This window comes from Pelophylax lessonae (genome assembly GCF_965119305.1).
Source record: "Pelophylax lessonae genome assembly, chromosome: 12".
Taxonomy (NCBI): Eukaryota; Metazoa; Chordata; class Amphibia; order Anura; family Ranidae; genus Pelophylax; species Pelophylax lessonae.
Window position 1 is genome coordinate 35,801,015 of NC_138779.1, and position 65,607 is coordinate 35,866,621.

Consider the following 65,607-nt stretch of genomic DNA (forward strand, 5'->3'; position numbering starts at 1 on the left):
AGTGCACAACCATTTAAAATATTTAAAAAAGGCTTTATTTCAGCAAAACTCAAACAAGGCTTCCAGCAGCGCACAAATCAAACACAAAATAAAGTCTGCTTATCTTCAGCACAATGGGACAAAGTAAGAAAAAAGGCACATACAGTTTTTGTAGACGGGTCTTTACCCCAAGGTTTGTAACAGTCCTTAATAGACCTCTCAGCAGCTTTTGGCAGACTCCAGCAAACTTACAGCTCTCCCAGACTGGTGCAACCACCAACTCCTCCTCTCCACCCACCTATTGCTGCTTCCTATCTCTTAAGTTCTGCTTCTCATGGGTCTTAACTAGGGATGATCGAACGATTTCAGAACCCCATTGAAATCAATGGGACCCGAACTTCGGTAATCAAAAAACACAATTTTGAAGCCCTAAAACCCAATAAATGCCCCTAAAAAGCGCCTAGGGTTCTGGGTCATGCCCCAGGGACTATTAATCACACAAAAAAAAAGTTCTTAAAAATTGTCATTTTTGATAGAGAGCCAATTATTGAAAAAAAAAAAGAAGAGATTTCTTTGGATTTAGTGTCTGGGGGGTCTAAAAAGTGTACCTGTGATGTTTCAGCTCTGTAGCATGTCCAGAACCAGAAAAAAAAGGTCATTTGTATTAGAATTAATATAGAACAGGTATATGGCTCCGCTATTTTCACACCTTGCCGGTTTTGTAGCAAGCGTTTTTTTGGGCATTTTTTGGGGGTTATTGGAGGCAGGCATAACATCAGAACTTCTGTGTAGGGGTATATATACACACACACTTATATGTATATATACCCATACACATATATAGGTGTGAAAGTAGCAGAACACTATACTTGCGCTAATGAAATAATTAACACCAATATGTCTCCACTCCTATCACACCTATATATGTGTATGTGTAAAATACATATAAGTGTGTGTGTATATATACCCCTATACAGAAGTTCAGATGTTTTGCATGCCTCCAAAGACCCCAAAAAAAACGCCCGCGCCAAAAAAAACGCCCAGGTGTGCTATTGCAGGGGTTTTTTTGGGCATTTTTTGGGGTCTTTGGAGGCAGGCAAAACATATGAACTTCTGTATAGGGGTATATATACACACACACTTATATGTATTTTACACATACACATATATAGGTGTGATAGGAGCGGAGACATATTGGTGTTAATTATTTAATTAGCGCAAGTATAGTGTTCTGCTACTTTCACACCTATATATGTGTATGTGTATATATACATATAAGTGTGTGTGTATATATACCCCTATACAGAAGTTCAGATGTTTTGCCTGCCTCCAAAGACCCCAAAAAAATGCCCAAAAAACGCCTGCGCCAAAAAAAAAAACGCCCAGGTGTGTTATTGCAGGCGTTTTTTGGGGCATTTTTTTTGGGGTCTTTGGAGGCAGGCATGACATCTGGACTTCTGTATAGGGGTATATATACACACACATGTATGTATACATGTATGTAAACATGTATGTAAACACCAATATGTCTCCGCTCCTATCACATCTATATATGTGTATGTGTAAAATACATATAAGTGTGTGTGTGTATATACCCCTATACAGAAGTTCATATGTTTATATGTGTATGTGTAAAATACATATAAGTGTGTGTGTATATATACCCCTATACAGAAGTTCAGATGTTTTGCATGCCTCCAAAGACCCCAAAAAAACGCCCGCGCCAAAAAAAAAATGCCCAGGTGTGTTATTGCAGGGGTTTTTTTGGGCATTTTTTTGGGGTCTTTGGAGGCAGGCAAAACATATGAACTTCTGTAAAGGGGTATATATACACACACACTTATATGTATTTTACACATACACATATATAGGTGTGATAGGAGCGGAGACATATCGGTGTTAATTATTTAATTAGCGCAAGTATAGTGTTCTGCTACTTTCACACCTATATATGTGTATGTGTATATATACATATAAGTGTGTGTGTATATATACCCCTATACAGAAGTTCACATGTATGTATACATGTATGTAAACATGTATGTAAACACCAATATGTCTCCGCTCCTATCACACCTATATATGTGTAAAATACATATAAGTGTGTGTGTGTATATACCCCTATACAGAAGTTCATATGTTTTGCCTGCCTCCAAAGACCCCAAAAAAATGCCCAAAAATACCCCTGCAATAACACACCTGGGCATTTTTTTTTTGGCGCGGGCGTTTTTTTGGGCATTTTTTGGGCATTTTTTTAGGGGTCTTTGGAGGCATGCAAAACATCTGAACTTCTGTATAGGGGTATATATACACACACACGTATATGTATTTTACACATACACATATATAGGTGTGATAGGAGCTGAGACATATTGGTGTTAATTATTTCATTAGCGCAAGTATAGTGTTCTGCTACTTTCACACCTATATATGTGTAGGTGTATATATACATACATGTGTGTGTGTATATATACCCCTATACAGAAGTCCAGATGTCATGCCTGCCTCCAAAGACCCCAAAAAAATGCCCCAAAAAAACGCCTGCAATAACACACCTGGGCGTTTTTTTTTTTTGGCGCAGGCGTTTTTTTGAGCATTTTTTTGGGGTCTTTGGAGGCAGGCAAAACATCTGAACTTCTGTATAGGGGTATATATACACACACATGTATGTATATATACACCTACACATATATAGGTGTGAAAGTAGAAGAACACTATGCTTGCGCTAATAAAATAATTAACAGGCATAGGGCTCCGCTCCTATAACACCTATATATGTGTATGTGTATAATACATATAAGTGTGTGTATATATACCCCTATACAGAAGTTCAGATGTTTTGCCTGCCTCCAAAGACCCCAAGAAAATGCCCAAAAAAACGCCTGCTGCAAAAATACACCTGGGCGTTTTTTTTTTTTTTGGCGCGGGCGTTTTTTTGGGCATTTTTTTGGGGTCTTTGGAGGCAGGAAAAACATCTGAACTTCTGTATAGGGGTATATATACACACACACACACTTATATGTATATATACACATACACACATATAGGTGTGATAGGAGCGGAGACATATGCCTGTTAATTATTTCATTAGCGCAAGCATAGTGTTCTGCTACTTTCACACCTATATATGTGCAGGTGTATATATACATACATGTGTGTGTATATATACCCCTATACAGAAGTTCAGATGTCATGCCTGACTCCAAACATGTCCTCAAAAATGCCCTATAAACGCCTGCAGCAAAAAGCAGGCTGACCGGCGAGAAGCCATATCGCTGTTCTATAAGTGACCTAAGAGAAACGATTTTTTCTCTATAGCAGTCACAATGACATGGAAGGGTTTGGTCACCCTGCCATAGCAGTCAGAGTCAGTTTACCCTACACTACACTACGGTCACCCTGGCACTTAACACTTTCCCTACAGAAACTAGATTTTTGAATCTAACTAAAGTGGAAAATAGCAGCCTAACTACACTAGATATCTCTTTCCTCACACTAATAAATGCTAAATGACACTTTTGAAGCAGAAGTAACAGAACTGCTTCCACTCTCTTCCATTTCGCTGTATTACAATGCTAGGAATTTGGCGGGGCTATCTTATATACTGGGGGGCGTATTCACTAATGATTGGCCTCTGGACCCCCTAGTCACTCCAATCACATTGCTAGCATTCTCCTGCCCCCTCAATTGGCTTTTACTAATGGTTCTGGTCCAATCACGGGCTATTAAAGCCCATTTCCTGTCCCATTGCATTTTGGTAGGTTCTGGTTGCCGAATTCCGAACTTTTTCAGCAAAAAGTTCAGAATTCGGCCGAACCTCGAACAGCCAATGTTCTGGTCGAACCGATGGTCGACCTGAACTGTTCGATCATCCCTAGTCTTAACCCTATGTGCGCTGGAATCCCTTATAGTCAGGGGTGGGGGCTCTTTCCCACCCGAGTATCACTACAGAGCCCCCCAAATTCCGGGTCCCAAATATCTCTCTATTCAATACAGAGAGAACTGCAAGTCAGTCATCCTGATTTTACCTATTCCCAGGAATTTCTCACCCATCTTGGGTGACCCCCTGAGCATTTCCTAACTTCCCTAAAAAAGACCACAACCCGAATACAGGAGATATATAGCAACTGTCCAGGACCCAACCTTGGCATCCTGTACAATATATATATATATATATATATATATATATATATATATATATATATTATATATTATATATATATATATATATATTATATATATATATATATATATATATATATATATATATATATATATATACTGTATACATAAAATGTTTGGGGGTTCTGAGTAATTTTCTAGCAAAAAATACGTATTTTCACTTGTAAACATGTGTCAGAAAAAGGCCTGGTCCTAAAGTGGTTAAATATTTGCAAACTCGGGTGGCAATCAAAGCTCAGTCAGCTCTGTTCCCATGGCTGCTTTGTAAATATATTTACAATTCTATTGAATTAAAATATACCAACCTTCTTTCAACTGAATATAAATAGAACTCCAACATTAAAGTTTAGTTGAAAGCAGAAATAAGGTGAAGTTCAGCATTGCAGGACAATGGATTCCACAACACATGAACTCTATCATGTACATGGAATGGATACCAGAAATTATCTGGATTCATATTTCTCTAATAAGGAGGACATGGTCTTTGCAGATGATACTTTAAAATTTCCAATGGCGAATATTTACAATCAACTCAGCAGCGGTATGTACAGAATATAATGATATATTCAACAAAAGAAGACTAATTTTGGTAACAAATCTAAGGATATCACTCACAGTGGTGGGGGTTCCCATAGCTCTGTCTTCACAGCTTCCCATTGCTGGTAGCAGGAGAATGCTTTATTTCTGGCTCAAAAATCAAGCAATTTCTATAGAAAAAGATATTCACCTCACTTTGAACTCTTCCACGTTTTGTTGTTACAAGTTCCAATTTAAATAGATTTGATTGAGATTTTATATATATATGATGTATATTAAAATTATTGTATGAATAATTATATAAAATTGTATTAAATTTGTAAATTAAATAACAACAATCAACACAATAAATGGGGCTTCCTCTGGAGCAAACAATCGCCCTCTGATGTTGTATAATTGGTTGAATAAAGTCTACTTTTGGGTAATAATATTCCTGGTGTAAGCAAATCCAGGATAAGGTTTTAGACAAGTACCAATCAAGGTTGGGTTCTAGAAATGATTATTAAAAACTTCTCCAGTGGGCATTTAAAAACATTTTATTGTGAAAAGCTGTCTTGGGTGTCACCTCCGTGGGAGGAAAACAAAAACTTCAAGATGAATTCTCTGTGCTATTTATTCCATCCAATGGCACAATAAAACAATGGAGAACTCCAGCTTGGGGTGAAGAGGTCAACGGGGGCAGGCTGATCCAGAGAAAATTATTTTAAAAGAGGATCATAAACTGGTACCACATCATGATGAGACAATAACAAATGTGACAATGTATTTCCTATGACAGTGTTTTTTTTTTTTTTTTTTGCAAATATAACACAGAAAGCGATACAGCAGAACAGAACAGTAGTTACATGTAAATATAACTAAAACACAGGTGAACAAAATAAGGCCACACATACTTGTTAGAGCCATATGCAAAACTAGAGAGAAAAAAGGCCTATAGGCTTACAGTAAGTAAAGGCACAGAATTATCTATATGAGGCCCATTGTGAAACTAGTCATGTGTGACTTGGCTCTCGAACATAAGAAAGTAAAGTGCTGAACATCCCTTTCTGCCCACTGTACCTTCCCTTTTCCAGCAGTTAGAACAGGATGGGTAAGAAAGGGGGGAAAAAAGGGGGGGGAGGGGGGGGGTGAGAAGGGGAGGGCATTAGAGGGTGGGGGGTGAGGGGAAAGAAAAGAAGATTGCTGACGATGGAGTCCAAAGTCTATGACTGTTTTTTTTTTGGTGAAGGTGTCACTCCTAGTCATTATATTATCACTTTTTATGTATTTGCTTGCAAAAGGTTAATTCCCAAACATTATCATACTTGTTTTTTAACTTTAAGGCCCAGTTTACACTTGTACGAGTTGTCATGCAACTTTCGCGCATACAAGGCATTTTTTACAGCTTAAAAACGCCTCTCCATGTTATTCTATGTGTCCATGCACACATTGGTTTTAGGAGCTTTTAGTGGCATAGGCATTTTCAAGCTGCAAAAAAAAACCCAGGGCAAGCGCGTTCTGGAGCAGCAGTGTTACAGCTGTAAAAAACGCCTAATGCGGCTAAACGTGGCTAAACGCGGGTTAGCACTATATACAGCGTTAGCCTGTGTCAAGCATTTTTAAGCTGTAGCAATTGGATTTGGGAGTGGAAAATAGAAGAGGGCAGAGAAACACTGCTAAACGCTAACATAATTAAACGCAGCGAAATGTTCATTAACACCAATGCAAAACGCTACTAAAAGCGTGTTTTTACAGCTGCTTTTTCCTGGTGTCAGTACTGGCTTTGCAGTTTGTTTTTTTGTTGTTTTAATGTCCTGTGGGCATGAGGCCTTAAAGTCACAGGGACATTAAAGTAGTTCCTGCACTACTTTGGTCCGACTTTCATGCGACATGAGGACCATAGACTTCCATGTAAACCTTAAATGTCGCATGAAAGTCACACCTGAATTATATATATATGTGTGTGTGTGTGTGTGTGTGTGTGTGTGTGTGTGTGTGTGTGTGTGTGTGTGACTTTGTAGAGCACACACAGTCACATGGTCAAAGCCAAATTTGCACTTGCCCAAAGTAGCATGCCCAAAGTGGCATCAAAGTCCCATTAAGTCACACTGTAAAGTAACAATGGAAATTGCACATTTTTGAAGTCGCACAAGTATGAATAGAGCATAACAAAAGATCATAACAAATGTAAAGCAAAGTGACTGTGCCCCTTGACCTCTTTATACTCCCCTTACCTGCACTACATCTCAGCACCTTGCTCATCTGGCAAGATAATGTGACATATAATGGAAGATAATTTGACATATAATGGAAGATAATGTGACATATAATGGAAGATAATGTGACATATATGGAAGATAATGTGACATATAATGGAAGATAATGTGACATATAACGGAAGATAATGTGACACATATGGAAGATAATGTGACATATAATGGAAGATAATGTGACATATATGGAAGATAATGTGACATATAATGGAAGATAATGTGACATATAATGGAAGATAATGTGACACATATGGAAGATAGTGTGACATATAATGGTGGCTGGGCCTAGCAGGGAATCCCATGACCATATCAAATATTGGTGGGGAACAATTTTTTAAAGCTATATTCACCTAGCAGTGTCATAAAATGCCAATTGTTATGAAATCTCTTTATTGGCAGTAAAATGTTTCGGGAAAATAACATCTGAATCTGTATTATCCCTGCAGGTCATGTTAAGGGTACATTTATGATTGACATCAGCGTTGGTTCCATCATTCACCATCTTTATGCCGGCTCCGGTTTCTTCAAAAAAATAGTTATATTAAAATTCCAAGAGAAATGTATCATGGAACTGACAAGATGGCTACATGACCGTACCGGAGCATATGATTGGTCGCATACATCAGCAGCTGCAGCTGCGTTAGAAGGAACGAGGTGACTTGTCCCATAATCATTCCTCACTTTCTGATTTTTGCATTTTAGGTTGCAGAAGATTGTTTCTTTAAAATACACTTTTATTGGTTTTGAGTATATTTCATTTATTAAGTTGTTTAACCACTTCTGGACTGGAAGAATTTCCCAATTAATAAGCAGGCCATTTTTTTGTGATTTGGCACTGCATTACTTTAACTAACAATTGAGCGGTCGTGCGATGCTGTACCCAAATAAAATTGATGTCCTCTTCCCCAACAATAGAGCTTTTCTTTTGGTGGTTTTTGATCACCTGTGCGATTTTTATTTTTTGCGCTATAAACAAAAAAAGAGTGACAATTTTGAAAAAGAAGAAAAAACTATATTTTTTACTTTCTGCTATATAACATTCCCAATTAAAAAAAAAAAAAGGGAAAATCAATTTTTTTCATAATTTTTGGGCATTTTGTATTCTGCTACATATTTTTGGTAAACAAAATTACCAAAATTTGGTGAGTTTGCGCAAAAGCTATTGCGTCTACAAACTAGAGGATAGATTTGTCATTTTTATTTATTTATTTTATTACTAGTAATGACGGCGATCAGCGATTTTTAGCGGGACGACAACATTGCGGCAGACCGATCGGACACCTATCTGACATTTTTTACTCTTTTGGGGGGATTAATGACATTACTACAGTAATCAGTGCTAAAAATATGCATTGTTACTATACTAATGACACTGACAGGGAAGGGGTTAACACTAGGGGTGATCAAAGGGTTAAATGTGTCCCTAGGGGGTGCTTTCTAACTGTGAGGGGGATGGGCTTGCTGCATTAACACAGAGACCTGTGTTCCTAAATAGGAGGAAGACAGGATCCCTGTGTTCATAACTGACAGAACAGCAGTCTGCTGTATTTACAACGGCAGACCACTGTTCTGTTTCCACGGGGATCGATCGTGGGTGCCCGGCGGCAATCGTGGCCTCTGGACCCGCTGATTGGCTTCCTCACGAGACAGAGCCGTTGTGCCGCAGTAAAACTACGGCAGCTGCTCGGCAAGTGGTTACATACAAACTTTTTTCTTATTTTTAGTCAGGTAACTTTGAAATATTGTATTTGAAAAGTTCAAATCTGTTTCCATCCAGCCAATGGAGCTCTCAGCTCTTTATAATGTTTTTTTTTTTTAGCTCTCCTTATCTACTGTGCTGAAAAAGCCAATTCACATTGTTTAACCAATTCTGGACCGGAAGGTTTTACCTCCTTAATGACCAGGCCATTTTTTGTGATGTGGCACTGCGTTAATTTAACAGACAATTGCGCGGTTGTGCGACACTGCACCTAAATAAAACCTGTACCTGTCTCCAGCCCTTCAGAGTACCTATCTGCAGCCCATTAGAATACCTGAGTACCTTTCTCCAGCCCATCAGGGTATCTGAGTACCTATCTGCAGCCCAATAGAGTACCTGAGTACCTGTCTTCTGCCCATCAAAGTATCCGGGTACCAGTCTCCAGCCCATTAGAGTACCCGAATACCTCTCTGCAGCCCATCATAGTACCCAAATACCTCTCTGTAGCCCATTAGAGTACCCGAGTACCTGTCTCTAGACCAGAGTACCCAAGTACCTGTCTCCAGCCCCCAGTACCTGTCTCCAGCCCAGAGTACCCAAGTACCTGTCTCCAGCCCAGAGTACCGGAGTACCTGTCTCCAGCCCAGAGTACCCGGGTACCTGTCTCCAGTCCAGAGTGAAATATCTTATAAATTGACAACTTTGTGTAAAAAAAAAATGCGTTTTCATTTTCTTTCCACATTTTGCAAAAACTTGTGGAAAAAAATGACATGTTCAAAAGACTCATTATGCCTCATAGAATATACGTTGGGGTGTTTGCTTTCCAAAATGGGGTCATTTTGTGGGTAATTCCATTGTCCTGGTGCTCCAGGGCCTTCAAAAGTGTGATAGGTCGTCAGGAAATTATATGTGTAATTTATGCTCCTAGAACACCTGACGGTGCTCCTTGCATGTTGGGCCTCTGTATGTGGCCAGGCTGTGTAAAAGTCTCACACATGTGGTATCACCATACTCAGGAGGAGTAGCAGAATGTATTTTGGGGTGTAATTGCAAGTATGCATATACTGTGTGTGAGAAATAACTTGTTATTATGACAATTATGTGTAAAATATATATATATATATATATATATATATATATTTCTTCATTTTCCCAAGAATTGTGGGAAAAAATTAGAACTTCAAAAAACTCACCATGCCTCTTACTTAATACCCTGGAATGTTTACTTTCCAAAAAGGGGTCATTTGGGGGGTATATGTACTGTCCTGACATTTCAGGGCCTCAAGAAATGAGATCGGTACATCATGTATGATTAATTTTCAATGATTGGCACCATAGCTTGTAGACTTTATAACCTTCACATAGACTAAATAATATCCACTAATTTGGGTTATTTTTACCAAAGGTATGTAGTAGTATACATTTTGGCCCAAATTTATGAAAAAAATTACTTATTTGCAAAATTGTATAATAGAAACTAAAACAAAATGTTTTTTTTTTTTTTTCAAAATGTTCGCTCTTTTTTCACTTATATCACAAAAAATAAAAAACCCAGCAGTGATTAAATACTATTAAAAGTAAGCTCTATTTGTTTGAAAAAATGATAAAAAATTTGATTGGGTACAGTGTTGTATGACTGAGTAATTATCATTCAAAATGTGAGAGCGCTGAAAGCTGAAAATTGGTCTGGGCAGGAAGGGGGTGTAACTGCTCTGTATGGAAGTGGTTAACAGTTTAAATGCTCTTCTACATATCTTCTTCAATACTTATCAACCCCTACCTATTATTGTGTGAAGGATCTATTATTGCTTTATTCATTTAGAAAAAGCAATGTTGTAGCTGTAGCAGAATATGTGTGAATAGGGATAGAATTAAAATGCTTGAAACAGAATCTCCAGACATGAAGTAAGAACCTACCAATACCAGAAGAAAAAAGAGCAGATAGTGCAGGATCTACTCAAGACAAAAAGTGACTGCCCTTTGCTGCCCTCCATATTTAAGTCCATTACTTTAAAACCCCACCCCCTGTCAGACCATAGCCCATCTCCTCATCTGGCCAAAACAGCAGTGTTAGATGACCGGGGCTTCAGCCAATCGTATGGGACAATTGAAACCACACCAACCATTATTGAGGCTTGGGGACAGAGAAAGAGCAAATAAAAGCATGGAACATGTGTCCTGTGCTTCATTGATAGAACACCACAGTTACCTGCTTACTAAACAATACCAAAATAGGGCTCCTCACAAGGGACCTCTTTAACACCTGTGATATGAGGAATTCAGGGAGGAGAGTTTCAGAAAACTTGCTTGAAAGGAAGCAGTCAGGTAAGGGTAAAAATAGTACAAAAATGTATTTAATTCGTAATTCATTACTAGGGACAGTAGCTGCATCCTATTGCCCTGAGGATAAAAATAAGAATTATGGTGCTAGGTTGAGTTTTTTATTTATATAGTAGTCAGTCTGGTAGCCCTGTAAGGTTTGACCCATCAGTATGCTGCCATACCATGCACATGAAAGTACTATTAGGCAGGTTGAACTTAACAGGTGCTGACCAAAGAAACAAACTGTGTGTGATAAAGGGACAGCAAGAGCCATTTACTGTGTTTGGCTGTATTGTACTCTAGTGGTAAGAAATATCAAATAACATTAAAATAAATGTACATATTGTATTGCTTTTTTGTTTTTTTAGAATGCTAGTATCACACCTTTTAGAGTTAATGTCCTAAAGACAAACAGACATTGCAAGGGAAGTTGTACTTTTTAATGGAAAACGCTTTTTTAAAATGTTCTTTGTGTTTGATTTGGTATTCTTTGTAAAGTTAAATATATCACCTCATTCAATAAACTCTGGGGAAAATGCCTTTGCAAAGTGAAACTTCACTTTCAAAGTCAACAGACTATTTGCCTTTAGTAAACCAACTCCCTTATCTTACCAGTTTAAGGAACAACAAGCAAAGACAAACATGTCATTTCAGTGACAATAGCTTGTCCAGCAGCCCTCCAGAGGACCTAACTTAAACATAACATATGACCTCATTTTGACTGCAATGCAATTCAGTTTAAAAATCCTACTGTAGCACCCACTAGTGTGTGCTACTTTGAAGTAAGAATTATAGTGTAGCCCAGAGATAAACCTGAGTCACTGAATCTTGGTCAGGGTTATTAGAGGCTAGGGTTGGATGACTCATCCTAGAAGCTCTCTGAGGCCCCCCCCCCCCTGTTTCTAGAATGTTCTGAAAGATAGTGGGTGGAAGCTAGGAGAGGTTTCCCTGTATTTTTAGGGGCCCTTAGCAAATCCCCAGGTTGGGGGCCTGGCAAGGAACTAAGGAGCCTATAAAAAGACATGAGCCATGCCAGCAGGGAAGTCGGTTGAAATATAGAGAAGCAGGGTTAAAGAGAGTTACTGAGTCACTGAAATCTGGGTCAAGGTTATTAGAGGCCAGTGCTGATTGACTCATCCTAGCAGCTATCTGATGCCCCTCCCCGTTTCTAGAATGTTGGAGAATATTCTGGAAGATAGTGGGCTGAAACTATGAGGGGTTTCCTTGAATATTTAGGGGCCCTTAGCCAATCCCCAGGTTGGGGGCCTGGCAGGGAACTAAGAAGCCTATACATAGACATGAGCCATACCAGCAGGGGAGTTGGGTGGAAGATGGAGAAGCAGTGTTGAAGAGAGTTTGTCGGTTGCCCTTGAGGGACCCCTTCCAGGGAGGGGCTTTACCTGGCCACCACAGCAGGCATTTGGAGGGACCAGAGAGGCAGTGGAGAGAACAGGGAGAGACAGTGAGTAGATCAGCACAGTGCAAGGACAGACAAGGGGAGAGACTGCCAGCTGTAGCAACACTCTCTTAAAGAGGAGTTCCGGGCACAAAATCGACCTAATCGATTTTGTGCCCATCCGCTGGCTCTTCTTCACCTGAAAAGGAATTGGATAGTTAGGTATATATTTTTTTTTACTCACCTTGTAATTGTAGATAGAAAATACTCACCTATTCTCCACTTCCTCCCTCTGTGCCGCGGCTCCGCCGTCACTTCCTCTTTGCGATGATTCCTGGGAGCTGAACGTCATCGCTCCCAGGAATCAATGCGGCGGCACTGGCCCCGCTCGTCACTTCCGGGGCGACGCCGCATTCCCTGCTAAACAGCTTCTGGGCATGCCCAGAAGCTGTGTAGGAATGCGGCACCGCACCGGAAGTGACGAGAGGGGCCGGTGCAGGCGCATTTTGGGAGAAGAAGACACGGAAGAGGACGCAGAAGAGGATCGCGCCGGCTTCAGCTGCCCACAACAGAGATGGCAACGCTGTAGAAGAAATTTTATAAGTAAGTATTTCTTCTTGCAGGTAAGTGTGAACCGGGACAGATCAGAGGCTATCCATTGTGGAATGTACTAGCCCTGTCTGTTCCGGGGGTATGTTTATTGAAAAACTGTTTTTGTGCCCGGAACTCCGCTTTAACAAGGGTTGAGCGAACACGGACTGTATTGTTCGGGGATCGTACCGGACTTTTTGGTGTTCAGACACGGACCCGAACATTTCACTGTATGTTTGGGATACAGTCCGTTGTTCGTTATTTTATTTCATGTTTTAGCGTGGTTTCAAAGCTGCAAGGCAGCCAATCAGCAATTGTTTAACTAGTGTGCCCTTAGAAGCCATCACAGTCATGCCTACTAATGGCATGGCTGTGATTGGCCAGTGCAGCATGTGACCCAGCCTCTATATAAGCTTGAGTCAAATTATAGCACCGCACGTCACTCTGCTCTAACTACTGTAGGGAAAGGTTCCTGCTGCTGCTGAGGGAGAGATAGGAGATTATTGTAGGGGCAGGCTGGAGATTGCTTTCATGGAAAGAATAGGAAGAATCTTCTTAAATCAGACAGCGATCTACATTGATTTTATTGTGTGGGGGTGCAGTGCACAATCTTTTTGCCCTGACCTGAGCCCAGTGAGGAGGAGGGAGAAAAAAAAACTTTTATCAGTCTGTTAGGTGGGCGGCGTGCGGCGTGTAGCAGCCATGTAATGCAAGCTCAGTGCATATGTGTCTGCTTAATCTGGATTTAAAAAAAAAAAAACGTTTTTTCATTCATACTTTACTGTGACTTACAGCATTTAGACACTGCAGTTCTGATCTGCTATTCAAAAAGCACCGATTTAAGGGGACAATTATTTTTCAGTTTTTCATTCATACTTTACTGTGACACTGTCATACAGCATTTAGACACTGCAGTTCTAATCTGCTATTCAAAAAGCACCAATTGAAGGGAAAAATAAAAAGTTTTCATTCATACGTTACTGTGAGATACACCCGTTGGATACTGTTGTTCTATTCCGCTTGTCAATAAAAACCCATTTAGGAGAAAAAAATTAAATTGCAGCCTAGTCTGCATATGTTACAGTGAGATACACCCATTGGATACTGTTGTTGTATTCCGCTTTTCAATAAAAACCCATTTAGGGGAAAAAAATTAAATTGCGGCATAGTCTGCAATGCATATGTTACAGTGAGATACACCCATTGGATACTGTTGTTGTATTCCGCTTTTCAATAAGACCCATTTAGGGGCAAAAAATTTAATTGCAGCCTAGTCTGCATATGTTACAGTGAGATACACCCATTGGATACTGTTGTATTCCGCTTTTCAATAAAAACCCATTTAGGGGAAAATTTTAAATTGCGGCATAGTCAGCATATGTTACAGTGAGATACACCCATTGGATACTGTTGTTGTATTCCGCTTGTCAATAAAAACCCATTTAGGGGAAAAAAATTAAATTGCAGCCTAGTCTGCATATGTTACAGTGAGATACACCCATTGGATACTGTTGTTGTATTCTGCTTTTCAATTAAAACCCATTTAGTGGAAAAAAATAAAATTGCGGCATAGTCTGCAATGCATATGTTACAGTGAGATACACCCATTGGATACTGTTGTTGTATTCCGCTTTTCAATAAAACCCATTTAGGGGCAAAAAATTAAATTGCAGCCTAGTCTGCATATGTTACAGTGAGATACACCCATTGGATACTGTTGTTGTATTCCGCTTTTCAATAAAAACCCATTTAGGGGCAAAAAAATTAAATTGCAGCCTAGTCTGCATATGTTACAGTGAGATACACCCATTGGATACTGTTGTATTCCGCTTTTCAATAAAAACCCATTTAGGGGCAAAAAAATTAAATTGCAGCCTAGTCTGCATATGTTACAGTGAGATACACCCATTGGATACTGTTGTTGTATTCCGCTTTTCAATAAAAACCCATTTAGGGGCAAAAAATTTAATTGCAGCCTAGTCTGCATATGTTACAGTGAGATACACCCATTGGATACTGTTGTTGTATTCCGCTTTTCAATAAAAACCCATTTAGGGGCAAAAAATTTAATTGCAGCCTAGTCTGCATATGTTACAGTGAGATACACCCATTGGATACTGTTGTATTCCGCTTTTCAATAAAAACCCATTTAGGGGAAAAATTTAAATTGCGGCATAGTCTGCATATGTTACAGTGAGATACACCCATTGGATACTGTTGTTGTATTCCGCTTTTCAATAAAAACCCATTTAGGGGCAAAAAAATTAAATTGCAGCCTAGTCTGCATATGTTACAGTGAGATACACCCATTGGATACTGTTGTTGTATTCCGCTTTTCAATAAAAACCCATTTAGGGGCAAAAAATTTAATTGCAGCCTAGTCTGCATATGTTACAGTGAGATACACCCATTGGATACTGTTGTTGTATTCCGCTTTTCAATAAAAACCCATTTAGGGGCAAAAAATTTAATTGCAGCCTAGTCTGCATATGTTACAGTGAGATACACCCATTGGATACTGTTGTATTCCGCTTTTCAATAAAAACCCATTTAGGGGAAAAATTTAAATTGCGGCATAGTCAGCATATGTTACAGTGAGATACACCCATTGGATACTGTTGTTGTATTCTGCTTTTCAATAAAAACCCATTTAGGGGAAAAAATTAAATTGCAGCCTAGTCTGCATATGTTACAGTGAGATACACCCATTGGATACTGTTGTTGTATTCCGCTTGTCAATAAAAACCCATTTAGGGGAAAAAAATTAAATTGCAGCCTAGTCTGCATATGTTACAGTGAGATACACCCATTGGATACTGTTGTTGTATTCCGCTTTTCAATTAAAACCCATTTAGTGGAAAAAATAAAATTGCGGCCTAGTCTGCATATGTTACAGTGAGATACACCCATTGGATACTGTTGTTGTATTCCGCTTTTCAATAAGACCCATTTAGGGGCAAAAAATTTAATTGCAGCCTAGTCTGCATATGTTACAGTGAGATACACCCATTGGATACTGTTGTATTCCGCTTTTCAATAAAAACCCATTTAGGGGAAAATTTTAAATTGCGGCATAGTCAGCATATGTTACAGTGAGATACACCCATTGGATACTGTTGTTGTATTCCGCTTGTCAATAAAAACCCATTTAGGGGAAAAAAATTAAATTGCAGCCTAGTCTGCATATGTTACAGTGATATACACCCATTGGATACTGTTGTTGTATTCTGCTTTTCAATTAAAACCCATTTAGTGGAAAAAAATAAAATTGCGGCATAGTCTGCAATGCATATGTTACAGTGAGATACACCCATTGGATACTGTTGTTGTATTCCGCTTTTCAATAAAACCCATTTAGGGGCAAAAAATTAAATTGCAGCCTAGTCTGCATATGTTACAGTGAGATACACCCATTGGATACTGTTGTTGTATTCCGCTTTTCAATAAAAACCCATTTAGGGGCAAAAAAATTAAATTGCAGCCTAGTCTGCATATGTTACAGTGATATACACCCATTGGATACTGTTGTTGTATTCCGCTTTTCAATAAAAACCCATTTAGGGGCAAAAAATTTAATTGCAGCCTAGTCTGCATATGTTACAGTGAGATACACCCATTGGATACTGTTGTTGTATTCCGCTTTTCAATAAAAACCCATTTAGGGGCAAAAAATTTAATTGCAGCCTAGTCTGCATATGTTACAGTGAGATACACCCATTGGATACTGTTGTATTCCGCTTTTCAATAAAAACCCATTTAGGGGAAAAATTTAAATTGCGGCATAGTCAGCATATGTTACAGTGAGATACACCCATTGGATACTGTTGTTGTATTCTGCTTTTCAATAAAAACCCATTTAGGGGAAAAAATTAAATTGCAGCCTAGTCTGCATATGTTACAGTGAGATACACCCATTGGATACTGTTGTTGTATTCCGCTTGTCAATAAAAACCCATTTAGGGGAAAAAAATTAAATTGCAGCCTAGTCTGCATATGTTACAGTGAGATACACCCATTGGATACTGTTGTTGTATTCCGCTTTTCAATTAAAACCCATTTAGTGGAAAAAATAAAATTGCGGCCTAGTCTGCATATGTTACAGTGAGATACACCCATTGGATACTGTTGTTGTATTCCGCTTTTCAATAAGACCCATTTAGGGGCAAAAAATTTAATTGCAGCCTAGTCTGCATATGTTACAGTGAGATACACCCATTGGATACTGTTGTATTCCGCTTTTCAATAAAAACCCATTTAGGGGAAAATTTTAAATTGCGGCATAGTCAGCATATGTTACAGTGAGATACACCCATTGGATACTGTTGTTGTATTCCGCTTGTCAATAAAAACCCATTTAGGGGAAAAAAATTAAATTGCAGCCTAGTCTGCATATGTTACAGTGATATACACCCATTGGATACTGTTGTTGTATTCTGCTTTTCAATTAAAACCCATTTAGTGGAAAAAAATAAAATTGCGGCATAGTCTGCAATGCATATGTTACAGTGAGATACACCCATTGGATACTGTTGTTGTATTCCGCTTTTCAATAAAACCCATTTAGGGGCAAAAAATTAAATTGCAGCCTAGTCTGCATATGTTACAGTGAGATACACCCATTGGATACTGTTGTTGTATTCCGCTTTTCAATAAAAACCCATTTAGGGGCAAAAAAATTAAATTGCAGCCTAGTCTGCATATGTTACAGTGATATACACCCATTGGATACTGTTGTTGTATTCCGCTTTTCAATAAAAACCCATTTAGGGGCAAAAAATTTAATTGCAGCCTAGTCTGCATATGTTACAGTGAGATACACCCATTGGATACTGTTGTTGTATTCCGCTTTTCAATAAAAACCCATTTAGGGGCAAAAAATTTAATTGCAGCCTAGTCTGCATATGTTACAGTGAGATACACCCATTGGATACTGTTGTATTCCGCTTTTCAATAAAAACCCATTTAGGGGAAAAATTTAAATTGCGGCATAGTCAGCATATGTTACAGTGAGATACACCCATTGGATACTGTTGTTGTATTCTGCTTTTCAATAAAAACCCATTTAGGGGAAAAAAATTAAATTGCAGCCTAGTCTGCATATGTTACAGTGAGATACACCCATTGGATACTGTTGTTGTATTCCGCTTGTCAATAAAAACCCATTTAGGGGAAAAAAATTAAATTGCAGCCTAGTCTGCATATGTTACAGTGAGATACACCCATTGGATACTGTTGTTGTATTCCGCTTTTCAATTAAAACCCATTTAGTGGAAAAAATAAAATTGCGGCCTAGTCTGCATATGTTACAGTGAGATACACCCATTGGATACTGTTGTTGTATTCCGCTTTCCAATAAAAACCCATTTAGGGGGAAAAAATTAACTTGCGGCCTAGTCTGCATATTTTACTGTGAGATGCACCCATTGGATACTGTTGTTCTATTCCGCTTTTTAATAAAAACCCATTTAGGGGAAGATCCTAAATTAGAGAAATATGAGGAGAAGGTCAAAAAAGGGACGTGGCCTGGGTCGTAGTGCTGCTGGTGGAGCTCCTATTGCAAGGAGAGGACATGGTCGATCTGTGCCAGCTACACGCACAAGTGAAACACCTTCCTAAAGGTGTGAGTAGGCGACAGAACCTGCAGCAGTATTTGGCAGGGCCTAATGTGCCTCTACATATGTTGAGGCCAGAACAAGTACAGGCGATAGTAGATTGGGTTGCTGACAGTGCCTCCAGTTCCTTCACATTGTCTCCCACCCAGTCTACTGCTGAAAGGTCAGAGTTGGCACCTGCAGCCAATGTCCATCAATCTTTAAGCCTCACCCCCTTGCAAATCAGCCAAGCAGTCTGAGCCCCAAGTCATGCAGCAGTCTCTTTTTCTTTTTGATAACTCTGTTAGCATGGTTTCCCAGGGCCATCGACCTAGCCCTGACCCAGAAGTGGAAGAGATTGAGTTCACCGATGCCCAACCACTTATGTTTGAATATGAGTACATGGGAGGACCATCGCAGCACATCTCGGATGATGACGAAACACAGGTGCCAACTGCTGCGGAATTACGAATTGTGGAGACTGACAAGGAGGGCAGGGGTGAAGACTGGGTGGAAGATGATGTGGAGGAGGATGAGGTCCTCGACCCCACATGGAATCAACGTCATGCAGGTGATCTGAGTGGTTTGGAGGAAGAGGCGGTGGTCGCACAGAGCCACCAGCACAGCAGAAGAGGAGCAGGGTGCAAAAGTGGAGCGGCCGTGCCCTAGACACTACGCCTGCTACTGCCCAACGCAGCAAGGGACCGAGCACACCAAAGCCAGCTCAAAGGAGTTCCCTAGCGTGGCAGTTCTTCAGACAATGTGATGATGACAGGACACGAGTGGTTTGCACGCTGTGCAATCAGAGCCTAAAGCGAGGCATAAACCTTCTCAACCTGAGCACAACCTGCATGAACAGGCATCTAAGGGCAAAGCACGAGCTGCAGTTGGGTAGACACCTCAAAAACCAAGAAAGGTCTCTGGCTCCTCCTGCTTCCTCTTCTGCTGCAGTCTCGGCCTCTTCATCCACCTCTGTCTTGACAGTGGCACCTGCCACCCTGAAAACAGAGGATCAGCCAGCAACACCACTACCTGGGTCACCAGCAACCATCTACACAATGTCCCGTGGAAGCGTTCAGCTTTCTATCTCCCAAACACTGGAGCGGAAGAGGAAGTACCCCCCTACCCACCTGCGATCCCAGGCAGAAGAGGAGGAAGAGGTCGCCAACGCAACCAGGGCACCGCCAGCACCTCAGAAGGCAGGGTTAGCATAGCTGAAATGTGGAAAAGCTTTGTCAGCACGCCACAACAAGCAGCAGCACCACCAGCTGATACGGAACGTGTTAGCAGGAGGCAGCATTTCACTAACATGGTGGAGCAGTATGTGTGCACACGCCTAGACGTACTGAATGACGGGTCTGCCCCCTTCAACTTCTGGGTCTCCAAGTTGGGCACATGGCCTGAGCTTGCCCTTTATGCCTTGGAGGTGCTGGCCTGCCCTGCAGCCAGTATATTATCTGAACGGGTATTTAGCATGGCTGGGGGCGTTATCACAGACAAGAGCAGCCGCCTGTCCAGAGCCAATGTGGACAAGCTCACGTTCATTAAAATTAACCAGGCATGGATCCCACAAGACTTGTCCGTACCTTGTGCAGAATAGACATGTATACCGGCCTTACCCAGCTATCGTTGTATTTGCTAAATCAAGGGATCCTCCTAACAAAATGTAGAAAAATCCAGTAGCGCAGTATAGTGATGCAGTAATGGTGGCACCCTCCTACCACATCTCAGTCATATGCTCACTTCACTAAGCACACATATATAAAATCTGAACAAAAGGAATTACAAAGAAATCAATAATGCAATCGTACAATGATGGTGGCAACCCCCTGCTACACATCAAACATATGCTGACATGAAATATGCTGACATAGAATAATAAATAGACGTAATCAAAATAATAAAGTGAAGGATGTAATGACATTAAGTCTAAAATTCAAGTCCATGTGATGAACAAATACACCACATAATACAAGGAGTGTATATTGTGTTGAAGATAGTGCAGAAACGTATGGGTCACCAATCTCCACATTCACCGTGCCTGGGGAAATAGCTGAAAGACACACTCACCAAATGTTGTTGCTTAATTACTCTCGTAACCAGGCTAGAAATGCAAGAGGTATCAGACCACAAAATCACACTTCCATAGGCAAGATCCTGGTCATGTATTCAGCCATGTGGAGAAAAAAGTGGAATCCCACTAGTGCAATAACATTTTTATAGTTGAGTTTATTCAGCCAAACAATATAGGTAAACTCACTTGGTTCTCATTAAAAAAGCACATATAAAATCATCCTTATGAAGTAGGTGACATCCGTCACGGACACTATCTCGGACACTATCTCAGGGGCATGACCAGGCGACGCTCAACACAATCGTGAGTAGGAGTGTTGGGACATCCGGCTGTTCCGTCTTCCACGGCATGGAGCCTGGAGATAGTGTCCGTTTCTGCACATCTTCAACACAATATACACTCCTTGGATTATGTGGTGTATTTGTTCATCACATGGACTTGAATTTTTGACTTTATGTCATTACATCCTTCACTTTATTATTTTGATTATGTCTATTTATTATTCTATGTCAGCATATTTCATGTCAGCAGCATATGTTTGAGGTTTAGCAGGGGGTTGCCACCATCATTGTACGATTGCATTATTGATTTCTTTGCAATTCCTTTTGTTCAGATTTCTTATATTTGTGCTTAGTGAGCATATGACTGAGATGTGGTAGGAGGGTGCCACCATTATTGCATCACTATATTGCGCTACTGGATTTTTCTACATTTTGTTAGGAGGATCCCTTGATTAAGTATATGGTTTATTTAAGTAGCTGCATACTTTTAGAATTTCTCCTAAGCGCTTGGGGATACTCATTTCTCCTAATTTGATAGGCGTGGTGGGTTTTCTTTTTGTCATTGTTGTATTTGATCTTTCTTACTCTTTTGGGGTGTACCCTAATTTAAAAAAAAAAATTAATTAAAAACCATAACCAGTGTTGGCTACCTCGTCCTCCTCCTCCACCGCCGCCGCTTCCACCTACACCGCTATATCCACCGCCACCTCAACCTCCTACTCCATGTGGGCCTAGTCCTCCTCCTACATCATTAAAGAGGATTCTTTTTTACTTTTATGTTTTTTATGTTATTTTAAGTTATTTCCCTATCCACATTTGTTTGCAGAGCACTTGCTATGCTCTTAAGAAGATTTTGCTGCCATTTACAGCCCTCTAGCCCTTTCCAAGTGTTTTTTAGAGCCATTTTAGTGCTCAAAAGTTTGGGTCACCATTGACTTCGATGGGGTTCGGGATTGGGGTAAAGTTCAGGTTATGTCCGGGTCACGAACCCGGACTTTTTTTTCAAGTTTGGCCGGACCCGCCGAACCCGGACATCCAGGTGTTCGATCAACTCTACTCTTAACCACTTCACGCAAACTGACGTAGACCTATGTCAGCTCACTTTAAGTGGTTGTTTAGAGCCGGCGGTCGGCTTTCCGGCGGTAATGACCGATGCAGCTCAGGAGCCGCTCAATCGTTACCCCGGCGAGTGGGATGGGACATCCCCCCTCCCACCGCCTTCCGCGGCTTTGCCTGGGTCTCCCGTCCCACCGGGAGACCCGAGCAACCTTGGTGGCACATCCGCCAGCTGGATGGAGTCCCGATCTAAGCCGGATGTTGACATAACCCGGAGGCGGCATCCATGACGTCACATCCAGGTTACTCGGCTGCTAAAGGCGGCAGTTTCAAAAAGTGAATGTATTAAAAAATGCCGTTTTAGAAGTTTTGAATACATGTAAGTGTAGTGGAGGGGTCACAAGGGATGTTTACATTGCTTGTGACAGCAATAAAAGTGATCAGATTTTTTTTTTTAAAACCTGTGTTAAAATTAAAAAAAATAAAATAAAAAGGAAAAAAAAATTTTTAGCCTTCCCCTTCGCCGTGAGCTCGCGCACGAAAGAAAACGTATATGTATAAGTCCCACCGCAAATGAAATCACTGTTCAAACCACACATGTGAGGTATTGCTGCGATCGCCAGAGTGTGAGCAATAATTTAAAAAAAAGAGCTATACTCCAACTCTAAACTGGTAACCGGTAAAAAATTGTAAGGCGTTGCCTATGGAGATGTTTATTGACCGTAGTTTGTCGCCATTCCACGGGTGTGCGCAATTTTAAACCATAACATGTTGGGTATCTATTTACTTGGCATGACATCATCTTTCACAATATAGAAAAACATGGGCTAACTTTACTGTTTAGTTTTTTTTAAATGCAGTGAAATGTGATTTTTCGTAATTTTTCCCAAAAAATCGCGTTTGAAAGACCGCTGCAAATATCGCATGACAAAAAATATTGCAATGACCGTCTTTTTATTCTCAAGAGTCTTTGCTAAAAAATATATATATATATAATGTTTGGGGGTTCTAAGTAGTTTTCTAGCAAAAAATAGTATTTTAACTTGTAAACAAAAAGTGTCAAAAATAGGCCTTGGGCTTAAGCGGTTAAAGACAGCAGTGTGCCAAGCAGTGGCGGCTGGTGCTCAAAATTTTTTTGGGGGGGGCACAATCAGAAAAATGTAATAGTCATTGCTTTGCGGCAAAAAACGCTGTAAAAAATTGCGTGACTTTGAGGTCACAAAAGTGTGAAAGGGGCCTTCAGTAATTAAGGCATAGCATGCCCCCTTTCAATGCACAGAGACCAGCGTGCCCCCTTTCAATGCACAGAGACCAGCATGCCCCCTTTCAATGCACAGGGACCTGCGTGCCCCCTTTCAATGCACAGAGACCAGCGTTCCCCTTTCAATGCACAGAGACCAGCGTGCCCCCTTTCAATGCAGAGATGCCAGCGTGCCCCCTTTCAATGCAGAGATGCCAGCGTGCCCCCTTTCAATGCAGAGATACCAGCGTGCCCCCTTCAATGCAGAGATCATCGTGCCCCTTTCAATGTAGAGATGCCAGCGTGCCCCCTTTCAATGCAGAGATGCCAGCGTGCCCCCTTTCAATGCACAGGTGCCAGCGTGCCCCCATTCAATGCACAGATGCCAGTGTGCCCCCTTTCAATGCACAGAGACCAGCGTGCCCCCTTTCAATGCAGAGATGCCAGCGTGCCCCTTTTCAATGCAGAGATGCCAGCGTGCCCCCTTTCAATGCAGAGATACCAGCGTGCCCCCTTCAATGCAGAGATCATTGTGCCCCCTTTCAATGCAGAGATGCCAGCGTGCCCCCTTTCAATCCACAGATGCCAGTGTGCCCCCTTTCAATGCACAGATGCCAGCATGCCCCCATTCAATGCAGAGATGCCAGCATGCCCCCTTTCAATTCACAGATGCCAGCATGCTCCCTTTCAATACACAGATGCCAGCGTGCCCCCATTCAATGCAGAGATGCCAGCGTGCCCCCTTTCAATGCAGAGATGCCAGCGTGCCCCCTTTCAATGCAGAGTGAACAGCGTGCAAAGCCCCCCCCCTGAGACCAATGCACTTACCTGTAGCGGCGGATTCTCTTCAATCCCCCAGCGTCTCCTCGAGTCCTCAGTCCTCCCGCCTCCTCCTCGGCCAATGGCATGGGGTTTGCCTTTCGGCCAATCAGGAAGCGCGTATCGGACCCGCTACCTGATTGGCCAGGAGGAGGATCCGTGTGACAATAGCGAATTTTCATTAGCTATTGTCACACAATGGGTGGGCTCGGGGCGCACTGCTCTGCGCCCCGGGTCCACCCTTTTCTGAAGCCTATTAGAGCCTCTGGCTCTAATCAGGTGACTAAAAAAAAAAAAGCCCCATTGAACTCCATGCATCCGGCGCCCCGCATGCAGATTAGGGGGCCGGGCGCATGGATTGGGGGGGGGGGGGGCGGCGCCCCTGTGCCCCCAACGCACCGGCCGCCACTGGTGCCAAGCGTTCATCCAACCTTTCCCCTGGGAGTCTCATGTGTATGTCAGTCAGGAGGACTGGGAAGAGAAAGCAGGCAGGTGGGTTGATGACAGCCAGGTGGGCTAGAATTTCTGCAAGCAGTAGAATTGGAATCAGTGTCTACGAAGAGTCAGAAGGTTGTGTAAGATGCTGTTCACTCCACATTGCTACTTTACCAAGGGACTGCAAGTTCCTAGCCTGTAATGGGCTGTTGCTGAACTAACTAGAGACTGTTAATTCCCCCAGGAGTGAACCAATAGGAGCTATACAAGGGAACCAAGTTTGTGCAGGTGGAAGGAAGAAGAGGAATCTTTAAAGTGGGTGTAAACCCACTTTAATTACTTTTACCTATAGTTAAACCTATATTAAGGCTTACCTATAGGTGCTGTAAATATCTCCTAAACTTGCATATGTAGCACCCTTGCCTTAAGCGGGGTTGCTAGTAAAATTTAGTTTGCTGGGCAGTAACTAGCTTGGCTGATTTATAGCACTGTGGTATATTGGACTTCCTCTTAATCTGGGTTTGGCTGTAGTTCTCCCTTCTGTCAGTAGGTGGCACTGTTGCCTCTGACATTAGAGTGAGAAATACAGTTAAACAGGCTATGAATATTTATGTCTCTCTTAGCCAATTACATTGCAACTGGTGCATGCTGGGAGAGACTATTTATCTGGGGGAAGTCCAATACTCGCTCTCTTGCCACCCGTACCCCTCTGGGGTGGGTGTGTGCCACTATGCTGCTGCTGGGTAGGCCTGAAACCTGGGGCCTAGCCACATGTCTGAGATTTTTCAGAGGAGAGCCAGTGTTCTGCATGGAATTGAGCATCCACAGAGCTTCAACATCCTTTTGTGAGTTACCTGCCTTTTTGATATAGAAGACAGCTGTCTAGCCAGTACAGATTGCTGAAAGAGATTGGAACCAGGGGAGAGGAGTTGCCTCCCAGGTCAATCTGAAGCTTCACAGATTATTTGAAGGGACTGAATCCAGGGGAGAGGAGTTGCCTCCCAGGTAAGTCTGAACCTCAATATCTGTTTTTCTGTACCGCTGTCTAAGTGCCTGTCATTTTTTGTAAACGGTGTCTGCCAATTTGACTGTTCATTAAAGGTGTCCTGGGCCCTACCCCTTTCTCCCTTATCTTATTTTTGTCCTGTTGAGACGAAATAAAGTTCTTCTGTTGTTCAAGCATAAAAGTGACTGGCGCCCATCGTTTCTTTACTTGTTCATTACCCATCATGCCTAACAATCCACACCCAAAGGAGGTATGTAGGCCCTCTCTGCGGGTCACCACCAGGCCCTAGGAGGTTTAGGGGGTCAGTTACATCTGGCGCCCAACGTGGGGCTCGACAGTATTTTTTGTGGTGGTCGCCTCTAGCAATGGACTGCAACTACACAGGAATCACCGTTTGTCTCCGTGGGAGAGTAACATCCTTTGTGCCTCAGAGACTCTGTTTTTGTCCTCATCAACCATGTGGGGAAGAACCTAATTGTCTTTTTGCTCTGGGGAGAGTGTCAACCTGATCTTTTGTCACTTTACGCCAGTGCTGAAGGGGTTAAGGCAGACTCCAGAAAAGTTTTGGCGCGCTGCAGAGAGAAAGAAGCGGGTGCTGAAGTTCCCGCCGAGCAGACGGACCAATCCCTAGGCAGGGGGAGGGGTTACTGCTCCAGCGCAGAGAAGATTAAACCGCGGCTGTGTGCGCGGTCATCCTTGCTACATGTGCTGAGAGAGTGAGAAGATGGCGCATTTTGGAGTTCCTACTCCTGACTTAAGAATTTTTGTACCGGGTATCGGCTCCAGCCCGGCTGGGCTGAAAGAAGTCATCACTGACACCAGGGAGCGGTGCACTCCTAAAGGGAACCTGGTGCTGTACACGGCGGGAGGCTACGAAGCTATCAGGCTGACATGTGTTAAGTGTTCAGGACTGGCTACTAATATTCGGCCCTGGATCACCTGCCAAAGCTGTGAGGAATCGCTGCTGGAGGTAGTCTCACCGGCCTTATCACCCCGGGTGCTGCAAGTGGACTGGCTCAATTGTGTTGCAACCGTTGATTCTGGACCAGCTCCAGTGGTCACTACTACTGTTGCTCTACCTGCTGAAGCTGCTGCTGCTTCTTCAACTACAGTGACCGCTCCAATGCCGGACATCTCAGTGACCTCCCGCGGTCGAGGTTGCCTTCCTGCTTTACTGATGGGCAGAGGCGGCTCTAGACTTTTTGAGGCCTTAGGCGAAAATCAAATAAGTGGCCCCCCCATGCACGATAAAAGAAATAAAAAAGCAGGCGATATTAAAATGAACTGCATATTGTGGCAGCGGTGGTGATGGGGGGGTGGGATCAGTGGCAGTGGTGGTGATGGGGGGGGTGGGATCAGTGGCAGCCGTGGGGATGGGGGGTGATCAGTGGCAGCCGTGGTGATGGGGGGTGGGATGAGTGGTACTGTGGTAGCAGTGGTGATGGGGGGTGGGATGAGTGGCAGCAGCGGTGATGAGGGGTGGGATAAGTGGCAGCGGTGGTGATGGGGGGTGGGATGAGTGGCAGCGGTGGTAATGGGGGGCGGGATGAGTGGCAGTGGTGGTAATGGGGGGTGGGATGAGTGGCAGTGGGGGTGGGATGAGTGGCAGCAGTGGTAATGGGGCGTGGGATGAGTGGCAGTGGTGGTAATGGGGGGTGGGATGAGTGCCAGCGGTGGTAATGGGGGGGTGGGATGTGGGGAAGAACCTAATTGTCTTTTTGCTCTGGGGAGAATGTCAGCCTGATCTTTTGTCACTTTATGCCAGTGCTGAAGGGGTTAAGCACATAGTTTAGGAGATATTTGCAGTGCATGCAGCCGATGACGTCATTGGCGCATGCGCTCTGAAGAAACGGCCGCCCATGTAATACTGCCGGAGTCCGCAGACCCGGAAGAAGACATGGATGCGGCCAGCAGTAGGGACATTGCGGGCTTTATTGGAGGTAAGTGTCACATAATGTGCTAGGAAGTTGGGTATCCTGTAATCCGCTACCCCATCCAAGTTATTATCCCCTAAAAAAACAAAAAACAAAAAAAACAAGCCAAAGTTCTGATCACTGTGTCTGGATACAAGAAGGAAATGCTGTGTGACTGGCTGTGCACACCCTGACATCAGCAACTCCTAGGGGGGTAGTGTTACACTAGTATGACAATTTTATTTTAACTTGCCAAATTACAGTCTAACCAAATTTTGGCAGCATCACTCATCATGCCATATCACTGTATATTGAAATCTTTACTGTAATGTGCATATTATGTTTTTTTTTTTTTTTTTTTTTTTAGAGATCAAATTCAGGAAAAAGAAATGCGCCTCAGGTCATCCGTCTCGCAGATTTTGAAATGTGATTATGAACAGGAAAACATAACCTCCCCGGTGCTATTACCGCTTGCTGACTGCATTATGAGTGTTTGGATACTGGAAATCATCAGTAAAAATGAAGATGAATACATTAAGAATCTGGAGAAGACATTAAAGCTGCTAAAACCTGGAGGCAAGCTTATACTTATTGCGTCCTTAGATACAACTTACTGGATTGTTGCAGGAAAACGGCTCCATTGTTTAAAATATAATGAGGAGTTTGTGAAAAATGCCTTTGGTAAGGTGGGTTTGGTCGTTGATTACTGTGCAGTGCAGAAGAGAAGCAATGTCAGCGATCTCACTGATTATAAAGCTGTTATGTTCATTGTAGGACGCAAAGGGGAATAGATAATTGGAGCCAATAGCATTAATGTCAGTGTGGAAATCTTACAAGGAATCTACAGGCAACAAATAGAATTAATCATTGACCTAATAATAGCAGTCAGAAATCACAGCAGCTGTGCTAAAGTCAGAAAAGTCATTTTGCATTAATCTGTGTTAAATTGTGTTAACAAATGTCGCTATCTTAATAAAGATCATTCAGAATATAAATGTGTGTTGACTTGTCTTGGATCGATATTGTAAACCTTTTATGTATACAACATATCTTTTTATCTATTTATTGATAACCATCAATAAATAGATAAAAATGGATATTTACGGTGTTGCTCTCATCAGAATATGGATAAAGATTATACAAAAATACTAATCAGATACAGTGTATGGATAATATATTAGAAAACAAAAGAAAATAATCAGGTTCAGTACCTAAACATTATTAACCATTTTAAGACCGGAAGGATTTGCCCCCTTAATGACCAGGCCCTATTTTGCGATTCGGCACTGCGTTATTTTAACGAACAATTGCGCGGTCGTGCGACACTGTACCCAAATAAAATTGATATCCTTTTTTTTACCACAAACAGAGCTTTCTTATGGTGGTATTTGATCACCTGTGCGATTTTTATATTTTGCGTTATACACAAAAAAATAGCGACAAATCTGAAAAAAAAGAAACAATATTTTTCACATTCTGCTATATGACATTCTCAAAAAAAATGTTAAAATCAAAATTTTTAACATTTTAGGCCAATTTGTTTTCTGCTACGTATTTTTGGTAAAAAAAAAATCACAATAAGCGTATTTTGATTGGTTTGGGCAAAATTTATTGTGTCTACTAACTATGGGAAAGATTTATGTCATTTTTATGGACAGATCGGACCCCTAACTGACATTTTCAACACTTTTGGGGGGACCAGTGACATTACTACAGTAATCAGAGCTTAAAAGATGCACTGTTACTGTAATAATGACGCTGGCAGGGAAAGGGTTAACCCTATGGGTGATCAATGGGTTCAATGTGAGCCTAGGGGAGTGATTCTAACTGTGGGGGTGTGTGGCTTGTGAAATGACCATAGAGACATGTGATCCTATATAGAAGGATCACATGAGCTCTGTGATCATTTCAGGGAGAAGAACGGTTGGCTGTGTTTACAACAGCCGACCGCCCTTCTCTCTCAGTGGGGAATGGTCATGGGTGTCAGGCGGCAATCGGAGCTGCCTGACCCATGCATCGGCTTCCCCGCTGCCGCTGCCGGTCTACGTCGCTTTGCGCAGGAGAGCCACCTTCCGCAGTAAAACTGCGTCGGGTGGTCAGGAATAGGGATGATCGAACGGTTCGGGTCGACCATCGGTTCGACCCGAACATTGACTGACATTGACATAGAGTAAAAATACTATGTTTGATTGATTATATTAAAGATATTTTTATTGTTGAAAAGTACAATGTTCATATAATTAATAAATGCATTATGTATCCTTAGATAATCAAAATTGATACATTTTCTAAATTATATACATCAAATGCTGGACCCTGAGGAAGCGCCCATTGCGAAACGCGTAGCTCCAGCAACCTTTCGTATTTGATAATTTTGTACAAATCTGTCTACCCTGTTGATTTTTGTAGATGTATTGATGTGTATCTTTTTTACATTATATGTTTAAATAAAATTTATATCATTTTTTACAATTTCTGTGTGTGATACCTACAGGTATATGCATATATAGTTATTTTCTAGAGGCACACTCAAATCCCCCTTTGAAGGGCACAGCTCTGCTGACTTTGGTGGGCTTATCTGTGCCTTTTTCATTTTTTGCACACTTTCTACATATGGGGGAAGGTGCCACTATATCCTTTGTATCAATAGGCCCATAACTCCCCTTCCACAATCTTTTCTGTTCTCGTGGTCAGGAATAGGGATGATCGAACGGTTCGGGTCGACCATCGGTTCGACCCGAACATTGACTGTTCGAAATTCGGCCGAATTCCGAACTTTTTGCTGAAAAAGTTCAGAATTCGACAACCAGAACCGACCAAAATGCAATGGGACAGAAACTGGGCTTTAAAAGCCAGTGATTGGATCAGAACCATCAGTAAAAGCCAATTGAGGGGGCAGGAGAATGCTAGGAATGTGATTGGAGTGACTAGGGGGTCCAGAGGCCAATCATTAGTGAATACGCCCCGCAGTATATAAGATAGCCCCGCCAAATCTCTACCATTTTAATACAGGGCTGTGGAAGAGAGTGGAAGCAGTTCTGTTACTTCAGCTTCAAAAGTGTCATTTAGCAATTATTAGTGTGAGGAAAGGGATAGCTAGTGTAGTTAGGGTGCTATTTTCCACTTTAGTTAGCTTCAAAAATCTAGTTGAAGTTAGCTTCAAAAAAATAGTTTCTGTAGGGAAAGTGTTAAGTGCCAGGGTGACCGTAGTGTAGTGTAGGGTGAACTGACTCTGACTGCTATGGCAGGGTCATCAAACCCTTCCATTTCAGGGTGACCGCTATAGAGAAAAGATCGTTTCTCTTAGGTGACTTATAGAACAGCGATATGGCTTCTCGCCTGTCAGCCTGCTTTTTACTATAGGCGTTTATAGGGCTTTTTTGAGGACAGGCATGACATCTGAACTTCTGTATAGGGGTATATACACACACACATGTATGTATATATACACCTACACATATATAGGTGTGAAAATAGCAGAACACTATTCTTGCGCTAATGAAATAATTAACAGGCATATGGCTCCGCTCCTATCACACCTATATATGTGTATGTGTATAATAAGTGTGTGTGTATATATACCCCTATACAGAAGTTCAGATGTTTTGCCTGCCTCCAAAGACCCCAAAAAAATGCCCAAACAAAAGCCTGCAATAACACACCTGGGCATTTTTTTTTTGGCGCAGGTGTTTTTTTGGGCATTTTTTTGGGGTCTTTGGAGGCAGGCAAAACATCTGAACTTCTGTATAGGGGTATATATACACACACATGTATGTTTATATACACATACACATATATAGGTGTGAAAATAGCAGAACACTATGCTTGCGCTAATGAAATAATTAACAGGCATATGGCTCCACTCCTATCACACCTATATATGTGTATAAATACATATAAGTGTGTGTATATATATATACCCCTATACAGAAGTTCAGATGTTTTGCCTGCCTCCAAAGACCCACAAAAAATGCCCAAAAAAAACGCCTGCACCAAAAAAAAAACGCCCAGGTGTGTTATTGCAGGCGTTTCTTTGGGGCATTTTTTGTGGGTCTTTGGAGGCAGGCAAAACATCTGAACTTCTGTATAGGGGTATATATATATATACACACACACTTATATGTATTTATACACATACACATATAGGTGTGAAAGGAGAGAAGCCATATGGGTGTTAATTATTTCATTAGCGCAAGTATAGTGTTCTGCTACTTTTACACCTATATATGTGTATGTGTATATATACATATAAGTGTGTGTGTATATATACCCCTACACAGAAGTTCTTATGTTATGCCTGCCTCCATTAACCCCCCGAAAATGCCCAAAAAAATGCTTGCTACAAAACCGGCAAGGTGTGAAAATAGCGGAGCCATATCCCTGTTCTATAAGTGACCTAAGAGAAACAATCTTTTTTTTTCTGGTTCTGGACATGCTACAGAGCAATTTTTTTTCAATAATTTTTTCAATAATTGGCTCTCTATCAAAAATGAAAATTTTTAAGAACTTTTTTTGTGTGATTAATAGTCTCTGGGTCATGACCCAGAACCCTAGGCACTTTTTAGGGGCATTTATTGGGTTTTAGGGCTTCAAAATGGGGTTTTTTGATTACCGAAGTTCGGGTCCCATTGATTTCAATGGGGTTCTGAAATCCGGGCCAAACTTTCTGGAAGTTCTGGTGTTCTGGTCGAACTGAACTTTTGAAAAGTTCGATCATCCCTAGTCAGGAAGTGGTTAATAGTTTATGAGGAGATAAAATATAGAAGAGATGAAATTAATAAGCGTTGTACAGAATGGTAGAAATGGGTCCTCGATGGCCGCTACATTTCCCCACTATTTGGGTTGTGGTTCCTTAACAGCTTGCCTACTGGGCACTTTTACCCCCTTCCTGCCAAGGCCAGTTTTCAGCAACACTGTACCCTTATGAATTTTTTCTATAATTTTTTTCATACAAATAGAGTTTTCCTTTGGTGGTATTCGATCACCGCTGGGTTTTTTTTTATTTTTTGCTAAACAAAGAAAACGACCAAAAACTTGGAAAAAAAATCATAGCAGGCTATAAAATTTTGCAAACAGGTAATTTTTCTCCTTCACTGATGTGTGCTGATGAGGCTGCACTACAATAAAGTGCTCAAAACAAAAAAATTGCTGTTCTATTCGAACAGCAAAAAATACTGTGCAGTGCAACAAAAGTTGCTGTGCTTTGCAAAGGTTCAATAATTAAAAGGGTTAAAGAAATGAACAAATCAATCAACAGAAAACATATGTGTCCATATGACTCCTTAGCATGAACACTAAAATAACATGTCAAAATCAGCTTAATCGCATCAATTGAAAAAGATAAATCAAAGGTGCAAGGTGCTAGTCCATTAAATAACAATATTTTTCAAATTTTTTTATTTGAAATTCCCCCCCAAAAAAAGTAAAAAATCAAATTTTTTTAACATTTTAGGCCAATTTGTTTTCTGCTACATATTTTTGGTAAAAAAAAAATCGCAATAAGTGTATGTTGATTGGTTTGCGCAAAAGTTATCGCAGCTACTAACTACGGGAAATGTATGTCATTTTTGTTGTTTTCTTTTTAACTAGTAATGGCGGCGATCTGCGATTTTTTTTGAGGGACTGCGACATTGCGGCAGACATATTGGACCCTTGACTGACATTTTTGACATATTTTTTGGGGTACCAGTGACATTACTACAGTAATCAGTGCAATATATATGCACTGTTACTGTAAAAATGACACTGGCAGGGAAGGGGTTAATTTTTATTGGTGATCAAGGGTTTAATGTATGCCTGGTGCTTACTAACGTGTGTGGGGGGAGGTGACTGAGTGACACAGGGACAGATCACAGGTTCAGCTATGCTGAATCCTACAATCTGACCCTGCCTGTCACTTAGGAGATCCGCCCGCTTTGTTTACACAAGCGGGCGGATCTCCACACTCGATCCCCGACGATGGGTAGGCATTGAATCGGTTTAGGAGGCGCAGGAGAAGTTGTGTCCTGTAGCTGGATCTCGCCGGTGGTGTCTCCGCCCCCTAGACGCGTATCGTCAGGTGCTGATGAGCATGTGACTTCCTCAGTAGGGGTTCCTACAACAGAGAGGATAGAGCTACCCTAATTATCTGTGCAGCAACCAGGGAGCACTCAGGACCTAATGAGAGGATCGAGTCTACCCATTTGTCTGGGGATACCATCAAGCTGTTTTTGACCTAGTGGTGAAACACTGGTCAAATTATAAGGTGAGAAGCCATCCATCACTGGTGGTGGGATCGTGAGCACCTGAATGATCCATTGCGGCAGCTGCACTTACTTTGGCACTTTAGAGACTGTTTATTCACTTGAAACCACTTTAATGGACTAGCACCTTGCACCTTTGATTTATCTTTTTCAATTGATACGATTAAGCTGATTTTGACATGTTATTTTAGTGTTCATGCTAAGGAGTCATATGGACACATATGTTTTCTGTTGATTGATTTGTTAATTTCTTTAACCCTTTTAATTATTGCACCTTTGCACAGCACAGCACAGCAACTTTTGTTATTTGCACTGCACAGTATTTTTTGATGTTCGAATAGAACAGCAATTTTTTGTTTTGAGCACTTTATTGTAGCGCTAAATCACTTTATATATTTATTGATTTTATGTGTAGTGATTCACCGCTTTGATATTGCAGCCACAATATTTTTTGATACTTAAATACTGATATCCATTACACCTTTTTAGATGAGGCTGCACTGATAGGCATGGATAGGCTGCATTGAGGGGCACTGATGAGGTGGCAGTAATGGGCACTGATGAGGCAGCACTGGTGGGCACTGATGAGAAGGCACTAATATAGCTGCACTGATGGGCACTGATAGATGGCATTGATAGGCAGCACTGATAGACATCACTGATGGGCACTGGTAGGAGGCACTGATGGGCACTGGTAGGTAGCATTGATAGGTGGAAGTAATGAGGAGGCACTGATGGACACTGATTGGCAGCACTGATAGGCACTGATTGGCAGCATTGGTGGGCAGAGTTCCTGTTATAAATCACGGGGCCCCATACATCCTACCTGACAGACCCCCCCCCCCTCCTGACTAGGGATGATCGAACGGTTCGGGTCCACCATCGGTTCGGCCCGAACATTGGGTGTTCGAGGTTCGAGGTTCGGCCGAATTTAGAACTTTTTGCCCAAAAAGTTCGGAATTCGGCAACCAGAACCGACCAAAATGCAATGCTTCAGGAAATGGGCTTTAAAAGCCCGTGATTGGACCAGAACCATTAGCAAAAGCCAATTGAGGGGGCAGGAGAATGCTAGGAATGTGATTGGAGTTACTAGGGGGTCCCTAGACCAATCATTAGTATATAAGATAGCCCCCGCCATATTCCTAGCATTGTTATACTGGACATGGAAGAGAGTGGAAGCAGTTCTGTTAATTTTACTTTAAAAGTGTCATTTAGCATTTATTAGTGTGAGGAAAGGGATATCTAGTGTAGTTAGAGTGCTCCTTTACACTTAAGTTAGCTTCAAAAATTTAGTTTCTCTAGGGAAAGTGTTAAGTGTAAGGGGACCGTAGTGTAGTGTAGGGTTAACTGACAGTGACTGCTATGGAAGGGTGACAAAACCCTTCCATAGCAGGGTGACCGCTATAGAGAAATGATCATTTCTCTGAGTTGCTTCGGGACAGGAATATGGCTTCTCACCAGCAAGCATTTTTCATGCTGCAGGGGTTGCCACTGCCAGTGCTTTTTTGAGGACATGTTTGATGTCAGACATCAAAATCAAAAAATCTCTTTTTTTTTTTTCAATAATTGGCTTTTTTTATCAAAAATAACAATTTTTAAGAACTTTTTTTGTGTGATTAATAGTTAATGGGGCATGACCCAGAACCCTAGGGACTTTTTAGGGGCATTTATTGGGTTTTAGGGCTTAAAAAGTTTTTTGATTACCGAAGTTCGGGTCCCATTGATTTCAATGGGGTTCTGAAATCCGGGCCGAACTTTCGGGAAGTTCGGATGTTCTGGCCGAACCGAACTTTTCAAAAGTTCGATCATCCCTACTCCTGACCAAAAGTGACAGAGGACACAGATTTATCAGTCCCTTTCTCTGCAGCCTCAACAGATTAATAAACAGGAAACGCTCTGAGGCTTCCTGCTCATTCACAATCTGAAGCATAAAAGGACACAGGAGGGATTGGTTACAGATCACTCACTGTGTTCATTCAGGAGAGAAAGGGGCCAGTAAATTACATATTTACTGGCCCCTTCCCTCACTCTATCCTGCAATATCGCAGTAGCTGCCGGCGGGAGGGGAGAGGAGGGAAGCCAGAAGTGCTGCGGGAGAAAGGAACAAACGGGGGGACCGGACAGCAGATGGAAGGGGGACATGTGCTAGGACCAATCCCCATGCAGTGCAGCTGGAGGGAGAAAGAGGAAGAGAAGCCGGAAGTGACGTCACCACGGCTTTTTCCAACGCGTTGCGTCACAAACCACGTGACTTTCTCACCCCCTTGACCCCTTGAGAAAGTCACGTGGTTTTTGACGCAGCGCGTCGTTAGAAGCCGTGGTGTAGTCACTTCCGGTCTACGGCCGAGCATCGGAGCATACCGCATTGGTGGCTTTGTGTTTGTTACACGCATCTTCCTGTTCTAAACTGTAAGTTTTCTGCACTTTTTATTAAACATTACCCTGATTTACTGCACCATGAGAGTTTTCTCTTGTATCTCAATGAGCGACTGTCCCAGGAATTGATGATACACACCTACACAGGTTGAACTGGATGGACTATTGTCTTTATTCAACCTCACCTACTATGTAACTATGTAACTATGATATACCGTGGTTAAGGAGGATATCGATAAAAGGGAAAGGATTATCCAGTTTACATTGCTGAGACCCTTATATATACACACCCAGAAGCATTGTATAATGTTTGGAGGATATTAAAAGGTCCTGCATGGTGATTGTCGGCACATAGAAGCATTATATTTATTGGAGAAGATCGAGAGGTCCTATATGGTGAATGGTTGCACCAAAACGCTCATTTGAGTGGTAATGGAGGTGAGCGGCCATTACATCTAATGCTGGATGTTTTAGCTCACATACTATTGCACCTGGCTGTCACCGAAATCATCCTTTTATAGTCACCGGATTTTATATGGACTTTTTGGCACTATATTTATTCACTTTAATGTACTAGCACTTGAATATACCAGCACATGAAAAGATCAGCACTCAAATATTATGTTTATTTCTTATATATATTTTATGGAACTTTGTGATCTATATTTATTATCTTAAATATCTTTTTAGTATCTTTCACTACACTCTGCACTTTGTTTGCACATTGTGCATTTCTTCACCTGCACTTATTCAACATTAGTTGGATCACTGTCACCTCTTCAGCAACTTGTGCTTAGTTGCTTATCATCAGTGTGCACCCACTCAGCAGTCAGCACTTATCACTTTACCTTATTTATGGTTTACTTTTTATTACCTTTTTTTCATTATTAATTTATGTATGATCGTTCACTGATCACTTCATTTTTATCAACTTCACCAAGTATATTTATTGTTCTTTGATTATATTGATATTGATTATATTGCTGCATCATCATCTTTTATGACGTGTTTTTACATATTTATTGATCCTTTATTGGGTGGTCCACCATTCCCAAGAAATTGAGCGCTGATTCTCTCTATTCTTATATTACTGTGGTATGTGGTGACACTACTGAATTAGCTGCTTATTTCTGGTGTTCCATTGCACACATCTCTCTGGCTATTTGCTTCTTATACCTACTGGTAGCGCATAGGTTCATCCCCTTCAATACAAATTGTATGTTTATTAATACACCTGAAGACTAATGATAGTAAAGCCAATATCTCTAGATAAAAATATGTGACCAATACATTTAGGGTAAACATGAATAATAACCATGTAGGTATAAATGGTATAGTAGAACCATAACAATATTATAAGGTATTGGAACAATGTCCTGATGGTAGATATTGGCATAAATACATAGATTGAAGAATTGAAGAAAGCTGCTGAACCCTAATAACCTTCACTTGGAGACCTGTTAGGCATCCAGGAGTTTTCAAACATTCTATTTAAGGAGAAGCGTGGCTGGCAGTGAACCGAGCATTTATGTTTTGTACCAACTTTTATGAAAAAAAGCCGATTTGTACATGTTTTCAGAGCTCCTATCGGCGATCACGGGACTCCCGGCTCTCTTCTCTCCCCGTCTGACATCTCCAGGGGGTGGGGCCAAGAACTTTCACTGACGTCAGTTGGGGAGGCGGAGAGGAAAGGAGGAGAGAGCCAGGAGTCACATGACGGCCGAGCGGCGCTGTGAAAATGGGTATAAATTGGCTCTTTTTAAAAATAAAGCACAGGCACCAGGATACAGTTTGTAATCTAACAGCAGGGATGATGTAAAGTTTACATAGTTTTGTAGCAGCTGGGAGGGAATGAATGGACACAGGGAGCTGTGACTCGACTAAAGTGCCATAATACCAAGTTGCTTGCTTTGGGGGCACTCAACAAGAGGGAGGGGCCAGGAGAGCCGAAGAGGGACCCGGGAAGAGGAGGATCCAGGCTGCCCTGTGCAAAACCAACTGCACAGAGCAGGTAAGTATAACATGTTTAATGTTAAAAAAAAAAAAAAAGACTATACTTTAAGTATTAGCTTCTCTTGAAGTTCCTCTCACTCTTTTGTGCTCTCTTAGGGACAATGGCCACCAGGACAGGTAGCCTCTATTTATAAATCTTCCCAGCAGGGGCACAGAAATAAAAAACAACCTGACAAAGGGATTAACCCATCCCTACCCTATCCAAAATTAAAAGTAAGCCTTTTCATATATTCTAATACTATATAATTGTTATCACTATGCTATAGAAGGACACTGGTAGGTTTTCCTGGCTTTACTAAGAAATCAAAGAGAGAAAGAGTGAGGGTGGCCAAGGTATCTCCAAAATAGAATCCGCAGTTGCTCCAGCCAGCTGCTGTAAAGCAGTTAATAATGGCACTCTCTGGCCAGGATGATTGAGGCCACATACATGACGTCTTACAAGTAAAGCACAATAGTGGAACAAAAATGATGACAGAAACCCAGGATACTCTTTGACTGGGTTTGCATTTCATTTTATGTATTTGTCGATACTGTGCCTTGGGCCAATAGAATTACAGAGACAAAGGATTAGAGTATTCTCTTCCTTATGGAGATGGTTCTGCTTAAGGTGCTACATCTAGCTCCATATTAAAATATAGGTATGGCGCTGAAAGTGATAGCTACAGTCCTTATTGTCTATTAACAATGGGGATTGCACAGGGGGGTAAAAACCCAGCTAGGACTTTCACCACCAAGCCAACAGTGTGGGCAAAAGAGGTGTTTAGTAAAAAACGTGATATTTAATAAAAATATTTTGGATAAAAAAAAAAAACCTGACCATGTTGTAGCAGAGGGAAGTGCTGCCTAACTAAGGCTTGCAAACACCAAGATTCAGATATGCAAATGATCATCTGCTAGTGGGCTAATAGTCTCATAGGTGAGCTGTGATGTTATAAGTATTGAGCACTGAAAATAAAGGTAGATTTTACCAAACCAGTCAAGATGCCAACAGTCCAGCTCTAAAGCTGGCTATTAACACTAGAGGCTGATTAGATGTCTCTGAATGATCCAATTATCTTCAGGCACCTGTGCTAGCTAAGTGTAGTGCTGCCCACAGCCACACGACTCAAAAAACAGACTAGGGGTTTTGTTTCTTGTTTTATGTGTTTTTGAGAACTGTTAACTTTGATGGGAAATAGGAGCATGGGATACCCTGAACTGAAGACATTTTAGAATTTTATACACAAAAACTGAGGACTGCTAAGTCCTTGGCTACTCTGAAACAGGTTGCAAGCTGTATTGCACAGCAGTATGTTGCAATGTTCTGTAGAGCACTTATAGAAAGTAGTACTGGTGAAAAATAGTAGTGGTAGAAGTTAGGAATATAATGTGTGGCTTTCTTGCACTGCACCTGACTGCTCTAGTTCAGTCACTGGGAGTTGGTGTACCATTGGTTGTTTTGCACTCACTTCTGACTGCACCTGGACCTGACTGGTGGAGTATTCCACTCCACAGTCACCTCTCTTGAAAGTATGGCTGAATTAAGTACTCACTCATACTGTATGGGAAGCTTCTCAACCCCAGATCTCTTGCCTCTACTCAGACTCTAGCTCAGGCATCCTCTCTCTTCAGCAGGCCCCCAGCTGAGCCCAGCTGGGACCCTGATGTCTTCCAAAACACTTCTCTGACCCAGCTCTGTGCCAGGAGGTCAGGGCCTTGCTCCACAGCCTGCTATGAAATGGTGTAATCCTGGAGAGTTTCAGCTCCTGGGCTGCTCTGGTGGTTCTGGTGGGGAAGAAAGGAGGAAGCCTGTGATTCTGGGTGGACTATGGCAAGTTAAGTGTCTGTACCCACCAGGATGCCTACCCATTTCCCTGGGTGGAAGGATCACTAATGTCATTGTGGCATACAAAGTGCTTCTCTATCCTTGAATTGGCTAGTGGAAAGTCCCAGTAAGAGATCAGGATTGTGAAAAGACTGGCTTTATCAAGCCCTTGGGACTGTCTGAGTTCAACCACATGTCCTTTAGGCCAAGCAATGCCTCCAGCACTTTTCAACGCTTAATGAAATTATGCTTGGTAGACTTTAATTTTGAGACTGTACTAGTTTACCGGGAAGATATTATAATTTTCTCCAAGACTCAAAAAAGGACTTAGCCCAACCCCAGAGGAGCAAGAACCCACTTCGCAGGGACCCTGAAGAGGGTTGAACATGCTGGTGGTGTAACCGCTATTGACATATATCTAAGTACTGTAGGGGGTCTGGATTCAGGAAATCCTCCAGGCCATCCTTAAACTACTGTCACCCGGGGCAGAGGGACAACCTTGGGTCAAATAACCCAAAATCCCAGCAAATCAGGAAACATGATTGCACCAAGCCCAGTGGTAGCTGCCTTAGTTAATAAGCAAGAAGTCTTTTCCTTTATCCAGATTATATCTCACTTCCATTACATTACCGGATAGCCTGGCAAGAACAGTCTTTCATAAACCCATGCTGGTTACCACTTATGATACTAGTTTCATTAGCAAATTCTTGGATATGGCCCTATATCAATGCCTCCAAAAATTTACAAACTATTGATGTAAGGCTGACTGGACTGTAGTTTCCTGGTATGTATCTTGGCTCATTCTTGAATATTAGCACCACATTAGCTTTCTGCCAGTCTGCTGGTACCATTGTGATCAATAAGCTGTTCTTAAAGATTAAGAATAATGGTCTGGCAATGACCTGGCTAAGTTCTTTAAGGACTCTCAGGTGTGAAAAACGTTTGGGATTCTTTTCACTCCCTTTAGCTACTATGTGTCTCTCGTGGTCTATTCTTGCTGCCCTGATCTTACATTTCTTGTTACATACTTTACTTTTTGTTGGAACACTGGCAATGTCCTTCCTGCCATATATTTTTTAAAGGACAGTTTTTTTCTTTAATGTGACTTTTTACGTTAGAATTGATCACACAGGCTTTTTTTTCTTTAATGTGCCTTTTTACACTACAATTTAGCCATCCAGGTTTAACCTTAGTTATTTTATATTTGTTACCCAATGGAGTACACTGGCTAATGGAATTAATTCAAATGTTCTTAAAGTATTCCCATTTTTCCTCCATGTTTTTTTGTTTTTAGAAATTTCTCCCATTTAACGTCATGGAGTGTGGAGCACAGCTTGGTAAAGGTGGCTCTCTTTAAATTTGATGTACATGTCCTACTCTCATGTCTGCTTTTCCTATGATTTACAGTGAACGTAATTGCCTTGTGATCGCTGTTTCCTAAGGTATCCCTTACTTCCACATCCGCTGTCAGTAGGTCAAGCGGGCCTTGTTTTTAGTTGGGCCATCCACCAACTGAAACATAAAATTGTCCCAAAAGACATTTAGAAGAGTATGCAGTTCCATCTGCCTTGTCAATATCTGGATAATTATATTCCTCTGTGATAGTAACATTGCTCTACCATGCCACCATTTCTAACTGTGAAAGGAGATAGGTCTTCATCCTTCAGGATAAGGGGCTCCCTGGTTACACTGCGTCTTCTCCACCTGTTCAGTATCATGTAGTCCCCGTTTTCCCCTCCTCCTGCTCTCGCTTGTGGTGCCTTTTTACAACCAGTGCCTCAGTACCAACAGTGCCCCAGTACTCAATGATACCTTCAAAGCCTCAGTTTTCATAGTGCCCCCAGATTACACACACTGCCTGAGTATTCCTAGTGCTTTGAGTACACACAATGCCCCAGTCACAATGCCTCTGTACTTGCAGGGCTCCGGGTACTTACAATTCCTCAGGTACTCACAATACTCCAGTTACTCTCAGTGCCCCCAGTTACTCACAATGGCCCAGTTTCACACAGTGCTGCAAATTACTCACAATGGCCCAGTTACACACAGTGCTTCAAGTTACTCACAATTTCCCATTTACACACAGTGCTCCAAGTTACTAGCACTGACTCATGTGCCCCAAATTGCTGTCTCAGGTTACAGTGACCCAAGTTAGTCTCAATACTCCAAGTTACTGGCAATATCCCCACTATATACAGAATACTCTCTATACTTACAATATTCAGAGTACTCACAATGCTCCAAGTTACTCCCCAGTATTATTACCCACAGTACTCAAAGTTACTTGCAATGTTTTAATTGACTCACTATACTCCAAAGTACTCACAGTTCTTTAAGTTACCTGCAAAGCTTCAAGTTACTCACAATACTCCAAGTTACAGCCATCAGTACTCCAGTTCTCCCAGTTACTCCCAATGCCCCACATACTCACAGACCTCAGTCCTTTCAATGCAACCAGGTTCAAACAACCCTTAGTACTCGGAAAGCTTCCAGCAATTCACAATGCTTCCAGTTACTCACAGCACTCGTTATGCACAGTGCTCCCAGCTACTCACAGTGCTCCCAGAATCTCACAGTCCACATTATTCACAATGCCAGTAGAGCCCCCAAAACACTCACAGTCCCAGCTCCAGTGATCCTCTCCCATAGCCACACACAGCCTCCGCTCTAACTCCTCTTGCTCCAATTTACCACTGCTCATCTCCCACTGCTTGCCCTCACACACAGCGCTCCGGCTACCTGGCCTCACACCAAAAGCAAAGCAAACCCACCCATCTATCCATACCTTCATGCTTTATTTTGTTGAGAAATCCTTTTGAAAAAAACTCGCCTAGCAATTCTAGTCATAGCCATCTTGAGTAAGAAGAGTTTTTTGGTGCAAAGCACCAGTTCCCTGCGCTCAGAGAGGTGTAGTTACTAGTCCACCTTATTAGGGTCTTTCTACTGTTTCTGGAGCTGTGGACTCGGCAACCCAGGATAATGCTGCGACCTTGCTGCCCTTTATACGACCATGGAAGTCTGGAAATACTGCAAACAACAAACAAACACAGGGGCGCACGGACCTAGTGCATTATCCTTTGATTGGTTTATTTAAAAGAAGAAAGATAAAAAATACTCACAAACGAGTTCTTGGTCAAAAGCATATCACATAAGGAACGCAGTCCTCAGTCGTGTGATCCGAGGGTAAGTTGTCCCTTGAATTCTTAATGGCTAATGCGTTTCGAGGCTTAGCCTCTTCCTCAGAGCCTAGAGAGGCATATCTAAGCCCTTGCTTAAATACTAAAACAATGACATTTGAAACAAAGACAATTTCCACACTGCCCATTGACGAGGTGGGCGGGCGCTTTTTGTACAGGAGGAGGGTCTGACCTCAATATGTGTCTTTGTTTCAAATGTCATTGTTTTAGTATTTAAGCAAGTGCTTAGATATGCCTCTCTAGGCTCTGAGGAAGAGGCTAAGCCTCGAAACGCGTTAGCCATTACGAATTCAAGGGACAACTTACCCTCGGATCACACGACTGAGGACTGCGTTCCTTATGTGATATGCTTTTGACCAAGAACTCGTTTGTGAGTATTTTTAATCTTTCTTCTTTTAAATAAACCAATCAAAGGATAATGCACTAGGCCCGTGCGCCCCTGTGTTTGTTTGTTGTTTTCCATCTTGAGTAAGAGCAGATGATTCATGTAGCATTTACTTCTTGGATTTCATCTGCTCTTAGCTCAGGCATGCAGGCAGGAGGATGTGCTAAACTGAGAAAGCCCCTCCTTCCCTCCTCCAGATGAAAGACTCCTCCTGTGTCAGATGGGAAACCACATTAGCTCCCCTTCCCACTATATGAAGGGACAGGGCTGGGCAAACACAGAGGACACATCTTCTGAGGAGAGTGGTCACACAGTAAAAGGGAACTCCTGCTTACATGGTGCTGCTGATCTCCTGCAGCCCATTTAAAGCCACTTCCTGTCTACACACACTTTGGCAATGGCTACAAGTAAATAATACCATAAGAGGTGACTTGGATCTCTTGTGTTATTATATACTTATATTTTTAAAATTTTAAAATTCTTTTATAGGTAAAGAGCATGGAAAGCCAAGACTTTTTTTGGATAGAGATGGGTAAAACCCTTATCAAAGTATTTTTACTGTCTGGGTCTAGCTGGAGAGGTTTTTCTTCACTTCCTGATGTAACAAGAAAAGGAAATCTTCCCGAATCTTAAAGAGTTGTCATAGGACCAGGTTTCCCCTTTTGAAGGATTTTCCTTCATCCATTGGCTGTCTCAGGGACAACGGTCACCAGGACGAATAGCCCCCTATTTATAAATATTCCCAGCAGGGGCACAGACAGCAATAAAAACTTCACAAAGGGCCTAACCCTTCCTTACACTATCCAAACTTAAAAACGTTTTTTTTTCATATTTTCATATATTTTATTACTGTATAATTAGTTATTACTAACTCTATCTGTAGTGTGATGATAAAGAAGGACACCGGTCTCCAGTAAGTTTTTTTATTGCTTTACTGAGGTACTGTCTTTTGTTCTGAAATTTTGAACATGTTGAACAATTTACATAACATAGACTAAATAATAATACAAGTTACCTTCACATAGTCTAGAATAAAATAGATAATAATGAATAGTGAGTTGAATTGCAAAGGTTTTTTTATTAAAAAAAAAAGGACTTGGTAATCACAGCTCACAGCTCTGTCAGCTGAATTCCCTGTGACCGGCCTGTGAATTTAATAACAACGTTAAAATGAGTTTACCTAGCTGATCAAAAATAAATATATACTGAAAGATAAGTACTTAGTAATGTTTAAACAAAAGAAGTGAAACTCACCCTGTCAACATCACAAGATTGATTCTGTGCCAAAAATTCTACCACATCCATGGATTTGATGTTAAAAGTTACTTTGAATTCTTCTCTGACAAAAAAATAATGGTCTTTGGAGACGATTTTTGGAATTTCAGCTACTTGCCACTGACTGGAAGAGAAGAGGACTGGGGGTGAGGATGTCTCATTCAACAACCTTTAAGCAGAGGAAGTGTGTAAGTATTAGTGTGCATGGTAGTGTGTGCATGGTAGTGTGTGTATGGTAATGTGTGTATGGTAGTGTGTGTGTGCATGGTGTTGTGTGTTTGTGCACGGTAGTGTGTGTGTGCATGGTAGTGTGTGTGTGTATGTGTGTTTGGTAGTCTGTGTGTGCATGGTAGTGTGTGTGTGTGTGCATGGTAGTGTGTGTGTATGGTAATGTGTGTATGGTAATGTGTGTGCATGGTGTTTTGTGTTTGTGCACTGTAGTGTGTGTGTGCATGGTAGTGTGTGTGTGTGTGTGTGTGTTTGGTAGTCTGTGTGTGCATGGTAGTGTGTGTGTGTGTGTGCATGGTAGTGTGTGTGTGTGTGTATGTTAGTGTGTGTCTGTGCATTGTAATGTGTGCATGGTAGTGTGTGTGTGTGTGTGTGTGTGTGTGTACATGCATGGTACGGTGTATGTGTGCATTGTAGTGTGTGTGTGTGCATGTGTGTGTGTGTGTGGTAGTGTGTGTGTATGTGTGTGTGCATGGTAGTGTGTGTTACATAGTTAGTGATGTTGAAAAAAGACATCAGTCTATCCAGTTCAACCTATGATGTGTGTGTGTGTGTGTGTGTTTGCCGTTAACCGTACATTGTATACCCCTAAATGTTGCAGTCTTTAAGGTGCCCATCTAAAAGTTTTTTGAAACTATCGATGCTCCCTGCTGATACCACTTCTTGTGGAAGAGAATTCCACATCCTTACTGCTCTGACAGTAAAGAAGCCCTTACACAGTTTAAGGTTAAACCATTTTTATTCTAGTTTTAGTGAGTGCCCCCGTGTCTTATTGAATTTCCAATGTGTGTGTGTGTGCATGGTAGTGTGTGTGTGTATTGTAGTGTGTGCATTGTAGAGTGTGTGTGTGTGTGCGCGCATGCATGGGAGTGTGTGTGCATGTGTGTATGGGAGAGCGTGTGTGCGCACGTGCATGGTAGTGTGTGTAAGAGAATGCCTGTGTGTCTTTCTGTATGTGTTGCGCTGCCAAATTAATAATGTGAACCAACTATAAATTCAATAAAACATATAATATAACTACTACCACAACCAAATAATAAATATAAAGTACAACATTCATATAAAGTTAAGTGTAATATAATAATAAATAAGTGATTTGGAAAGTTCATAAAATATAAATAAATGTAAATACTGTGGGTGGTTAAAGAAGTTCATGAAAATTCATAGATGATGAAAGAACATCCAAGTGCAGTGCTGCATGAAACAAACATGCTCTAATTGTGCACCAAGCAACAATCACAGCGATCATGTGCCTCCAACCCTCAATGTTGTGCACACCACCAAATGAGGATATCAAAGGTTCTTACCGGAAGCATAGACCTCTGTAACAGAAGGTCTGACATCTCTTTAGGGAGAAATCCCTTCTGGGATGGATGAATGGATCACCGTTCAAATCCAGTTGTAGTCAGCCAACTAAGGATGGTCAATAATGTCACCACTCCTTGAAATCTACACCCACCCCACCTTCTAGCACAAATCCTCTTCCCTCTAAAAGAGCCATCCTCACATATCTGCCCACCCCCACCTCCTAGCACAAGTCTATTTCCCTCAAAAAGCACCCCCCCCCCCCCCTGCCAGCACATATCTGTCCCCTTCACCTCACATTCTAGCACAAGTCCTCTTTCCTCTCAAAGCAACCCCCCATTACATTTCCATCCTACCTCCTAGCACAAGTCCACTGCCCTCCCAAAGTGCCCACTCCTCACATATTCCCTCTCCCCCACCTTCTATCTAGCACAAGTCCACATCCCAGCTAAATGGCAACATTTACTCCCTGAAGAAGGGGGAGTCTCTGTTATCCCGAAACGCGTTGTATTTAACATGTTCTGCTACCAATAAAACAATGATCTTTTGATCTAAGTGGGATTATTATTGCTGATTTTGGGCACTCCTTTAACCGACTACCACTAGAAACTTTGGAAACGACCACTAGGCTGTACCTTAAGGTAGCAGCCCAGACCCCTTAACAAAGGTCCACTGCCTTTTTTCATCCAGTCGGGCCAGATTAATTGGGAGTTAATTTCCCCAAGTTGCCCTCTCTCACCTACCAGCCACTCACAGACCCTCTATCGAGCAGGCCAGTCCAGCGCAGCCATCCACTTTTCAAAAACACACCCCAGCTAAGGAACCCCCAGAATATATCCGCACAGGTTCTCCCCTCCCAAAATACCCCCACTCTGGGGTTGGTTTAACTGTGCCCTTTAAGCCACTCCCACTGTGAAGTTCAGCCATTCCAACTATTTGCCGCCCTCAAATGTCCCTCATTCTTAGGTTTGAAAGTTGGGAGGTATGCATGCAGCTAACTCCTGATCTCTGCACTCTGTACATAGCACACTTCTGAACCCTGCACTTTATACATAGCACACTCCTGCACTCTATAAGTAGCGCACTCCGGAGACCTTCACTCTTTACATAGTGCACTTCTGAACTCTGCACACTCCGTGTAGCACACTCTTGATCTCTGTACTCTGTATATAGTACACTCCTGAACCTTGAACTCTGCATGCAGCACATTCCTGAACTCTGAGAACACACCTCTTCAGTACAAGTGCCTCACTTGCTGATACAACTACTCCACCAGCCGCACTCCTACAGAGCCATGCCACACTGTATCACCTTGGACCTGCCCCCTTTAACTGGCCCCCCTTTCCTTTTTACAACATGTAAGCAGGTTGAAAAATAGCCAGTCAGGTGCTGTCCCAGACGAGAGGGTAGGAATTAATGCCTTTCCTGCTTTTGTTGGGTTCTTTCTGGGCCCAGCCTACTAATCCTATGATATAAATAAGGCAACGTGGTCCGGAACTGGGGATGGGTCGGTGCGGTTCGGGATTTGGTTCTCTCTAACAGTATGTTCCTGAAAAAACCCTAGTAGAGAGCTAAGACCGATGCCTGTAAGGGAGTGAGACAAAGAATGACACCTTCGAGGAGCAGAAGAATGTTGCCTACTACTACCTGGATGTAATGTCATTGGAACTCAGGGTTTGTCCTGAAGACCCCAGCCACTGGATGAATGCCTCTGATGGACTCTGTGTTACAGCCTGAATCTAGAGTTGGGGAATTAGGGAAGAATTATGCCTTTGTAATTGCCCTTTTTCATTTTCCTAAGTAAAACATTTAAAAAATGTTGTCCTTGCTTGGTCCGAGGGTACTCAAAGAGATGTAATGCAAGTAACTGGCAAACAAAGTCTACTGAGTGGGTCTGAAATGCATTGGGGTATGAAGACATTGGTGTGGACTGGAGTGTGAAGACACAAGTGGTTACCTAGGGTAATAGAAGTTTTACAGCAGCCTGTCGTTAGCATTTATCTGTTAAATGTGGAATGACCTCTAGCAGTGAGGGAGAAGGTTGTCGGCAAATGCCATACTCGTTATCTTCAGATTGAAACCAAAGACAGAGAGGCAATTATTTTTTTTTCTTTCAGTGACACCACTGACACAGGGACATTTTTCACTTCCAATGACACCACTGACACAGGGACATTTTTCACTTCCAGTGACACCACAGACACAGGGACATTTTTTTACTTCCAGTGACATCGCTGTCACAGGGACATTTTTCACTTCCAGTGACATCAGTAAAACCAAAACTTTTTTTCCTTCGATTGACATTACTGACACGGGGACATTTTTTCCCTTATGGTCACACCGCCAATGCAGGGATGATTTTTCCTTATTGTGACACCAGCAACAAGGAATTGTTTCCTTCCAGTGACACTACTGACATTTTTCCTCATACCAATTCCAGGGAATTGCTTCCTTTTGCCACTGTTAGCTCCATATGTTTCTGCATGACAGAATTTGCACCACTAATAAACTGTTCAGTTTGCTGTAGTGTGACACTATTTTAGCACCTGACACAACCATTAGAAATGGTCCTGTGCATGGCATTTAGTCTCCCCACTTCTTTACTCTGGGGAAGTGCAGTTTGGCATTTTCGCCCTGGACACTGGATGACCTTGTCCTGGCACTGAGTGGTTGATTCATTTAGCAAAAAACGGGAGGCTTGAAACTACTCAGTCCACAAACATCCATGCGCTGTTAGCCCACAACAGGACTTAGGAACTGAGTTCATTTTTTGAAGATCAGCAGACATTTTTCGCTACTTGCAGGATGTTTAAAGTTGGGTTACCAGATGTCTCTGGTTTAGTGACAGTTCCCAGATTTAGGAGGCTGTCCCCAGAAAAGTGTCCTCAATTTCATCCCTGTTTTAAAGAAAGCATCTGCAATCACTATCTAGTTTCAATAATAGTGTTCCCAGCCATGGGGTGGCTTGTAAGCAGGTGTAATACCCCTTTTTAGAGAGAAAATTCCCCTGATTATGTAGTGGGTGGAGTGTTGTACCCCTTTATTTTCTGATGTGGGAGAGGCATTGGGCATAAGATGGATGGGACACGGCTATCACTGAATTAATCTAAGTGTAGGTTTGTAGCCAGGAAAGGTGGTAGGCCAAGCAAAGACACACTGTGTGAGGACCCATTGCTGGGTATTCATGAAAGAGCATTTGGGAAGATGAATGGACCTTATGGCACTTTTCCACTGCAAGTACCTGCTCGGCTCTACTCGGCCCTGCTTGGCCCGGTTTGCTTTTCCACTGCTGGCACCACATGGTACGGTGTTGGAACGGTTCGGTACGGTTTGGTATGGTTTGCTTTTCCACTAAAGTAGTACTAAAGTTAAGTGCGTGGGATAACAACGATTCTCTGACCAATCAGTGGCTAGTAGTGACTACATGCAAAGGATTGTGGGATATGGTACCGGTATGGTACCTCTTGGAACCACAATCGAGGTGGTACTGTTTTAGAGAGCCGTACCATTCGGTTACATGTAGTGGAAAAGTGCCGCCGTACCGTACCGAACCGTTCCTACACCATACCATACGGTACCAGCAGTGGAAAAGCACAAAAGCGAGCCGAACCGTTCGGTTCCATGCAGTGGAAAAGCGCCATTAGAGTTTGGGTTGGTGGCTCTGAACTGTTCAACGTCGTAACTGTGTGAAGGTTGTGAAGTTATGTGCCAAGGCATTAACCTGAAGCTTTACAGTAAATAGTTAAAGCAGCGCTCTGTGTGGACATTCTTTATTTAATAAGGTGGGCTTTGTTTCTGAAAACAGTTGTGAGTGTGGTGATGGGATCAGGTTTCAGACCGGAAGTAAGTGAGAAACAAAATAGTGGACTAACCCCTCCAGGACAGGTATTTGCATACTTCTTCTGAAGAAGAAGCTGAGTGGAGCCCCTGGCAAGCTTGGTGGAAATCAGCAGCTAATCCAGCTTGCCAACTGGGTGACTTTTTTGTTAAACCCTGTTCTGGTATTGGCTGCCTGTGCCTGAAGTCCTCTTTCTTTGATGGTGGGAAGGGGTGTATCTGCAAGTATTAGCTCCTGGGTCACGTGTGGATATCATGTGATCCACCTGGTCTCTCCCGGTTTGTGCAAACTTCCAAGTGGGAGCAAGGGCCAGGAAGTGGAGAAGATGCCACATTTCTTCTGGCCTGCATAGCTCAAGATTACTCATGTGTCTAGTATTCCCTAGGATTCCCCCAACTGAGACTAGACCAGTTAGACCCATGCTCATTATTACCCTCATTCTCTAGAATGATCTTTACAAATTGCCGCCCACCCTCCCCCCCCCCCCCGTGCCCATGTGTGTGATTGCTGTGTGGCAAAACCAAAAGCAGGTTTACCCAAGCTCATGGTATCCAGCAAAATGCTTTTGTTATCTTGTATTCATGCCCTGTGTAGATAAACAGATACAGTATAATGCAATAGGATTTTGTGATAAATAAATGTAAAAGTGTATGGTGGAAAAGGAAAACAGTATGCTCACATTTTCACAGCCTGACTCATTTAACCTACATCCAACTGAGACTACTGGATACCCTGTCAGGTATAATGTACGGGGCCCCATGATTTCTAATGGTGGCCCTGTATAGTGGGGAGTATAGACAGTTGTTTGCCGTTTACTTTATTTTGCAAGGGGTCAGTATGGCATGTTACAAACTAAACATCAAATATGCACAAAAACAGATGCTTACAGATGCTTATGAGTCTTCTGGTTGTCTCTACATTTGTGTGTTTTTGAACCATAGTCAAATCCCTGCAAGCCGTGCACCAGGAAGCAAAAATTACAATATTAGCAATGTCTCCAGATGTTTGAAAATCAGTGTACTGCCTTTTTATTCTTTATACCTTCAAGGCGTTCCTCCTGACCATGTATTCAGATCTTGGTGCCTCTTGTTTGCAATGTATTTATTTTTTTCTTTATACCTTGAATGTCTGCCTCCTATTCCAAAAGTTTGTGACCATTTTTTTCAGGGTTTTAGGTTAACATGGGTGTGTGTGTCTGGTTTTGTGGATATAACTACTAAGGAGGATGTGGCATTGTGGGTGTGGTTAAGTGTCCCCAAATTTCATTTTAAAAATATGGTCACCTTACTTTAACGTGGACCTTTAACCCTTACCTCTAAAAATCCTAGGTGTATGCAGCTCTGCATGTTGAACAATAAACATCCTTAAGTGGTCTTCAAAATGAATGCTTTATTTGTGTACTTGTGTATTTTCTTTTCCAATGATTTTTATTAAAAAGAGTTTTAGGCAAACGATGGGGTTCAAAATTGTACAAGTATATATTAAACAATGGTGTTACAATGGAAATGATCAAAATCAACATATTCTAGTTGTAATAGAACTATACCATATCATAGTTGCTGTCCATAGCCATCTTCGTCCGAGGGGGCTAGGTGAAGACATATAAAATGCACCGGTCAAGATAATCTGTACACTATAGACATAGTAACTTAAGTATTAACATTAAAGGCAATTCAGAAACACTATTTATATTTGGTTCCTAAGCAGGAGAGAAGAAAAAAAAGAGGGGGGGGGCGGGGGTCCCGCAAAGTAAATTCTGCATAGTTGGACCAAATTTATGCCAATCTAAAGAACACCACATTTCCAAGTGTGGACCAGTTTAAGAGCAAGCCCCTAAGTTAAAAATGTCAGAATTGGGCCTAATTAGCCATTTTACCTCCCCGGTCCAAATTGGGCCCAAAACAGTGGCGGTGGGGGGGGGCTGACCTGGGTTATAGCTCCGAGTGGTCCCCCAAAACGCCCCCGGTCTCCTGCTATGTGTAAATCATTAATAGCCCAGAGTCCATGTTCTTCCTTTCTGTGCTGACCTGGCCTCAGCCTGGCTCTACTGCCTGGCCTGCATGCTGCGGCCTCCTGGTTGCTAGCATGGCCTGCCGCTTGGCGTCTAGCAACCAGTGATGTTACGTGACGTCAGCGCGGACGTCAGCAGGAGAGCTTGGGCAATGTTCAGAGCGGAGGAGGACTTCAAATTCCTCCTCCGCGCCTAGAATTTACTCCACCCACCGGCCACCTCCCTCTTCTCCGGGCGGCAGCGCAGGCTCAGCTTAGAGCTGAGGGAGGCCCTGAAGCCACAGGTTGTGGCGCCAGGTCAGTCAGACTCAGTGTAAATAATATTTTGCTTTCTGGGCTTCCCCTGTCTCAAGTAATTGCAAATACTCTTTCAGAAAGAGTATTTGCAATTACTAAGTTGAGACAGTAAAGCACAGAAAGCAAAAAATTATAGGCTATAGGTCTTTATTGTTTTTAAAGCATTTTCTTTTTTGAAATTCCTTATTAACACATGTGAGGAGCTATAAAAATACAATGTCCTGCCTTTAAATATGTGTTATTAACATAATGTTAACGCAACCTGCTGTTGAGCTGTTTCTATTATGTGTACATATTTATCTAAGTTTTTACTGAATAAAAATTGTATTTTTTAAAATAAAATCAGATTTTTTTGAAAGGCCCCTTAGTAAGCCATGAGGATCTTTGCTTGCATTCTTTTATTCATTTATTTATTTATTCATTTAGCCGTTGTTGGGAATTCTGTGTTTGCTATGTTTTTTCCCACCCCTCATGTTGACACTACTTTGGGACATCCCACTGGTCTGAAGACTTGAAACTGTGTCTGTCAGTGAACCTCAGAGAAAAGGATTTTACGGTAGGACAAAAATCCAGTTTTTTTACAGTATCCTCTTCTTCCAATCTACTGAATCTCTGTGGTACTCAGAGGTGGAGAACTCAGCTTGCAAGGAGAGAATGCCGTAAAGGTGGGATTTTCTGAAAATTATTATACAATATAAAACATTTATGTGTGTAAGCTGCATCTTATGGATAGTTTTGGACTTTAATATTTTGAGATGATGTGTATTTTAGAGAGTCACTATTACATAGTGTGCCTTTTACCTTGCACTTTGCTGTAGTTTTTCTATAAACTCCAATTTGTTTTTTTTAACAGAAATGTTTTTATTGATTTTCAAAACAAGGGACATACAAACTGGGTACATCCAGAACAGAAAACAACATAACAAACTGTGGGGTTATTAGAACCACATAATCACGTAGGAACAGTCAGCAAGCGATCTCATGGGAACATCATAACCTAAGTATAGACAATCATCGTGACAGTGAAGGTCATGGCACAAAAGAAAGAAACAGGAAAACCAAGGGGGGGGGGGCGGGTAAGACAAAGGTATAGAGCCGGGAGGGCGAAAACGAGCGAGCCCGGAAAAGGATCAGCCAGTCACCCAGGGCTCCCAGATTTTGTCAACATTTTTGGGACATTTTCTAGACATATAGGTAAGCTTATAGAGCGGTAGAACTGAGTTAACCAACTTTTTCCAGTGGGATACAGTAGGTGGATCGGCTGTCTTTCAATGGGTAAGTATAACTTTCCGAGCATAAAAGGTAGCATAAAATGTAAGAAGTTTAGCATATTTACCGGCGGGGAGAGCTTCATCGATACCTAGGAGAAGGACTTTAGGGTCTAGAGGGACAACTAGATTCGTAATGGAGGACAACTCTCCTGCAACCGCCCTCCAGAAGTCCTGGATCAGAGGGCACGCCCAGACCACATGATTAAAAAAGGAACCTAGAGCAGACTGGCATTTGGGGAACCTATCAGACCTAGTTGGATAAATCTGGGCCAATTTTTGCGGGGTGTAGTAGACCCTGTGGAGGAATCGGAGTTAGGTATAGCGATCTCTAGCCGATATGACCAGCGGAATGTAGGACTTCAGGCCTTCCTCCCAGTCCTCCAACGTTAGAGAAGGAACATCCTCCTGCCAGGCGCTGAGGAGTCGGGTCAAGGTTGTCGGATCAGAGGTCGAGATCCTAAGGTAGAGGGGAGAGAGCAATCTATCTGCATTCTTAGAGATGAGAAAGCGTTCTACCGTATGCGTAGTAACCTGCGGGGGAGTCGGGAATTGCTTGGAATAAGCGTGGCGGAGCTGCAGAAAGCGAAAGAACATTGAGGGGGGTAGATCAAAAGCTATTTTGAGTTCATCGAAAGAACTTAGTCTACCGTCAGGCATGATATGGTCAAGCTTCTTGATTCCATACCTGGCCCAAAGAGCCAGATCAGGCATGGAAGGGAAGTGGGGCAGACGGGGGTTACCCCAGAGTGGAGTGTGGGACGAGATGTCACCGCGATCAGAGAACATCTCCGACACCTGTCTCCAAACCATAACCGTGGTGCGCATCGGCGTCGTCATGTCAGGGGGGGCATTCGGCCCTCTAAATACCAGGTTACTCAGTGCTGAGTAGGAGCCCAGTATGGCTGCCTCAAGAGTAACTGCAGGGTTAGAGTGGGTTTGGGCAAACCACCATCTCACTGTCACCAAGACCGCCACCCAGTAGTAGTGTCGGAACGATGGCAATGCCAGACCCCCTTGGGATAATGGTAGATGAAGAGTAATTTTTGCAATACGGGGGGCGGAACCCGACAAAATAAAGGACATCACCACTGTGTCCAACTTGCGGAAGAAGGACAAGGGAATGGAGACTGGGGTATTGCGAAAGACGTATAAAAACTTCGGGAGGAAGGTCATTTTAATAAGATTGATTCTACCCACAGGGGAGATCGGGAGTGTGTTCCAAGCCTGACATCGGAGTGTAAGTTGGTGAAGTATGGGATATAAATTGTCCGTCAGGTAGGAAGAGAGGTCCCGTGAGACTTCAATCCCCAGATACCTAAATTTCGGGACCCAGGACAATGGAAGGGAAGGTAAAGAGGGCGGCAGCCTTGGCGACAGCGAGAACAGCAGCGACTTATTCCAGTTAATCCTAACCCCAGAGAATCTACCAAACTGATCTATAGTCTCCAGTGCAGTTTTGAGGGAGTTCTCCGCATCCGGAAGGTAGAGTAGAGTATTGTCTGCATAAAGGGACATTTTTTCAAGGAGGGGACCTACTGGGATTGCCGCAATCGAGGGGAGAGCTCTAATTAGAATGGCAAGGGGCTCTAGGGCCAAGGTGAAGAGGGCAGGGTAGAGTGGACACCCCTGCCTGGTCCCTCTCCCCAGTGCAAAGGGAGGGGAGAGGACACCATTTTTCTGCACCCTGGCAGTAGGGTTGCTGTAGAGGAGCTGGATCCACTAAATGAATTTGGAGCCCACACCAAAACAGTGTAGTGCCTGCCAGAGAAAGCCCCACTCCACGGAGTCAAAGGCCTTCTCCGTGTCCAGCGAGGCCACCAACCCCCCAGAATCAGAGGCACTAGCATGTGCTAGGTTGGTAAAGAGACGGCGGAGATTAATGTCCGTGCCCTTGCCTGGCATAAATCCAGTTTGGTCGCCATGAACCAGAGAGAGAATCACCGAGTTCAGGCGATTAGCTAGGAGTTTGGCAAATATCTTGGCATCCACGTTGATTAAAGAAATCGGTCTGTAGGAGCCACACAATGCAGGGTCCTTACCGGGCTTAGGCAAAACCACAATCACCGCCTCGGACATGGACTGGGGAAGAGAGCCCAGATCGGCCACCTCATTCACCAGGCCATGAAAGTGGGAGAGGAGAACGTCCTCGTTGGCATTAAAGAACTCAGATGGGAGTCCGTCTGGGCCAGGAGTTTTGGATGTTTATAGGGAGCCTATCACCTGTTGAATTTCTTTGCGTGTAAAAGGGGTCTCTAAACGTCTCGCAGCTCCGGAGGAAAGTTCAGGGAAATCAATGAGGGATAGATAGGAGGTTAGATCATCCGAGGTGGAGTAGAGGCTGGCATAGAATTCGGTAAAGCAGGTATTAATCTGAGCAGGGTCAGAACATAAAGAGCCCCCTAGATCTCTAACATGGGTTATATGGGCTGTAGTCGAGCATTCCCTAGACAACCACGCCAAGAGTCTACCCGCCCGCTCGCCTTGTTCGAAGATACAGTGGGACTGCGACAAGACTAATTTTTTACAGGAGATCGTGCGGAGAAGGGTGATTTCTTTATAGGTAACAGTCAGGGCACTATAAATCCCTTTATCGCCGGTGGCCACATAATCTGCCTCCTGACGTTTCGCTGTAGACTCCAATTCCTCCAGCGCCAGAGAAGACTCCTTCCGGGTCCTCCCTATAGCCTGTTGGTACTGACCCCTAGCATAGGCCTTGAAGGCCGAGTCGGCCATGCCCTTATTATGGATCCAAAAGTCTAGGAGATCAGATGTCACCCTCGGGGCCACCCTCTCATCCGTCACCCAGAACCGGGACAGCCGCCATAGGCAAGGCCCAGAGGGCGCGTCCGTTCCAAACTTTAGGAGCACAGGTGCATGATCCGAGATGCCCCTAGGTAAGATGGAGGCCTCAAGGGTGAGTGCTAGAAGGGGATTGCTGACCCATATAAGATATATGCGGGAGAGGGTGGCATGGGTGGCGGAGTGGCAGGTGAACTGCCTCTCTCGAGGGTGCTTCCACCTCCACACGTCCCAAAGGCCGTACACATCAGCCCAACGAGAGAGGGGGGAGTCCGCCGCTGGGTCCACCCCCATCCTGTCTTCACTTGGTATCGGGGGCATATTAAAATCGCCAGCCAGTAGCAGCTGAGCGGCAGGGTATTTGGCCAGGAGTGGGGTCAGCACATGAAGAAGAGTCATACTGGCCGGGGGGGGATTGTATACACCCGCAATAACCAATTCAAGCCTATCACACATAGCATGAAGAACAACATATCTACCCCTGGGGCCCAGGTGGAGATCCAGGAGAGTAAACTGCAGGGACTTGTGAATGAGGATACTAACACCCCTCGAGTAGGAGAAGTAAGTGGAGTGGTAATGGGAGCCCACCTAGGGTTTCTTAAGTGCGAGCAATTTACTACCCACGAGGTGGGTTTCCTGTAGGATGCAAATATGCGGGTGGTATCTTTTAAGAAAGTCAAACATGAGAGACCTTTTAAATTTGGAATTAAGACCCTGGACATTCCAGGAGACAATGGTTAGAGAAGCCATGACAACAAGAATGAAAATAACGAAAGGTCCCGGATCTCCACCCAGGTCCCCAGAGCAACACACAATCGTAGCCAACAGCACCAGAGATCGGTGGCGGCAAGAGAGGGCAGCTTGTAGCACACGAGAGCGTCCCAGAAGCCATCTGTTGCCCCAGTGATGCATAATATAGCCAAAAGAACATAATAAACCCCAGCAGAAAAAAACATAGAAAACAAAGCCCCCCCAAACCCCACCCCACGCAACCCCCCAAACCTGGGTGCGCCTTACATCCCCAAAACAGGTTGGCATCTGCCATACAGAGGAGTGAACAGTGGCACCCCTAAGGGTGATGGAAGGCCAAGTTCTAGAGTCAAGGCCCACATGTGGATCGCCATGTAGGATGGGAAACACCAGGTAAGTGGACCCTGCAGGAAAGCGTTTCTCCTGAAGTATTCCGGGCGCACAAATCTTGGGTGCAGTTACAAACAGGTAGGAACAATGCTAGGTAAATCCAGATGTAAGAGAGCCGAAGCATAACCGAAGGGATGCAAAGGAACCATACTGGAAAGTACCGTCAGCAGGGCCTGTGGAGCAGGCCTCCGCTCACCAAAAGAAAGAAACCGGCCTGGGGTCCAAGAGCAACAGGCCGGGCAACAGATCACAGGAGAAGGCCGCAGTAGAGATGTCAGGTCCTAGGGAGGGTTTCAATCCAGTGCGAGGCGTCTTCCGGCGAGGTGAAAAACAGTACAGATTCCCCATCTTGCACCCGCAAGCGGGCAGGGAAGAGCATACTATATTTTATCTTCCTGTTCCTCAGATCCAGTTTAACATGATCAAAGGAGCGCCAGAGCCGCTGCGTGTCCACCGAGTAGTCGGGGAAGATCATGATCTTGGCAGCCTCAAAGTGGAGAGCATCCAATTTCCTAGCCTCCCTCAAGACCAGATCCCTGTCCCTGAAGTTGAGAAGCCGGAAAATGAACGTGCACGGTGGGGAGCCCGGAGGTCCACGGGCTGCAGGTATTCCGAAGAAGGGTGAAAACTGGGCCTGCAGGAGGAGGGCACGCAGGAAACGTTCTGTAAAGGACGTCGGGTCCGGGGCCTTGGCACCCTCAGGAAGACCCACGGCCCAGAGGTTGTTCCTCCTGTTTCGATTTTCAGCATCTTCCGCTCTCGATTCCAGGGCCTTCACCTTGGTTGTAATGGTGTGGAGGGTGGCAGTGTGGTCATGCAGGATGTCCTCCGACTCCCCAACCCTGCGCTCCACGTCCGACATGCGGGTGCGGAACTTGTCCATGTCCCTCCGCAGGAGGCCAATGTCAGATTGCAGGGAATCGATCTTACCCGTCAGGGTAGCTTGGCAGGTGGTAATCGCCAGCATGAGTGCAGCAAAGTTGTCCATCTCCTGCTGGGCTGGGTCCGCACCATCCATCTGGGACGCCATGCTGGAGAGTGTGGGGGGGAAGGGCCTTGTGCGCGCCAGAAGAGGAGGACTTTTTACCGGGCTTGGAGGAGTGAGAAGACCGGGAACTGCGGCGCATCACCATCACAACTTCCCCCTGGGGCAGCAGAGCAGGTTAGCAGGGTTAATAAGTGCAGGGACCGGGTAAATAGCGGCGATCCTCACGGAGCTCCATCACTTAGCAGCCGCTCCGGTGGCCATCTTGGACACGCCCCTAAACTCCAATTTGTAGTGAAGCAAATTCCAAATGGCAAAGATAAAGCTAAAATTGCCAAGCTACGGCTACAGGTGAGTTGGAGAATTTCTCCATATTGACTATTTTTGCCTCATTGCGCATTTTGAATCTTTTTTGCTTTAAATTGGTGTTTAGAGAATAAACCCCTGTTACGTGTTATTAAACAAGTGTTATAAAAAGTGTCTTAAATATTGCCTGACAGGCTGACAGAGTGTGGATTTTCTAAAATATAATTATTACCAAATTCCTCTTTGGTTTGATGCTAATATGAGTATTGGCTGTTGATTACTTTGTGTTAAGTATAATAAACATACAGCTGTTTAAAAATTTGTGTATGCATATTTTTTTACTTGAGTCTGGCTTTTCTCTTCTGCCAGTGTGTTTTGATGTGTGCACAAAGGGGTGTGTGTGTGCGCAAGATATATATTCTTTCCTGCTCCCTGCATTAGATTACTGCCGTCTTAAATATAGATTTTAATGGTGGGGCCATTTTATGGTGGGGTATTGGGCAGGGGTGAGGGGAGCATTGGGTGGAGCTTGGGCAGTACCTACTTTTAAATGTGGAAGGAGCTTGGGTGGGACTTACTTTAAAATGTGAGAGGGGTTATCAAATTTACCTTCGGGTTGAAGCCCCTAGTCTTTTTCCCACCTAGCAACGCCCTTGGCCCAAAGAGTCAATATTTTGTGTGGTCACCATTATTTTCCAGCACTGCCTTAACTCTCTTGGGCATGGAGTTCACCCGTACACCAGAGCTTCACAGGTTGCCACCAGATTCCTCTTCCATTCCTTCATGACGACATCCCGAAACTGGTGGATGTTAGAGACCTTGCGCTCCTCCACCTTTGACCAAGAAATTCTTGGGCAGTCCATTACCTTTACCCTCAGCTTTTTTAGCAAGGCAGTGGTCATTTTAGAGGTGTGTTTGGGGTCATTATCATGTTGGAATACTGCCCTGGTGCCCAGCTGAAGGGAGGATATCACGCTCTACTTCAGTATGTCACAGTACATATTGGAATTCATGGTTCCCTCAACCGTAGCTCCCCAGTGCCAGCAGTACTCATGTAGCCCCAGACCATGACACTCCCACCACCATGCTTGACTGTAGGCAAGATACACTTGTCTTTGTACTCCTCACCTGGTTGCCACCACACACGCTTGACACCATCTCAACCAAATAAGTTTATCTTGGTCTCTTCAGACCACAGGACATGGTTCCAGTAATTCATGTCCTTAGTCTGCTTGTCTTTAGCAAACTGTTTGCCGTCTTTCTTGTGCATCGTCTTTAGAAGAGGCTTCCTTCTGGGATGACAGCCATGCAGACTAATTTGATGCAGTGTGCGGGGTATGGTCTAAGCACTGACAGGCTGACCCCCCACCCATTCAACCTCTGCAGCAATGCTGACAGCATTCATACGTCTATTTCACAAAGACAACCTCTGGATATGAGGCTGATAACGTACACTCAACCTCTTTGGTCGACCATCGCGAGGTCTGTTCTGAGTGGAACCTGTCCTGTTAAACCGCTGTATGGTCTTGGTCACCATGCTGCAGCTCAGTTTCAGGGTCATGGCAATCTTTTTATAGCCTAGGCCATCTTTATGTAGAGCAACAATTCTTTTTTTCAGATACTTAGAGAGTTCATTGCCATGAGATGCCATGTTGAACTTTTAGTGAGCAGTATGAGAGAGTGAGAGCGATAACACCAAATTTAACACACCTGCTCCCCATCTACACCTGAGACCTTTTAACACTAACGAGTCACATGACACAGAGGAGGGAAAATGGCTAATTGGGCCCAATTCGGACATTTTTACTTAGGGGTGTACTAACTTTTGTTGCCAGCGGTTTAGACATTAATGGCTGCGTGTTGAGTTATTTCCAGGGGACAGCAAATTGACACTATATTAAAAGCTGTACAGTCACTACTTTACTTTGTAGCAAAGTGACATTTCATCAGTGTTGTCACATGGAAAGATATAATAAAACATTTACAAAAATGTGAGGGGTGTACTCACTTTTGTGAGATACTGTATATAAGAAGATAAAAGAAAGAAAAGAAGATTTACCACCAATCCCCACGCTCCAGACCACCTATCCCCCCCCCCCCTACGGGGACTGAAGGTATCTGATTCAGGGATTCCAGACCTTTTCAAAGAGATGTTGGTCACAAAGGATGCTAGCCAATTTTTCATTTAATAAGATCAAAGAGATTTTGTTTTTCACTATTGCTAGGTTTAACGGAGGAGTTTTCCATACTCTCGCTATGATGATCTTAGCTGCCAGGAAGATAAAGAAGATGAGAGTCCTAAGATTTTTTGGTAACTCACTCGATAGATCAAAAAAAAGTACTCATGGGTTAATTTTACTTTTGGGCATGTCCACCAAATGTGGAGCATGCTTCCTTCCTGGCCGCAGCCCCTGAAACAGAGAGGTGATGCATCCGAGTAGATTTTTGCTAATCGTGTGGGTAATTCGCCTCCACCAGGGAAGAATTTAAAATTCCCTTGTGCACCACTGGAACCAGATGTCCTCGTCTATAGTCTCCCCCAGATCTGCCTCCCAAGCTAGTTGGTAAGAGAATTTAGAACTCTGATCCACAAACAGAGTGTACAACTCTGATATACTCCCGCTCTTCCCTCGGGCCACTCAAACATTTATTTTCATAAAAAGTCTGTGTGGTAATATCACCCTGATCTCGACACAGTCTAAATGTCTCCGACTGGGGCATTTGTAAAGTCTCCAGAAAATAAGAGTATTTTCTAATTCCTCTATGATCTATAATATGATATAATATGTAAAGCCCTTGTTGATCCACCAAGTGACCATGTTTTGCGGATGTTGGCCAGGGAGGAATTGCGGAATGTGTACTTACATTTTGATGTTTTCTATTTCCAGGTCTTCAGAGGTATTGGTGAGAAAGCCAGGGCCTCACAGGTATCCCCTGGGAAGACTGTCACCAGTGCCTTGCAGGGAGATCTTACTTCTAAACATTTAGATCTCGTATGATCTTGGAAAGGTAGGAGATTCCTTTTTTTATGAGCAGATGAGGGTAATTATGTATAATTATGTAAATAACGACGTTGTAATAGAAAAATCTCAACGTATAGATAAGCCCACAACACTAGCAGTGCTAATAAGCATACACAATACTATGCTTATACATCACTAAATGTCAGTCCTGCAAGGAAGGAATGAAATAGAGTCTCTGGTTTAATCAAAATCCAGTAATGCTTAGTCCAAACATAGGGAAGGGTGTGAAGCATCTCTCAATCATCCACTAAGTCTCCACCAACCACCGGTGCTCCCCCCTCTCTCTGGACACTGACCAAATACTAGATCAAAACTCTCCTTTAGACAATAAACCGATCCTCGGATGATATGTCTCCAAGCTCTTTGGATCCAAATTCCTTATGACATTTAGTAGCCTTCAGACAATATTCCATTCACTGGCAGTCTAGGAAAGCTGTGTAAATTCCAGGATTGGATGGACAGAAATAAAAATCCTTCAGCAAATAGGACATCTCCAATATATGTATTTAATTCTGTTATGTTTGCTGCAGGTTCCAGGTATATGCTTTATCTCAGTGTCACAGCTCTGTGCCTGGCTTCCTCTTTTCTCCTCAGCCTGGTCACAGCTTGGCATGTGCAAGTTATTAGCCATAAAAAGGAAATGGCGGCCCAGGTACCGCCCTGGAGGACATGTATCAATGCAAAAATGTTTGTTTTTTTAAAATATAGTTTTTACAGGAGCGAGGATTTTAAACGCTTAAAACGCAAAATTTCATTTTGTTAAATGGGGCTTCCAGATTCTGATAATCCCCCTGCCCGCAGATCCCCACAACCACAGCCCAGGTATGTGGGGAAGAGGCCCTTGTCTTCATCCATATGGGGACAAGGTGCTTTGGGGTGTGAGGGTCAGTGCCCCCTGCCCCAAAGCACCCTCCCATATTGTGAGGGCATGTATCCTGATATGGTTAAGGGGGGGGGGGGGCGTTTGCTCATCCCACCCCTTTCCTGCCTTGCCAGGCTGCATGCTCAGATTAGGGTCTGGTTTGGATTTTGGGGGGGGGCCCACGCTATTTATTTTTTTATTTTTGGCGTGGGGGATCCCCTTAAGTCCATAACAGATCCAACAGGCCTGGTATTGATTGGGGGGGGGGGCTCAACACCATTTTTATAAACATTTTTCTATTGCCAGCGATGTTTTTTTTTTTTTGCTGTCAGTGGGGAAGCCCATTGACAGCTGATCACTCATCAGTTGTTAAGGACGCCGCGGCCGGCTTTCTGGCCTGCTCCTTAACAACCAGCTATTCACTGTGCCCTGATTGAGCAAAGCTTTGCCCAGTCAGGGCTTAGGATGCACTGTGCAGCACGCAGCAACTGTAGGGTGCTCGGCAGGTGAACATCCCACCGACCACCCTGCAAATTGCGTTTTCCCTGAACTTTTGCTCAGCTCAACTGTTCGCCCAACTCTATCAGTCAGCCAGCATAGAATAATAAAGAAGAATCTGGCTGTTGATGACATTTTTTCTTAAAGTGGAACTATACTCTCCTTCAGTCCAGTGATGTGACATCCCAGAGCTTCTCACCGGCTGCTAACATCTTTGGGTGGCCAGGTTTCAGTTATCAATCGCTGGCCACTTTCACTGGCTGGGTGGAACTGGCAAGTAAGTAACTTTAATGCAGAAGAGACAAAGTATGTCTCTTCAGCATTAATAATCCTGACAGTTTGCCCATTTTACATTTTTAACATGAAGTTCCACTTTAAATGTCTGCGCAGATTTCAGATCTGTAGGGAGTCAGAGTGCTGAGACTGTATAAACAGTGCAAAGAGACAGGTTAGCACCACAAACCTTATCAGGTTTTCTTTTCTTTTCTTTTCTGAAATAACTTCTTCCTCCACTTTAAAAGAGAAGTAAGAGTTTTTTATTACCCGAAATAATACTTACCTAGGTGGATGCAGCATTTGTCCCCCGCCGGCTCTAACACTGAGAACCAAGCGATCAAACACTGACGATCACTCGGTTCTCAGGGCTCTCGGAGCAGAGAGCGGCTGACTGTTGGTCACCGCTCTCTTCTCTGCTTTTACCTCGCTCAGTGTAGTGCTGGGCTGTGAAGGGGAGGGGACCGTCCAGCTGGGTTTTCAGCAGTTCACTAGGAGGCTAAGCCGGGTGCCTGTCCAGGCATGTATGCAGATCTTGACTTCATTGTCACAATCTTGCCTGAGCCTGGACCGGCTCTATGACGTCAGCCAACAGCGGGCTTCAGTCTGCTGTAAGAGGGTCACAGGAGTGCTGAACGAACTGCAGTCCTCCTGTGATCCATAGAAGAAGTACAGACGAACGAGCTTTGGCTGTACTTCCCCTTGCCCACCACCTAACTGGGAATGTACGTCATTAATTTGATGTTAAATACCTGCTAGTTGCTCCCATAAGCCCGGTATCATTTTTTCCCTTAGGTGGCCGGCTTTCAGATAAAAGTACTCCTGGCGGTGAATTCGCCACTTACTCACTTTTATAGGTGACGAGAGAGGTGCCCCTTTACCAGAGCCGTCAGTAAGCCCGGAACCAATCTAATGCGGCCCATAGCTAGGCATAGGTATCCCCCCACTCTACTCAATGCCCTTGGAGTGACCTTCCGACGTCACTTCCAGTTCTCAGGCTTAACCACTTAAGCCCCGGAGGATTTGGCTGCTAAACGACCAGGGGGTATTTTGCGATTCGGCACTGCGTGACTTTAACGGACAATTGCGCGGTCATGCGACACTGTACCTAAACAAATTTGACGCCCTTATTTTCCCGCAAACAGAGCTTTCTTTTGGTGGTATTTGATCACCTGTGCGCTTTTTACTTTTTGCGCTATAAACAAAAAAAGAGCGTAAATTTTGCAAAAATAACAATATTTTTCACATTTTTTTATATGAAATTCCCCCCAAAAAAATGTAAAAATCAAAATTTTTTAACATTTTTGGCCAATTTGTTTTATGCTACATATGTTTGGTAAAAAAAATCGCAAAAAGCGTATTTTTATTGCTTTGCGCAAAAGTTATCGCGTTTACTAACAAAGGGAAAGATTTTTGTCATTTTTGTTGGGTTTTTTTTAACGCGTAATGGCGGCGATCTGCGATTTTTTTTGTGGTACTGTGACATTGGGGCGGACAGATCGGACCCTTGACTGACATTTTTGACACTTTTGGGGTTACCAGTGACATTTCTACAGTAATCAGTGCTATAAATATGCACTGTTACTGTAAAAATACACTGGTAGCGAAGGGGTTAACTTTATTTGAGAGGGAGGGGCTGTGTGTGTCCCTAGGGGTGTGATTCTTACTGTGATTGGCTGTGACTTGAGGTGTAAGGACACTGATCAACGGTTCTACATAGTAGAACCGTGTGATCAGTGTTTTTACACCGAGGAGAATGACAGGTGGCTTGTTTACACAAGCTGCCTGACTTTCTCCCTCTCCCCCGACGATCGCCGAGTGACCGGCGGACATCGGGTCCGCCGGTCACACGCGCGGGGGGGTCCGTGACCACGCGGGAGCGCGCCTCCGGCAGCGCGCTCGCTCCCCAGACCCTCCCAGGCTAGTGATGTTAATTAACGTCACTTTGCCTGTGAGGGGCTGACCGCCGCAGTAAATTTACTTGCGACAGTCGGCAAGTGGTTAAAGTAGACCTATAGGCAAAACTTTTTCCTGGTGCAGCATACTAGTGATAGAGCCCCGCCTCTACTCCTCCCTCAGGACTAGTGAGTAGCACAAAAGAAAGGCC

General features: G+C 43.1%; 1 protein-coding gene across 1 annotated transcript; it reads left to right on the top strand.

Moving 5' to 3' along the window:
* The first annotated feature begins 4,536 nt into the window (after positions 1-4,536).
* Positions 4,537-28,340, top strand: LOC309568066 (indolethylamine N-methyltransferase-like). The gene is made up of 3 exons (XM_082273636.1): positions 4,537-4,702; positions 7,397-7,604; positions 27,741-28,340. Exons 1-3 carry the CDS (start codon positions 4,552-4,554, stop codon positions 28,162-28,164), a joined length of 783 nt encoding a protein of 260 aa, XP_082129762.1. The 5' UTR covers positions 4,537-4,551; the 3' UTR covers positions 28,165-28,340.
* The last annotated feature ends 37,267 nt before the right edge of the window (positions 28,341-65,607 follow it).

Coding starts and splice junctions, on each gene's coding strand:
- LOC309568066 (XM_082273636.1), top strand. CDS start 4,552: ATGGATTCCACAACACATGAACTCTATCATGTACATGGAATGGATACC. Junction 4,703..7,396: donor TTACAATCAACTCAGCAGCG/GTATGTACAGAA, acceptor TTATCCCTGCAG/GTCATGTTAAGGGTACATTT. Junction 7,605..27,740: donor GCTGCGTTAGAAGGAACGAG/GTGACTTGTCCC, acceptor TTTTTTTTTTAG/AGATCAAATTCAGGAAAAAG.